The following is a 71,492-nucleotide window of genomic DNA, read 5'->3' as shown; positions in this document are numbered from 1 at the left end:
TTCCAAGGCACGCAGAAGGATGTGATGTGGAAGCAGGAGGGTTAAATGAGCACTTTATTCAGCCACCATCTGATGTGTGCACATCCAAAGTGCTAATTACATCTAACAAAGACAATGCACAAAGCCCTGCATAATACCCGAGATTTCAATAATGCTTCTATCATTCTTACTAGGTTCATTATTTGCAAGTTAAAATAGAAAATGACAATCTTCAAAATCTAGATACTTGTATGCAATGCTTTTAAGTATACTGAGATGGGAAGCACTGGTTCAGACATCAGCTACCAGGTCTACCCACACCCTTGGCCAAGTTGCCTCCATGCTGTTCTGGTCATCAGGTCTACCTGAATGCTTTGTACTTCAGCCTGCAAAGAAAAGAAACCGATCTGAAGCGGAGGACAGTGATGGAAATAGACTGATGTAGATACAGCAAGAGAACTGGAGAGATTGCTCCATCTCCATGACGTTCCAGAGATCAGAGGAAGACTTTGCACTGAACCACAGAATTGTAGGGGTTGGAAGGGAGCTCCAGATGTCATCAAGTCCAACCCCCTGCCAAAGCAGTTCCCTACAGCAGGTCGCACAGGTCGGCATCCAGGCAGGTCTTGAACATCTCCAGAGAAGGAGACTCCACCACCTCCCTGGGCAGCCTCTTCCAGTGCTCCGTCACCTCACTGTAAAGAAGTTCTTGCACTGCTGAACCACAAGGCTTCCTCACCATAATGGTGTCAGCCTAAGTCTAAAGCAGGAGACAGCAGATAGACAGACAAGTGCTCAGCCTGCTCTGCTCCTTTCCAAACTTACAGGGAAATTAAGTCCACGTGTGGGGAGAAAAAAGAAAAAAAAAAGAAGTAACACTGCAGTTCAGCAAGCAAAATTCATGAAGTTGCTGTGATGAACACAAGGACAGCTGAATCGAACCAAGAGCCTTGGTTCTTGGAAAAAAGACAACATCACATCTGCTTTTAAGACAAGTAGAAGGGATGACCCAGTGAACTAGCAACCTGTCAGCATCACCTCTGTGCTGAGGAAGATCATAGAACCACAGAAAGAGCAAGGTTGGAAAAGACCTACAAGATCATCCAGTCCAGCCATCTTCCCATCACCAATAGTTCTCACTAAGCCATGTCCCTCAACACAACGTGTAAATGGTCCTTGAACACCTGCAGGCTCAGTGACTCCACCACTCTCCTGCTGCCCATTGCAGCACCTGACCACTCCAGATCATGGAGCAGATCCTCCTGGAAGCTGTGCTAAGGCACATGGAAGAAAGGGAGCTGATAAGGGACAAGCAGCATGGCCTCACCAAGGGCAGGTCCTGCCTGACCAACCTTGTCACTTTTTCTGGTGGTATAACTGACTTGGATAAGGGAAGAGCTGCCAATTCTTGGTTCTCGACATGAAACAAGAGCTTTGCCCCTGGGGTGATTGAAGCAAAAAGGAGACAGGTGCTGAAGAAGGAATCCAAGCCTCCAGCAGTACCTTTATACATACATGTACACCTAATGGCAGCAACACAAAGACAGGTCCCGGTCTAACTGGTAAGCAAGCACTGGATTATGATTCTATGATTGGTGCTATGTTAATTATAGAGCTCCTGGCTTATTTTTATGCCTTTCTGTATTTTTTGTTTGTTTGTTTGTTTATGGAGCATACATACCCAGGAGGCAAACCTCTGTGTTTCTTCTATTTGTTAGCACTTGGCCTTACAGAGCCTGGGAGCCCAAGGCACCATCGTGCCCCAACACGTGGCTGTGCATAGCAGAATCTGACAAGTCCCTCCAGCAGCAGGGAAAGACAGAATTAAAGTACAGGGCTGTGGTCCTGGTGGCTTTTCAAACTGCTGTGCACTGCCATGATATTTATTAGCAAGATTCCCTACAGAAACAAGGTTTATGCCATCACTGCTGCACGTTCTCCTTGCAGTGAAATCCAGAACATGGGTAAAAAGCATCAGAGAGCTGTGCCCATACAGAGGGAGACTGAAGCAACTCTAAGCTTTTTTTCAGACCTTGGAAAAGAAGTTGCTAAAGCACACAGTAATGTAGTCACCACTTGTCATAACTTTCTCAGCCCGCCTTTGATGCCACACTTACTGTGGGCTTACGATGCGGGATTCGCACTGCTAGAAACATCCCTGCTGTAAAGCTGAACACCTGGGACAGCAAAAGTCAGTGTGGATTTTCCATCTCTCAGCTCTCCACATTCATACAGACCACACAGATCTTCACAAATTCTCTTACCAAGGATCTGCTGAGAAGCCTCTTAGCTAAGTTACCTTTTGCTGTAAGGATCCTTCTGGAATGTATCAAATGCATTCCATTGTATTTAAGCAGCAAGCATGAACACAATACTGATAAACTCACGTAGTTTTATTTTCCTTTTCACACTCGTGGATTCACAGAATCATAAAACCATTCAGTTTGGAAAGGCCACCAGGATCACCTAAGTCATCAACCCATTCCATTTAATGCAGAAGTGACACGATGCAATAAAGAGCAGACCTTGCAGCGCCCTAAGTTTTGCTAAAGCACAGGAACAAAATTGTTATGGATTAAGAGAGAGCTCGTGTCAGGTTTTGAACCACATGTTAGGTAGGATTTCAGTGCTGATTGCAGCATTAAGATGCAGCAGGATCCCAAGGCTCACTGCGATCAATTTGCCAGCATGGGGATTATTTCACTTTCATTGTAGGATGGATTTGGGAATGAGGGAAAAAGAGGCAAGACTGTAGATACAGTCAAAATTTGAACAAAATGTTCCTGGAAAAGAAGGCATAGCAAAGATGACCTTCTGTCATCAACAATTCTCTTATGGTGCCCATGAACACTATAATCACAGCACTGCTTGAATTGGACGGGGCCTTTAAAGGCCACCTGGTCCAACTCCCAGCAGTGAGCAGGGACACCCACAGCTCCATCAGTGCTCACAGCCCCTCCAGCCTCACCCTGGCTGTTTGCAGGGATGAGCATCACCACCTCCCTGGGCAACACATTTCAGTGCCTCATCACCTTTATTGTAAACACTTCTTTCTTATACCCAATTCAAATCTCTCCTCTTTTAGTTTGAAACCATTTCCTCCTGTCCCATCACAACAGACCCTGCTGAAGAATAAATCCCCCTTCCTTCTTACAGCCCCTTTGTACACTGACACACTGCTGTAGGTCTCCCTGGAGGGGCTGCACAGCCCAGCTCTCTCAGCCTGTCCTCATACAGAAGTATTCCATCATAACAGCTTAAATGTTACAGCAGGACTCCCATAGGGCATCCCATGGCCCTCCTGCTGTCCCCAGGCCCTCTGGCTCCCTCACAAGCACCACCGTGAGGCAGTGAGCAACAACCCAGCAGCCCATCCCACTCTTGCTGTTCACTAAGTGGCCTCGTGCCTTATTTACTGTAATTATTTCAACATCTGCTCTAAAGACAGAAATCTGTTTATTTCCTCAGAGTGTTTTCTATGGCACTCGCTGCTATAGAGTTTGAATGCTTGATAAGATATTATTGGATTTCTGTCCCTTTCCCTCTGTTATCATCTCCATTTTCCAAACAGAAGAATGCTGGCCCACAGATTAAATAGTGGTTTTGTTCACCAGTTTGGGAACAAGCAGCAAATCTCCCAACATGCATAATTGCAAGAAAAGCTCTGGTCAAGGGGACCTGTGCAAGGCTGCATCCAACACCAAGGCACTGGGTGATTCTGAAAGGATCACCTCAGGGCTTTGGGATTAAATGCAGATCTCCAAATGAAGTGGGTACAGAATTAAGGAGGATGCTACTCTTCCTTCTTTGGCTTCCACTTCTTCCATCAGGTGCCCTTCTATTTAGGAAATGGAGGTTACAGAAACAATACATCCCCAATATCTACCCACCTCTTACCAGCATTCCAAGACCTGCCATGAAGGTCAGATCCAGATCATACTCTTTGCCCTTTGCAGTGGTATCAATACTTACACATGGAGGATGCAAACACTTTGTTATAGCTTAAGCATTCCCTATCTTTCTTTGCAAGTCCGTTTCCTACCCCTCCAATCATTCCTGCTGCTTTTCCTCTAAGCTCTCACCCTGCTGTGGCTCTGAGAAACCAAAACCTCCTGCTTAAGAGCAGCACACGTTGGCTCCACGCGTCTCACAGCCTGCACCGCACGCAGCCCAGCGCTGATGCCTTGCAGACAGGTGACAGCCCGCCCAGCCCCACTCACATGCGTGCATTTCACCATTCCTGACTATATTTAGAATTTATTTGTGCCCTGATTGGATTACTTTCTGATTTTTCCATTCTGCCATTGTCATTTGGAATTCTAATCCTTCCCTCTAATGGCCTGAGAGCCCATCTCAGCTTTGTGCCATCTGCAAATTATTAAATTTGTATGCTCTCCTTAATTAAAATAGTTGATGTCACCAGAAGCAGGGCAGGCCCTCATAAAGCCCCACTCCATACACTCTCCCACTTTGACAAGAAATCATAATTATCCCACAGATCTGGCTATCTAATCAACTTTGCATCCATTCTGTAATTGTTTCACCTAGGCATAATTCTCCTAACTCAGTGCCTTCTAAAACATTATCACATGCATCTGCAGCTACATTAAAAATATATAATTATACATATCTATGAAATATAAAGATATAATAAGGATACCCCCCTGCCACTTTCCCTCAGCCTGCAAAGCTTGGTATTCAGCTGCTGTCCTGCAGGACATCACAGGAGCAGCCACTGGCAATTGAGAAGGTGTGAGCTTCATTTCTCATATTTAAGTAAGCTCAAGGTAGCTGAAAACACGCTTCTAATAGAATTCAAGACTGTTCTCTCTATTCAAATCAAAGATGGTGTCTGCCAATGCTGTCTATTAACCATGATAGTCACTAGACTGCAGCTGATCCTTTCAACAGAGGCAGATGCAGCAGAAATGAGACGTTTACTGGTGAATAATTTTGTTGTTGTTTCTTCTATTAAATACAGCACAGCCAACAAGCTCCTTGTTACCTTTCATGTGTCTGCTCTCTCAGTCTTTTCCTACAGTGCCTGTGCAATAACAGCTTTGTTAGCCACCTGAATCAGTGTCACCAATGATCAGCTAATAACTAGCAAGAGGAACATTGCTCACTGAAAGATCGTAGAATCATAGAATGGCCTGGGTTGCACAGGAGCACAGTGCTCATCCAGTTCCAACCCCCTGCTGTGTGCAGTTCTCCAACCAGCAGCCCAGGCTGCCCAGAGCCACATCCAGCCTGGCCTTGAATGCCTGCAGGGATGGGGCATCCACAGCCTCCTTGGGCAACCTGTTCCAGTGCTCCATCCCCCATACTGTGCAGAAGCTCTTCAGAATGTTCCATACTAACATGCAGTGTCCAAGTTTTCTCTATCACTACGCACCACCAAGAGCCTGGCCTCATCCATTTGCTTCCCACCTCTCTTTAGATATTTATAAACGTGAGTCAGATCCCCTCAGTCTTCTTTTCCTCAGGCTGAGCAGGCCCAGATTGCACAGCCTTTCCTCACAAAGGAGATGCTCTGGGCCCTTCATCATCTCTGTGCTCTTCGTTGGACTCCTAGGAGATCTGTCTTTTTCCAACTGGGGATCTCAGAATTGGACAGAATTGGACACAGTATTCTGAATGCAGACTCGCTCACCTCCCTCAACTTGGACGCATCTCAGGACACCACTGGCCTTCTCGGCCACCAAGGCACGCTGCTGGCTCACAGCCATCTCGTCACCCTCCAGTATACCTGGATCCTTCTCAGCAGAGCTCCTCTCCAGCAGATCAGCCTCCAACCTGTACTGATGCATGAGGTCATTCCCTCCCATTCACAAGACTCTACACTTGCTCAACTACACTCAGATCTCATCAGGTTCCTCCCTGCCCAACTCTCCAGTCTGTCCAGGTCCTGCTGCACAGCACAGCCTTCTGGTGTGTCAGCCACTCCTCCCAGCATTGTATCATCAGCAAGCTTCCGAGAGCAGACTTTATTCCTTCATCCAGGTCACTGATGAAGACCATACCCATAGATGAGCCTGCTCAGCCTTATCTCCCAGCCCATTCCCATGGCATTCAGTTGTACCAGATGGAGTAGAAGGCTGAAGTACGACCCCTGATTAAAAACAGAAATAGTAGACTTCAAGTAAAAGAACCATAGAATGGCTCGATTTGGAAGGGACCTCAAGGATCATCATCCAACCCCCAAGTCTTCACACACTGTACAGAATTGTCTCTATTGGCAGGGAGAGAAAGGATTTGTTCTCCCTTCCAGCCTTGCAGGCTTAGAGGGAGGAGGGAATAAACTGGCTCAGGATCATTGACAGCAAGAGTTCTGCAGCTGGCGTGGGCAACAATGGTAGTGATGATTCAGGAGTGGAGATAGATCCAGCTCTCTGCATCAAGCATCAGCTCTTCAGGAGAGAAGAGGAAGAAAAAGTAAAACTGTGCTTTAAGTAGTGCAATCAGCAGGCTCAGTCAGCAGTTTTGTTTGTTTTTAGTGCAAATTTAGTAGTTGTGAATATCTCAAGAAGTTGCTGGCATCTGGGAATTTCAGGCTAAGACAGAGTCAGTGCTGCTGCTTTTGCTTCCCAGTACAGCACCATCAGCAATGGGCCAAAGCCCCAATCTCACTACTCAGGATGTTGCCAGTGCAGCCCATTGATGCTCCTGGTCAATAATCTCTTAACCTAAAGGCACAGACTACATTACTCATTGAAGGTTTAAATAACACAGCATCCAACGTTCCTATAAACCCCAAGAAGCTCATTATGGCTCTATATGGGAGAAAGGAATCATGTAAAAGCAGAGCCTTCACCAGCTTTGTTGCCCCTCTCCAGGTCCAGAAGTGTGTCCAGAGAAGAGCAAAGGAGCTGTGAGGGGTCTGGAGCACAGCTCTTAATAGGGAGCAGCTGGGGGAACGGAATGGGTCAGCCTGGAGAAGAGGAGGCTCCAGGGAGACGCTATTGCCCTGTACAACTGCCTGAAAGCAGGTTGTGGCGAGGTGAGGGTTGGCCTCTGCTCCCAGGTAACAACAATAGGATGGGAGGAGATGGCCCCAAGTTGTGCCAGGAGATTGCCATGTTGGGTGTTAGGAAATACTTCTCAGAAAGAGCGGTGATGCATTGAGACAAGCTGCACGGGGAGGTGATGGGGTCACCCTCCTGGAGGTGTTTAAGGAAAGGGTGGCCATAGGGATTACGGACGTGGTTTAGTGCTAGGTGACAGCTCAACTAGATGATTTTAGAGATCTTTTCCAACCTTAATGATTCTGTGATTCATTTCACAGATTTAAAGCTTCATGCCCAGCACAACAACAGAGCTCACACACCTTCCAGGCCCAGATCAGCATCTCCCACACCATCACCTTCTCCACCCCGCGTATACGGAACCAGCCCAGGTCCTCCTGCTGCTCTCACACAGGCACAACCCTGCAGTGGTAACGAGAACCACACTTTCCTCCTGAGTGAGAATTCAAGAGGCTTTTCAATGCACACAGGTGCCGTGGGGTCAAGTCACTCTCTTGGTTAGCAGGTGGAGGAGCGAGCTAAATCATTCAATGGGAGCTGAGCTGTCAGAATTAATCTGAACAGGCAGGGAAACTTAAAAGGTGTTGTTTTTGTGTTTTTTGCAATTTTAAACATATCTTTCACATAAACAAAAAGCACACCGAATCTTCTGGCATTAGAGCACCCACAGTTTAAAAGCAAGAAATCATGGCCATGAGTGCAGAAAAGTTAACAAGGCAATGTTCTTAAATCGGGTTTTCAGCACTACACAACCCTGTTGAAATGCAGAGGGGTGTATTTCTACAAAGCAAAGCCCCACAGTGCCTACACATCAGTCAAAAGAAAGACTTAAAGCACACAAACTAAATAATGATTGCCAAACTCTTCAGGTTTTATAGTTTGCTAACAGATGCACCAGGTAATTCAATTTAGTGGCTACATACAATATAATAACTTAATGCAGTTTTGTATTTAGCACAGTGGGTTAACCATAAAAATACAATTTACACTAATGGATATTTTAATCAGGGCAGATTCCAAACAGGAGCTGACAATTTAGCCACTTGACTTTCTTACCAGTGCTATTTATTAATGATGCTGGATTGCAGCTCAAGCAGTGGGAAGATTGTTCTCTTGATTCAAACAGCCAGTCACAGCACTATGACAGAAATAAATCACTCAGTGCATTCACTGCTTCTACAAGGCTGCCAAGCAAAGCATGGCCTCCTTCTGACTACAAGGTGTGAGTGGAATTTCCAGGGCTATGAGGCCCACTTTGCTGTCCAAGACAGCAAAGCCTTCTCCTTTCTCTTGCCCCCATTAGATGAACACTCCGCAACCTTGTTGGTGGTGATTTAAAGAGAGAGAGGAAAAAAAATCTAATTTCCAACTAGGAGCTCATTCTTAACCTTTTAAAGTTAGATCTGGCTTTAATCTATTGTGTTTTGTAGCTGAAAACAAGTAGAGCTGGTGTTCTTCCACGTTTCATTGCTTCTACAGCTTCACTAAACTTCCAGAGAAAATGTGGAGTGACACAGACAGCACTGCTTGGCAGCCAGTGAGACCTGCTGGCACCTAACGAGATGCTAGAGCCCTCAGTAAAAGGATGCTTTTCCATGTTTGTGGTGTAAGATGGCTCGGAGCTTCTGAAGAACAGGTGGCAATAGTCACAGATAGCCAGAATCATAAGAAAAACTGCTGAAATCCTCACACACGAGCAAGAATTTCTTACACCTCTAGAGAAAGTTTGCAGAAAGGGTCCCCAGACACCCAGAGCCCTTTGGATATCGTCTTCCAAGGCACAGGTAAAACTCTGAATCAACATCCCATGCAAAGACTGCAGCCCTAATCCTCCACTGCTTCAAGTGGGCAAAGATGCAGATTTCACAGCACACAGCATGGCCTCACGTGGGACCCAGAAGGCAAAGCAGTGGGGTCCCCAGTGTGACAGCATAGCCACGTACTCCTGGCACAGAGGAGCTTCGACAGCCATTTGTATGTTGTCAGTAGACCTCTCTCCATGTGCCACCTCCTTACCTTAGCTAACATATTTAATGAGCTAACTTTTTATTGGCTTATTGTTTTAAATTCCTGTATTTTAAAAGAAATCAGCGTCTAGCAACTGCAGCGATGATAATGTTGGGTAATTTAAACCCATTAGCAACAAAATAGAGGTTCCCCGCTGCCTTGTAAGGTTATCACTTGTAGGGCATCTCCTCTCACATCACCCAGCTCACCCTTTCAGAGTCACCAGACACAGGTACAACTTCTCATACTGAACACTTCATAAACGGAGAATTAAAGTTACCTGGAGCTTAGTTAAAAATAAATGCCAAGGTTTACACACTGCTGGTAAAAGCATTAATGTCTTCCTATTGCACTTCTGTGGTTTCTGTACGGTTGCAGTATCTCAGCACAACGGTGCAAAACGTTTCTTAACGGAGCACTGTTCGGATGCAGGATGCGTTGGGGCGGTCATCCATCCGCCCGGCTCTCCCCTATGCATTTTCATGGAATCATTAAGGCTCCTGGAGCCTGGAATCATTAAGGACCTCCTGACCACCACCTCCAACCCCCACCGTGCCACTGCCCGCATCCCTCAGCGCCACGTCCCCACAGCTCTGGAACACCTCCAGGGACGGTGACCCCACATCGGCAGCGTGTGCCAATACATCACCACTCCTTGGCAGAAGAAATCGTTCCCAATATCCAACCCGGCTCTCCCCTGGTGCAACGCGAGGCCGTCACCTCTCATCTTTGTACACCGAGTGAATAACCAAAGCGGACAGGGGGAGAGGGAAACGCACTTCTCCTCATCTAATGCAAAAGGCGGAGAACCTCGGGAGAGGAACTTCGTGCAGGTGGGCTCGCAACCCTTTTGCACTGAGGTCCACGTGGGAACCAGCCCACCAGCCCCAAGGCAGCACCGTGGCCAAGCTCACCTGGCACCCACTGCTGGCGTCTGCGTTTTCCTCTGAAGCTCCTGCCGAGAAAGCACTCAACAGCGGCTAAATCCCACTAAGAGCCAGGCAGTTCTGAAATACATTCCTTCCAATCTCAGGAAACAGAGCTTCCTGCCCCGCAGCTCACTGGGACTGAGCCCGCTCAGCCTCGGAGGAGGGATTTTGCCGCAGGGCTCGGGACCATCCGCCCGAAGGTTGAACCACGTGGAAGAACACAACGAAACCCGAAGGACGGGTCCGAAATGCCCTTCGGTTTCATTCCCGTGAACCAACGACCCTGCACAGCAGGGGAAGAGCCTCGCCAACCCCCCCTGGCTGTCATTAATTAGCACCGTTCGGCGATTGCTGCAATGCCCCCAATCCCGACCACATGCTGGCAAGGGAGCCAAAATCACAAGCGGCGCTTCATGCAGCTGCGAAGTGCAGCAATTGTTGTAGATTGGCCACGAGTTGCGCAGCGATTATGACACCCATTAACGAAATCCCACCTGTGACTTGTTAAACCAGCTCCGGTTTTTCCCTGGGAGTTTCCAAGAACATTTCTAACATTTTAATTTTTTTTCCAGTCTGCATGTGGAGCTGTCATATGATTTTGCCGCAGGTTTCTGTACGTAACTGCACTTAACTAAAATGACTTTATGCTTTAAATTAAAAGAGAGAAAGAGGAATCCTTGAGGACTTCAGTCCTTCAGTGGCAGCCTGCATCGTCACAAGAAAAGGAACGAAAGCAGCAATTATCACTTCCTTGCTTGCTCAATAGCAATTCGCGAAGCAGTCAATAACTGAAGGCGATGCCGGTTCATCACATCCAGAGGCAGCTGTAGGGGAGGCTCAGCCTGGGACACCACAGCCCCGTGCACGTTCCTGATCTTCATGGGGGAAAGAGGAGAAGGAATGGGGCGCCTCTTGTTTGTTGTTACGGACAGCAAGAACCCCTCGAGATTTTGGGGTGTCTTGTTCGGGTTGTTTGTTTGTTTGTTTGTTTTCTTTTTTGTATTCCTGATAAGCAGCATCAGCTGATGGTAGCTTGGGGCTGAAAGCATGACAGAACTTCAAGGAAGGAAATGAAGGAAGGAGAGAAGGAAGGGAAGGAAGGAGAGAAGGAAGGAAAGGAAGGAAAGGAAGGAGAGAAGGAAGGAAAGGAAGGAAAGGAAGGAGAGAAGGAAGGAAAGGAAGGAGAGAAGGAAGGAAAGGAAGGAAAGGAAGGAGAGAAGGAAAGGAAGGAGAGAAGGAAAGGAAGGAAAGGAAGGAGAGAAGGAAAGGAAAGGAAGGAGAGAAAGAAGGAAAGGAAGGAGAGAAGGAAGGAAAGGAAGGAGAGAAGGAAGGAAAGGAAGGAGAGAAGGAAGGAAAGGAAGGAAAGGAAGGAGAGAAGGAAGGAAAGGAAGGAAAGGAAGGAGAGAAGGAAGGAAAGGAAGGAAAGGAAGGAGAGAAGGAAGGAAAGGAAGGAGAGAAAGAAGGAAGGAAGGAAAGGAAGGAAGGGGAGAAGGAAGGAAGGGGAGAAGGAAGGAAGGAAAGGAAGGAAGGGGAGAAGGAAGGAAGGAAAGGAAGGAAGGGGAGAAGGAAGGAAGGAAAGGAAGGAAGGGGAGAAGGAAGGAAGGGGAGAAGGAAGGAAGGAAAGGAAGGAAGGGGAGAAGGAAGGAAGGAAAGGAAGGAAGGGGAGAAGGAAGGAAGGAAAGGAAGGGGAGAAGGAAGGAAGGAAAGGAAGGAGAGAAGGAAGGAAAGGAAGGGGAGAAGGAAGGAAAGGAAGGGGAGAAGGAAGGAAAGGAAGGGGAGAAGGAAGGAAAGGAAGGGGAGAAGGAAGGAAAGGAAGGGGAGAAGGAAGGGGAGAAGGAAGGGGAGAAGGAAGGAAGGAAGGAAAGGAAGGGGAGAAGGAAGGAAGGAAGGAAAGGAAGGAAGGAGAGAAGGAAGGGAGAGAATGAATGAAGGAAGGGTCAGATGCATATTCCAGCGCAAAGTGCTGTAGCTGCAGCACTGATGGGCACAGGGCAGAGCAGTGCACAGTGCTGAGCATCATATGAGGCAGCTCAGCACTTCTGAGCCCGGATGGGAAATCTCCCCTTGCACTTTTGAGGGGTTGGAACAGCAGATGCTGCGTGATGAGAAAGGAGTTTCCATAGCAAGGAATGATGTGGGTCTCACTCTTGTCCTTTGTACCCTTAGCCCTGTGCGGGAAGCTGAACCTAAACCAGAATACTCCTCCCCACCTCCACAAACAGCATCAAATTCAGTCCAAGTAATAAAAGCAGACCTTCTCAGCATATACCCACATCTGCAGACCTTCCTGGGAAACAAAGGAGCAAGGTCTGCCTTTGCTTCCAGCAGGTTTTGCTGAAAGCAGACCCACTGTTGGACCTTCTGGCTCCATTGCCAGTGCCAATGATCCTCTTTGCTCTTCAGAACACAGATGATAAAAAGCACAGAATCTCTCTTACAAACAGCACTGACACCTGAGGTCCAGACAGCCCAACCACACGCTTTGGGTCACTGCAGCCTATCAGGCATCACATAATTATATCCAGAGAGGAGCTTGTTTGGTGCAGCATAAAGCTCCTTCCATAGCCAGGGATGCTGCAAGAAGTTTATTGTCAGAGGAAGCCCATTTGGTGCTTGGCTTCCCAGTCTGATTCTATTGCCATGTATACTCCATTCAGTGCTTCAGCAACAGGGTTTAATCTCTTTTCTCCCTTCTACTTTTTTTTCCTCCTCTTTATTCTGAGAAAGTTTTGGTTTTCCTGGCAGCCTTTTTATCACCCCACCACCTCCTACCCTCTCATTCAAGGAGGTTTATTTAAAACCAAAGCAGCACATGACCATAAGGGTTCCTATTTGACATAATGAAGTTATTCAAGATGTTTACTCAACAAAAAATAGACAGTGAGCTCACCTTGCTGTTGTCAGCTACAGCTAACTACTGAGTTTACTGCACGTAGCCACAAGGCAAAGCTTCTTTATGCTTTATTCCTATTGCTCAGAGACCCACAGCAGCAATAGGTTAACAGGGGCAGGATCAGTGCTGAAATGATGCTACCAGCAGCCAGGGGTGCTGCCCAGAGAGGCGGTGGATGTCCTTGGAGACGCTCAGGGTCAGGCTGGATGGGGCTCCGAGCACTGATGGAGCTGTGGGTATCCCTATTTATTACTGGGAGTGGGAGCAGATGACTTTAAAGGGCCCTTCCAACTCAAACCATTCTGTGATTCCATGGTTTGCATGTGGTATCATTCTGCAGGGCAGCTCCCTGCTGCTGCTCCCATCCCTGAGATGCAGTGCTTCTCCCTCTTGTAAAAGCCCAGCCAAAAAAAGCATCACACTGCTCAGAAGTGAAATAGGGACGCCATCAGCCTACCAGCAGCTCCACTATTTCTTGCAACATGTCATTTTCTTGTCTAATTTGTCAGAGAGTTTCCTCCTAAATCCAGAAACAGAACATTGAATCGTCTGGCACCCAGCTGCCACGGTGCCCACTGCCTCTGCGGGCACCAACCTCTCCTTCCACAAGCTCCATAAAAACTTGAAACGTGGGAAGACATCAACCCCATCATTATACGTGGGGAGGAAGTAGGAGACCAGACACAACATCCTGCAGGACTCCCCAAAGGCTGACAAGAGCCATCCTCGAGGCCTGCTCTGGGATTCCCCCAGCATCTTGTTCTCATGTTAAAATGGGCACAAAACAGTGGATAACTTTGTTTTCTATAACAGCCAATGGCATCAAGACCAGTAGCAGAGCATCGTTTGACACTGGGCTGAAGCTTCATGGCCTGCACTGAAGAAGCTTCACAAGGAAATGGGTGCCAAGAATTTCACTCTACCTTGGTTTTCTCATCCCAATGTAAATATTTAAGGGGCTGTTTTCCACGCACAGATTTCCTTTTAGAATGAGGGCAGGCAGTATCCTGAGGAACTGGAGACAGGGAAAGCTGTGTTATCAAGGAGGACAGCAGCAGTGCATCAGGAGGTGTGTTTTTAAATCACTGTCCTCTGGGACAGGGATTATCCAGCATGAGTTAAAACACACTGCCTGTGTTTTCCCAATAGCATCCCAACAGCTCAGGTTCACACGCAGGGGTACTTACAAACAGATTAACATGTGCTTTGGATTGATACGGTTGCCATGGCAATTAGCAATAAACAGTAAGCCTCAGACCCCAAATTTTGCCCAAGGTTCGAGTGAGATTTTGTAATTTTTTGCATAAATATGCATTTTTCACACACAAACACCGCCCTCTGCTGCGTGCTGAGGCCGATGCTGGAGAGCAGATTTATGCACGTTGCCCCTGGCAACGCAGTTGTTGAAGGTGATAAAAATTCTCATGTCTCTTTGGCTTAGAAAGTGCCAGTGCATCAAAATGCAAATGATTCAGCCTCCTGCAAAGGTCGTTTGAGGTAACGGATATGTTTAACTCCTGTATCTCCGCAGAGAAAATGGTGCAGTTTGAAGCACGCGGTGCTTCAAGGCTTGGGGCATATGCTGTTGTCAGCTTGCTGGAGTCTGGGGGGATATTAAGAAGTCTGCTGCCCACTCCTGTAACATTTCTGATCTATTTTATGTGAAAAGGAGGTCAAGTTCATGCTGGAACAGAATTTCTTACCCCATAACACAGCACCAGCTTGCAGAGCGAATCCCACCATGTGCGTTCACTCTTCTCCCTGGAGGCACGTGCTGTTTCTGTTCAGGGAGAGACTTATTCCAAGTAATGCCCGAGCTGTAACCAAAATGAAACCCTCCTAAAGCATGATTGATGGAAAGCAGCAAGATAGAGCTTGGCATTCCCTTGGACAGACTTGGCATCCCTTGGGTAGACCTGGTGTCCCTTGGGTGCCCAGTCCGAAGAAATGTTCAGCTTCCCATTCAGAGAAAAAATGCAATAAATACACAGAAAAAATCAAGATGTATCTCCCAGGGAATAAGCTGAGCAGCCTTGCGCTTCTAGGTTGAAGGTTGGATCAAGTGATGAAAGGCTATTGGAACCAGTACCATCTACTGGCAGTGCAAGAAGGTCTGATGTCCTCTTACTGCTCCCAGGTTGACAGCTGCTTATTTTCAACCCCATCATGTAGCAGCCTCACGAGAAAACAATTGGTTGGGCCATGAAAGAACTGACATTTTATTGGCTGGTATTGATGCTGGCTTGTATTGATAGTGACTGGTGAGGACTGCATCAGGGAGGAGCAGCTCAAAATTACCACTTTGAATGGTCATGTGTTATTTCAGTAGGCAGGGCTATCCATCTCACACTGGGATCAAATGATTCAAGTCTGATTACTCTGAAATTGCTATTTTGATAAAAGAACCAAATGGCCTTTAAAATTAATACATTATTTCACTAGAGGCAAAATCTAATTTCAGTTTATATTCCAACAGGAAAAGACCAAAAAAAAAAAAAAAAGAAGCTGAATACTTAAGCAACCCTTCTTCCTTTGCATTTATTCCTCAAATGGCAGCCAATGACTTTAAGGGAAATACATTTGGAGCTGAAGTGGTAGAATGCATTGAATAGAGGAAAAACTTTGAACAGCACAGAAGGAATTGAGATGATCTCATCCTCCCCACACTCTGATAGGTTTCCTTTTCATTTGTGCTGGTTTAGAAATGCTCCCTTTTTCTATTTGTGCTTGTTCAGAGAGCCTCACAAGAGTTAACACTTTAATCAACCCATTGAAAAAGTCAAGTTAATGTTTTGCTCCTCTTGGATCACAAGAAGTGTCTGCTGCACCGTTGCACCGCAATCTAAGTATGGCTTTCATTTTTGTCCTTATTTTGAGGGAAAGAAGGAGCAAACTTCACTTAAAAGCTGCGTTTCAACCTGCCCTACTGTTGGCTTGTGTATTGATGCACTGTATGGCAAAAAATACTGCTTACTGAAGAAAACAAATTTGTCTTGCAGAAAACCCTTCCATTGGCCCCTGGAACTCCAGAACAATAGCAATGATTGTAGTGAAGCCTGACTGCAACGCTGGGATTGGAATCATAACTACAGAAGCTTCTGGGCATCATTCAGGCAGTGGGCTGAGCTTGGAACAATGTTGGGTCTGAATGTGGGAAAGAAGGGCTCCCAAAGGTTGCATTGGTGTAGTGCCTACCAAGGGCAAAGACATGATGCAAAGCACTGTGCACTTCCAGGAAGGGGCTGGGGGTGAGAAGCACCTGTGCATTTGCCTACAGCCCACACTTGGCTTCTGTAGCTCCTCTGAGTCACCCTGAAACGACCCTCAGTCCCAGGCAGGGGTGGGAGCTGAGGTCCTGCTTTGTGCCAGCACTGGATTTGCTCTAAGACCGAACCAATGCATACAGCTCAAACTACAACCCATAGAGCACCACACAGAGAACTACAGCAATACCATTTCCGTTCTAATTGTTGTTTTCTCACACTGAGCTCTGAATATTTCAGCTCTAGCTCTGCAGCTTTTCTCCTGCTTGTTCCATTGCTCCGTTTCCTCAAGTGCTGAATCTAAATATGAGAGGTGAAGAAGTCGTAAAGACAGCTCTGATGAACATTTCATGTGCTGAAATACGGTATGGAACATAGAATAAACATAGAACCATGGAGTAGACCTCCAAGATCACCCAGTCCTACCATCCACCTACCACCAGTTATTTCCCCACTAAGCCACGTCCCTTAGTACCTCATCTGAATGCATCTTGAACACCAGGGGCAATGGCCCCACCACCTCCCTGGGCAGCCCATCCCAGTGCCAGTCCATTCTCCTGCAGGAGAAATTTTTCGACCTGACCCTTCCCTCACACAATGTGAAGCCATTCCCTATCGCTGTTACCTGGGAATGGAGGCCAACAACCACTTCACCACAACCTCCTTTCAGGGAGCTGTAGAGAGCAATAAGGTCTCCCATCCCATTTCCCTCAGCCTCTCCCCATAGCACTGCGCTCCAGAGCCCTCACGGCTCCATTGCCCTTTTCTGGACACACTCCGGGGCCTCAATGTCTTTCTTGTAGTGAGGGGCCTCACCAGTGTCAGTACAGAACAGCAATCACTTATATAGAATATAGAACACAGAACACAGAATATAGAACATAGAGTTCATTTGGAAGGGACCCCCGAAGCCCAGCTGGTCCAATGATCCTAAAATGTTACAACTCCTGATAAATTTTGCAGTTTCTCTAGAAAATTATCTCTAAAACAAGGTAACGTTTCATTGAGATGCACTCCTATGATAATGAGCCCAGAACTTTCTTCCTTTCAGCTGTTAAATTCAGATTGCATCTTATGCACTATAAGCTTATCTCTTCACTTAACATTAATCTTTACCAGGAATTTATATAGAACAAACCTCCCTGTATTTCAATGTTTAGTCTGGTACAGGGAATGTGTATTCTCTGCACAAGCCTATCTTGTTCAACACGTAACATTTCACTTAGAATAACCAACCCATTTTGGGGAGTACAGAGACGTAGCATATTTTGGATGGAATTTTATCTCCAAGTCCCTATTTAAATTGGCATAAAAATGCTTTTAATTTTGAACAAGCCTTAAGAAAAAAATCCCTGTTAGTGAGACTTCAAAATTCTTGTGGTCTGAAATCCATTCAAAGATGAACTTATTCTGGATTGTTTAACAACGTTCGTCTGCCCTATAAATCTGTGATGGTGCTGTGAGTGCCCCAGTAACTCCAGAAGGCCAAAGGTGGACAGAAAGGCAAAAAGTTCCTTTTTTCTTTTTTCTTTTTGAGGAATTGATGCAGTGGTACCTCACTCTTTGGAACAAAGAGGAGAAAAAAATAAACTGAGGGGCACTTTGTAACAAATATCCATATGTAAAAGGGTTGCCCCATGCTTCTACTCAATACCACGAATGAAATACGGTTTTGTTGGGCATTGCTACAGGATTTCATCAGTCTGTGCATGGATTTTGCTCCACTGAGGGGCTACGGCAGTCTTTGGTGGAGTAGAATCTCTTCATATTTATGGGTTTTATCATGTGCTGCTTTATACTGAGTTGTTCAAAGAGGACCACTGACCCTTTGAAAATCCCCCTGCAGAGATCCTTGCCCAAAATGCATGGAACAGAAGGTACCACCCCAAGCTATCATTAGGTCTGTGGGAGCAGGAGCAGAAACTGTGCCGGACCCATTTCTCCTCCATTCCTTTCACATTCACTGGCACGACTCGAGCCCAGGGATCTTCCTTTCTTTCCTCAGCGCAAGGCCACATTGCAAGCAGTGGAATTCCCTATGGCTCCCTCCATTAAAGTTTGCAGCTTCACACCCCTCTCCAGTTACAGCTGATGGCTGCACAAAATCCTGATGGCGTCTCATATATGTTCCCATATATTTGCTCATGCATAAAAGTTAACTGGGAAAATAAGTATTTTAGGAAACTCTGTGAAACAGACCACAGAATGTTCAGTTTTAAGAGGCCAATAAATGGCCTTATCAGAGAGTATTTCTGGAATATAAGTTCAGACCACACGTTCTCCACCTGATTCATGCTCTGCAGGAGGCATCCAAACACGGTCCTACTCATCATAGAATCACAGAATCGTTTAGGTTGGAAAAGACCACCAAGATCACCAAAAGAACCCCAAGTCCAACCCCGATGCACCCCCACCATGTCCCCAAGTGCCACATCCACCATTTTCTTGAACACTCCTAGGGATGGTGACTCCACCACCTCCCCGGGCAGCCTGTTCCAGTGCATTGCCACTCTTTCTGAGAAGACATTTTTCCTGATAGCCAACCTGAGCCTCCCAGTCATGAACACAAAAGGGCAAAGTCACGGCTGTGAACTCTGACCTCATCACCACCTTCCTTCTGTTCCGTAGGCTGACTGTTCAGCTCCACTGAATCTGCCCTCTCTGCTGCACTGTAGCCCCATAATCTCAGAGACCAACCACCATGCAGCAAAAGCCATGGAATTTTCTTCCACTCATCCTGGGATTCGGGCCGGAGCTTCCAAGTGCAGCAGGTTTTGAAGCAGTGACACAGACTTTCCAGGCAGCTCTTCCCCACAAGGCATTCTCTCCATGCAGGTGCCTTGCAACTGTGGTGCTCCAAAGCTGTGCTTCTGCATCCCACGTGCACCTTTGGGCAGCTCTGCATTTCTTCCACTTAGCGGACGCTTTGCACATCCATGCATTACAGAAGGCCAATATTGGTGTACTAAAATATAGCAAGGTCAGAAGTCATTGCTATTGGCTAATGAATGGGAGGAGAAATCATTGGAAGCTGCATTTCACCTGCAGTCTGCTAGCCTGCCCTTTTCTGCTGGCATTCATTTGTTGTCGTGTAGTTACGTGCTGGACTGTATTTTCAGGGCCCCTACCATGGAGGAAGACATCATTTCCCAAAGGAAATGCCCCGTTAATGCTGGCATGCCTGAATGGAATATTTCTCAATTGTGTAGAAGGAGCTTTTTTTTTTTCCAAAGCAGCTTTCCCCAGCAGACCCCATGGTTGAGCAAGCCCAACTCAATGTCAGTTATGCATTTTGCATCCCATCCTTGCCCTGCAGAGTGCTCCAGGGTTGTTCTTCTGTACTATAATCACTGTGCCAGCGCCCTGGAGTCCCCATGGTTGAGCAAACCCAACTCAACATCCATTACACATTTTGCATCCCGTCCTTGCCCTGCGGAGTGCTCAGTGGTTGTCCTTCTGTGCTATAATCACTGTACAAACACATAACCATGGAGTGCATTAAAAAAAGTATGTTCTGTGCTCCGTTCACCTTTTTGGAAGAAGAGAGAGAGACAAAAACGTTTTGGCATTATTTTGCATTTATTTCACTGGCATGTGTATGAACAACACGGAGACCAAAAGCTTTTTGCTCCTAAAATGGCACTGTGAAGCTCAAGGTGTCTGAATTATCTTTTTAATGAATACTTTAACCCACGCTTCTATTCCTGTTTAGCCATAAGAAGTCTAAAATAGCACCCAAAAAGTCCCTTTTTCTGATCTTAGGGTCCGTCCTGCATACGAGAGATTTGCTGAACGCACAGGGAGATCAGTGTGGTCCTCAATCAAGATCACCTATCATTAATTAGGAGAGCAGTTCTGAATAATCTCACAGGGCTATGGAAGATGTAAACCTTCAAAATCTGAACTGGGGTGCTGCTACCCCACTGCACTGGGGAGGAAAGGCCCTCGATCTTCTCTGCTAATGGCTTTCAGGTTGATGAGTGGCTCTTGCTTGCTTTTTCAAGCAGGAAGACGTCTATAACAGTGAGACTTATTAATTTTATTTAAAGTGCTAAGGCTGACATCCTGGAGCTGTGGTCTCTTAAAATCTTTCTTAATTGTTATGGAGCAGCTTTAAGAGCACTTTAAGATGTCTCTATTTACAAGTTTAAAAAAAAAACAACCTATAACATCTTAAATCTTCTAGCAGAATTCCCATTCGTTTGGACATTTACCAGAGACAGTTATTACCCCATGGATGAAAATGCATTCGCAGTCAGGAGATTATTCCCTCCAGTATCCTGCAGCAGTTAGATACATAGGCCCAATTTTGAACAATATAAATCAATTTCTTTGTTTCTGTGCATCCATCTGGTGAAGAAAATGAGGTGTTTGCTGTTAAGTGAAGAAGCAGTAGGGCTATTTCCTAGATGTTAATAGGTTACACGATATTTATTTCGTCTCTCTTTCATTTGAAAACTGTTCTGTATTTTTTTTCTGATTATAAAACCTAAGTGGAGCCTTTTCTGGTTTGGATTGACCTATATGTATAAGTATTTTGTTTTTCCCTTGTGAGGAAGCTACCTCTGCTTCTCCAAAGTTTGCTTTTGAGGCAGTAGGGGCCTTGAGGTCATTGCTGCAGAGACAGCGTGGGGCAACCTGCCTCCCTGCTCTCCATATCCAACCCCCATCCCAACCCTCAGCCCTTCACTCCCATGGACCTTGTCCTGCCCAGCCAACATGCTGCCAGCTCACTGAGACCAAATGCAGAAGACAACCACATTTTCCCTCTCCATTCCCCCACTGAGTGAAAATTTAACCGAACCAACAGAAAAAGAATAAAAAAGACAAAGGCACTGGCAATGGGCTCAAGAGCAGTTTCTCAGTCTACACTCCCAGTTTGCCCAAACCCCTACACTTATTTCTTATGGCTCTAGCAAGGCTGTTTTGTCCATGAAGGATTTGTGTGTCGTGCTTACCCTTGTTGCTTCTCTTGGTTACGTGCATGGATCCACCATGAAAGCTTGATTTATCCCAAGCATTGGATGAGCTCTGTGTGCCCTCCCTCACATACACAGCACTCCAACTCACAGAGGAGAGGGCTGCAAAGCCAAAATGCCTAATGAACAACCTCCTCCAGTCTTAAAATGTTTACAGCCCCCAAACACGCTAACAGAGCTGGGGAGGGCCCCAGGTCTCCGGTGATATTTGTTCCAACGTGGATCAAAGGAGGCTCCTTCTGTGCCTCCCGTCAGGCTCTGCACTGCAGGATGGAGGCTGTAAAATTTATTTGTAGAAGCTGTGCATTTGCAAAGAGGGCTCTAAAAACGTTATTGAAAAATGTCTTCATTCCCAAAAGCCTCACTATAATTTTAAAGTGTAAATAAAAATAGCGGTATTTGCTTACGCTGGAGAGCTCTAAAACTCTACTTGGGAAGTAAGAAAATCCTATTCTGCAACTTAAAATTATGATTCATGGTTCCTTTTCCAACCTCCAAGCACTTCTGCGACATAAAATGTGAAGCTAAGCATTTGCTTTTCATTTAAAAGGTCTCATTAAGACCAAAAACGAGCTTCTTCAGCCCCATAATGCCTTTAACACGTCAAACCTAATAGAAGCTCTTCACCATGGGGTGCCTTTGGAGGACTTGGAAGCATCAAAAGGATCCTGCTGTTTTGCAAGACCAACATGCTTCTTTCTCCCAGATATATCATTCCAAGACCGCCGTTTAGTGGCGGACTTCAGCCCATGCTTGGATCCATTTGTCTGCTGCAGAGACACTTAAACAAGTGCTGCCATCCCATCAAAGCCAACACCACTTAAACTTCTTCATAAAATTAAGCAGTTTCTTAGTGTGTGGCACTCAGCTGAGTTACAGGGTCTGTGTCCCCAGCACTGTCCTTAATTAAGAGTTTCTCTTGGTTTTAATAGGTGCTGCACCAAGCTCTGGCGTGCTGTGCTCCACTCTGACTTCATGGCCATGTTGGTTCTTAATAGCACCATGGAGGTCTCTGTAGGAGAGCTGCTCCTCCTATAGGCACAACCCATCACATTGCATAGGAATACTTTTCAATTTTGCCAAAATGTGGCCGTTTCACCTGAAATTTCCAATGGGAATTCTGCTGGGAAGTGGGATTCTTTTTTTTTTAGCTAGTTATGCACAGCAGTTGCTAAGAAGACAGTGGGCAGCAAAGGCTGCATCTAACAAAGTGTCTGCATCTAGGACACATTTGGTGAAGTCGCTATTTTCATTGGGAAAGCAGCTTTGTCTGGAAGGAGAAGTTGTAGATTTTTGACTTAGTCCTGACCCCACTCAACACCACTAAAATAACTGTGATAAAGCAGAGAGTGCTGAGTGGCATATTTGGTTAGGATAGCATAGCAAATATTATCCTTGTCTTCAGCAGCAAAGCTTTTGCACATTTCTGTATTTGGAAATGTTTCACTTTTCCTTTCCTGGCCAATCTCTCTGCAGCACTTCTTGGTTGGAGTTCCTGTTTGTCAATTGTCCCATTTTTGGCTACAAGAGCTCTGAGGTTTCAAGCTGAAGATGAGAAACTTGCACTTTTGTGGTTTGGGGTGTAAGAATATGAAAACCAGGGGATTTTCACCCTGACCCCAAATCCCGCAGCGTTCCAGCACGTCTGCTTATCCCGGCAGTGTTTATGTCGGATCTGAGCCACCAAATACCAGGCCACCTCCTTTTTCTAGCTTTTATTTTTATTTTTCTGGTTGGTTCTGCTGCCCGCTGGATCTTGCAGAGTAACAGTTGAAGACAGAAATGCCCGAGAGCGAAAAAAGGTAATTATACAGTAAGTCAGCCCTTGCATAACTTGTAAACTTTATGATCTTGCACTTTTATATGACGTATTTATAAACCAAGGAAAATGCCTAGCTAGAAAGAAAAAAACAAGAATTCTGCAATGTGTGAATACAGGTACCAGTAAAATAGGAGAATTCCAAGAGACGTCTGTTCTTTTCCTTCTTCCTTTCACCCACAGCAGAGAATTGAATTGCTGGAGTGACATTTCTTCTCTCTTCTATTGAAGAAGGAAAGAATCCTCTGACAACAGACCATAGAAGGGAAGTGATGGGGGCAGATCCCAACGACCTGCTTGCCGTTCAACACCTTGCTCTGGCTCCTTGCCTTACAGAGGCACTCAGCGCTGCATTCCTCCTTTCCTGTATTCCCAGAGCATAATTACTCCATTCCTTTGATGGCAATAATCTGAACTTTGAAATGTGGGAAGATGAATCAGACGGGAGATGGATGGAGTCATTTTCTAGAAGCTGCTCAGGCTGTATTCCCATCCAAAACAAGGGTTATTGACGGTCTTGGTGACCACAACCACCATCTCACACTAATTACTCTCAGTTGCTCCTACATCATGCACAAAAATGTCTGAGAAAAGGGCCACATCCGAAGGGGCAGGATCTGATGAGTTAATAATCACCCTATTTACCCCCCTGTGACATCCTATTGCCCTGGGTGATTGGGGTCACCTCCATGGGTGGGATTTCTCATTGGGAGCTGGGATGTGGATTTTCGGTAGTGGATGTTTTAGTTTCAATATCCACCAATGAAATGAGATTTTTTTTCTGTGTATAAGATCTTTGGATTGATTGTGCTGAGACACTTGGGCTCCAGTCCTTCCTGGTTATTATTACTGAATCATTAAGGTTGGAAAAGACCTCCAAGATCACCCATCCAACCCCAGCCCACCCCACCATGCCCATGACCACGTCCCTCAGTGCCACATCCCCACGGTTCTGGAACACCTCCATGGATGGTGACCCCACCACTCCCTGAGCAGTGTGTGTCAATGCATCACCACAATTTGCGAGAAAAAATTGTTCCTAATATTCAGTCTGAACCTTCCCTGGATTATTTTTTCTTGGAAGACAGCAGGCAATAAGACTGTATACACCAGATGCTTTCTTTACAATGCAGTAGGAATAAAGTCCTTCTCCATGCTTCTCCTCTCTGTTCCAGAGCTTTGCTGGGTGCACATGGTGTTGATTCAGCCTTGAGATGGTGTGTAGATGACACCCAAAGCCTCAGTGGGGTAAGGTCCAAGATGAGCATCCTGCAGTGCTGGAGGGGAAAAGGGCCTGAGGGAGGGGGGAGCCTCACCAGTAATAAAGAGATCTGATAGCAAATGGGAAGGTTACCTGGCAACATTCCTGTCCAATTAAAGCAAATTTATTGTCAAGTTGCTTCCTTATTGCTGCCCTGTTATTAATTGTTAATGTGGTGCTGCACTCTGTATAGGGGTGCTGCAAAAGGCTGAGATCAGGGGGCCTGAAAGGACATTTTCTGTGCAAAGAATCATGAGTGCTCATTGCTGGCTCTGCTCTGCAGGCTCTGGCAGGAAATTCCTGCTCTTGGAACAAGGGGGCAAACGGGTGGCAAAGAAAAATAAAATGTGTGGGGTCACCAGGTTCCTAAATTACAGTGGTGTGTGCATGTGAAATGCTCACAGAAAAAGAGACACCATGAGAATGGAAATCTGCAAAACACCATTTAGGAACCTTGAGCTGTTTTCTCTATAAATAGAATTCTTTGTTTCACACTGAAATGAAAAGTGCTGCATCTTTGGGTTCTCACTGGGCTTCGCTGTGCGCAGCCTGATCTGATCGGTCCCCCACCCTGACTGCATGGAACCAGTGAGGCTGAGCTATCAGGAGATGGGCAGATCTCAGCCAAGAAGAACAAAACAAATAAAAGAAGTTTGAATTGGAGCAGAACTCAGCATAGAATCATAGAACATCTTGAGTTGGAAGGAACCCATAAGGATCACTGAGTCCAACTGCTGGCATATGGAGATGATCGACATCATTCATGCATTCCAACCCAACAGCATTGAGAAAACACAGCTTTTGCATTTTTATTATCTTCTTCTTTCTGTGTGGAAAAGGAAAACCTCCATTTCCAAACCCTCTTCAGCAAAACCCAAATGTTTTTGCATTCAGGATGAAAGCAGCATTCACCAAGCCATGTGCTGAACATGGGAGAGACCCCAGAGCTGCCCCACCAGCACCTGGGCTTCGATGCCTCTTTAGTTAGGTGGTGCTCTGGGCTGTGCTGCCCACTAAAGTTCCATTTATAGACATTTTACAACGTGCTAATAAATTTACAAAGTGTTAATAAACAGGGATAATTGTTTGTTAGTGTTTCTGAAAGAATCCAACCGGGCAAAAACTCCCTATAAAGGATCTCTAATGCTGCTCCTCGATGAGCATATAAAACATGTCCGACACAGACATGTAATGTGGGCAGAACATCTTTGAGCCATTAACTCCTTGTAGCCCAGCTAAAAGCAGGACTTTCCAAGAAGTGTGGTTTTCTAATTCTGTGCTATGTGCATATGGTAAGAATTCGGATTTAAAGAACCTTTTTTTATGGAGATGAATGGTGTCCAGTGCCCAGCAGAGATTCATCGTGCCAGAGTCATCAAATGCCTTCCCAAAAATGCAAGTGACATCTTGGATTACAGTGATCCCTTTGCAATAGGACAGGTTTTTCTTTTAACGCATACTATGATCCCATGTTTGCAATGCGTGGGTCTGCCTGAACCAGGAAATACATTTCTGAGCCCCACTGTAGCAAAAGAGAATGTAATTAATTGCTTAAAGAGGGCAACATGCTTAACTAAGAGTTGGCAAGCTCACATCTCCATTCCTGCACTATGTGCATCAATTTTGCCCTTGCCAAGGGAGGATCCAGGAGAGCAGCTATTCTGCTGCAGACAACGCGCTGTGTTTCTGCCTTGGGGAGCACAGGGAGCAGAGCAGAGCCTTCTTCCCACCCCATCTACACAGCACTACCCCAAATACAGAGGATGGATTGCAGTGGGCAGAACCCGTTTTCGGCCTGAGATAATCTACAATGAAAACAATCTCCTGGGATTGCAAGGAAAACCCAGGAACCTTCGTATCTGCAAGACTTTTTGGGGTGAGATCTTGGCCTCCTTGAATACAAAGGGGAACTCCCTTCGATTTACACAGTTCTTGGCTTGTTGCCTTCAGGCCCGAGCTTTGCTGGATTGCAAAACTTTTATCATCTTTCCATAGTGGGGAAGAAAACCATCCCAGCTGCTGGGATGAGCTTGCAGACAGAGCATTGCTGCAAACAGAAGCTTGTGTGAAGCCATGGGTTTGGAAAGGGGCTGTCGGTGTCTTCTTTGCAGGAACAGAACTCTCTCAGTGTTTTCACAGGTGCTGCAGATACAGCAGGGCTGTCCTGCTCCCTTCCTGCCCAGCACCAAGTGTTTCCTCTGTGCTGGTGATATCATGTCAGCTAATGGGCTTTAATTGTGCCACCCCACTTAGCAACAACAAGCTGAAAGCTCATTATGTGCTGTCCTTGTGGCTGCTATGAGCAGCTCAAAGCCTTTCCAATGGTCAGAGTTCTTCCTGAGAGCACAGCAACAGCAACGCAGAGTGGGAACAAGGAGTTCAGATTGGGTATTTGGAAAGGCTGCTTCTCAGAAGGAGTGGTGATGTATTGGCACAGGCTGCCAATGGGAGCTGGGAGAGTCACCACCACTGGAGGTGCTCATGAAACATGGAGATGTGGCACTGAGGGACATGGGGCGTGGAGCTGGTGATCTTAGAGGTCTTCTCCAACCTTAATGATTCTATGATTCAAACTGTGCCAGTGACAGCCTGCTGTCTGCCTGCATTTGCCTGCACAACCTGCGTCACCCCAAAGCTAATGCTTCAGGCAGCAGTAAAGGGGTACAAAGCCACCCTCTTAAATATCCAATAGGAGAAAGAATGGATTGTTCTGTGCTTACGAGACTAATTGGATTTGGGAGAAATAATTTAATGATTTGGTGGTAATGAGTTACTGGATGGCTGATTCCAGCAGAAAGTCCAACCGTGGCATCGTGCCAATGGTCTGCAAGTGAGATCTCTCTTGGAGTCCAAGAGGGAACCAGTGCTAGGTCTTGAGCATGGAATAGAGCTCCAGGGCTGCTTCTGATCTCATTTCATGCCTCTATAACTCCTTAGCCATGATTTACACTGATATCACTGAGACTCCGATTGGACCTTAATTTTTTTATGTAGCATTTCCTAAAGCTGTGGAGCACTGCTGTGGACCTGTTCCATCAATGAAGATGGATCAGATATCCAGGTACTGATTATATTATTTTGCTGCCTTGATGGCTTCCTTGTGTAAATTGAATTTTGGGTTTTTTTCAAGCAAAAAGCCCTAAGTTTGACACGTGATGCTGGAGATGTGGGGGCTTTGGGGAGTGAAAAGAGGATGTTTAGTTGAGGACTTTACATAACATTGAACTTTCAGCCTTGGGACACAGGACGTGTTTTCCTCCCCTTCTCTCTCTGCTAGTCCACTGCGCACTGGAAATTGTTACTGTGTCATCCTTCAATCTTCTCATTTTTAGACAGCTCATCCCCTTTGTGTTCTCTCCTGCACTTCCTTCCATCAGCCCATGTCTATGCTGAAGTGCAGCAGTATTACAATGCCATGTGTGCAGCTTGCACACAATTATCTCACGTTCTTTGTACAACCACTCGGATGTTCTTCCTGGCAGCAAACTCTATCTCTCTCTGAGCAAAAACAGTTTTCCAACCAATGTTACCCCTGAAATGGGGTATCCTTGGGCCTTATACCACAGATGACTTGAGAATGTACCATATGAGTTAACACAGAAGCCTTCCTAAGACCAAGACAAATGATTTTTGACCATTCTTCCTCATCTCTTTACTCTCTCTTACTCTATAGAAGAGGAAATTAGATCAATTTGGTGTGATCTGAGCAAATTTATGACAGCTATGACTCACTGTACGTCTCAGGACATCCCTCCATATCAGACTAATGGTTACACAGCAACAAAGCTTAACATCTTCACAACGTTTCCTTTCCAGAAAATTGTCAAATATCAGAGAAAAATGGATATTCCTTCATGATCGGAGTGGCTTTGTTCAAACCATTGCACCCCAGACAGCCTGAGCTGTGGTCGTGGTCTCCACAATCAAAGCTGTCTTTCAAGCACATTGTAGAATGGAAGTTGGTAGTTGATAATTTACCAGTCAGACTATCAGTGCTAATTACTATGCTTCTCTGGTGGAACAAAGAGATTGAAAAAGAAACGGACAAAAAGGAGAAGGGCGGCTAATTCACAGATTTCTGTTATTAGCATTTTCCTTATCTGGAAATGTAAATGTTCCAAAAAAGTGCGTTCTCATCAACAGAGTATGAACAAGAACTTTTGAAATCCCCTAATTCCTTATGTGTCCTTAACTGAGATATATAATTATATGGATGCACACAGCTCAGGATTTTGTCACAAGTTAATGAAATTCATCTGACTTTGTAGGAAACTTTCTTTATTTCATTCACAGTGAAGATGTATCATGTTATTATTTTATTTTATTTCTGCCCATAGGACCTATCAATACATACATTTGGGCAAATAAGTATTTACCAGAAACTCCTGGTGACCATTTGAGATCAGTAAGCTGGCAATGTTAGTCTGAATAAGCAGCCCTCATAAAGGAAACTATGTTGAATTTTTGGCATGTTGGCAAAGAATTTCTGCCAAGACTTTGCACAAAATGAACATTAAAGGCCATGAAAGGTGTTTATTCACCTTTTCCTTGGCAGTTCAAAGGAGCTGTAATGGCAAAAGCTTGGTACTGGGAACGGCGGTGGTGATCCTTGGTTTCCGCTTCCAGCCATTCAATGTCAAAATGCTGCCAGAAAACACTTTTTTGTTTTCATCAAATGCATAAGTTGTGGTCTAGATTAATGAAAAATAAAGTCTTTGTTCAAGTCCTTGTTGAGTGCTCACGATGGGCTCTTCACCACAAGTGTTGGTGAAGCTAAATCACCATCCACATCAAACCAACAGTGTGGTTTTTGGAAGCTATGTTTTCTTCTCGCAGGGCAGCCTTTTGGCCATGAAGATGCTGAACCATTGTTCAGAACTGGGTTTACGTCCATCTCAGATTGTTTACAGACAAAACAGTGGTGATGACACCCCTGAAATTTCCATACGGTGTTCATTAATCATCTCCAGCTAATCTGAACAATTGAGTTGGTGAATGTCTTCGTAAATGTCATCGGTAAATGTCTTTTGCAGACTAGTCATAGATAGAATTAAGATTCTGCCATGCTGATTGTCAAGTTCTCTCTCCTATCCAGGAAGCATGAACGAAACCAAATGCAGATAGATAGAACTTTCATGGCTGAGGGCTCAGAGTCACCTTCACCCACACACCAGTGGCACCCCGACCAGCTACCTGACTGAGATGCAAATCTCATATTTCAGATTTTATAGTCTTGTGTGTGGCTCATTCCTGAGCCAGCCCTTTCCATAACCAACACACTGATGGTTTTCAGAGCTAAATGCTAAAACCACGTCAGCAGATCAATTAAGAGGTGCAGCAAGGAACCAATTTTTCAGAGATTTAGAAAAGCAAAGTGGTGAGTGAGGTGGAAGTCAGAGAGGTTGACCCATGCAGTGAAGGTTGTATGTGAGAAAGATCTCAAAATGGCAAAGAGATGGGACTACAGGGACATGAGGAAAAGGAACAGGATGGGACAATGCCCTGCAAGCCCAGCCTAAGGAAAGCAATGGGCATTCCATTCTCATTGGACAATCCATATGCAACCTATGAGTAAATAATTTGAAGCTATGATTCAATGGACCCTGCCAGTTCTAATTCCATCCCTAGTTCAGCAGTGAGACTGTAGATCTGGTTCTCTGTATACTAACCTATAAAGTTTTGGTGTCCCAGGCAAAAAGGAGGTAAAGCAGCAACTTGGCAAAGTAATCCTAAAAAGCCATTTGCTTATTTTACTCGAGAGGCTGGAGCACCTCCCCTATGAGGACAGGCTGAGGGAGTTGGGCTTGTTCAGCCTGGAGAAGAGAAGGCTGCGGGGTGACCTCATTGCAGCCTATCAATACCTGAAGGGAACCTACACCCAGGAGGGGAGTAAACTCTTCAAAAGGGCTGACAACAGCAGGACTAGGGGAAATGGTTTTAAGTTGAAGGAGGGAAGATTTAGGTTGGATGTTAGGGGGAAGTTCTTTACTAGGAGAGTGGTTAGGCCCTGGAACGGGCTGCCCAGGGAGGTTGTGGATGCCCCGTCCTTGGACGTGTTTAAGGCCAGGTTGGACGGGGTCCTGGGCAACCTGATCTGAATGTGTATGTTTGGTGGCCCTGCTAGGCAGGGGGGTTGGAACTACATGATCCTTGAGGTCCCTTCCAACCCAGGTGATTCTGTGATTCTGTGATTCTGTGTGAGAGGCTTACCTGTCAAACTCAATCTGAACTTCTAACAAATGCAGGCCAGAAGCAGACCTCAAGCAGTCAGCAGCACAGCGCTTTGTTTGGGGAAGGTGAGCAGAAAAATGACATCGTTCTCTATTTCAGAAGCCCTTCATCTCATTGGATGAAGTTCATTTGCAGTATGGGACATGGAAAGAGGGTCGCTCACACAGGTACACACAGCCCGCCTCCAGGAGCACAGGGAACACGTTTCTGCAGAGCTAAGCTCCTGAAGTGAGTGTCCAAAGCCTTTCCAAGGGAGTGCCAAAGCACATTTTCTTTTCCCGGCTCAGAAGCTGAGCATGCAGCAATACATCTCCTCTCAATTCCAAACTCAGGAGAAGTAGGGACCCAGATAAATGTGTCGGCTCCACCCCAGCCAGGCGAATGCCCCCCTGGGACTTGATGTCTTTGCACTGCTGTTTCTCTGATTCCATTCTCCATTCCTATTCTTAAAGTGCACGGATTGGTTTGCTGGACATTTCTGCAAATTGATGCATGGGGGGCATTATGCTGAACTTCATTACTTCTTAGATTGACCTGTCCTGTCTGCCTCACTGTCATTATGTCACCTAAGTTTAGTGGCGTTTGGCTGCCTGTTCCTCAGGATTACCCCAGGGCTGCCCCAAGCCCCTGCCACGTGCAGCCCCTGCAGTCACAGCTGACTCTCTCTCTCCAGTGACCTCATCAGCCACGGTGTTTTGTTAATCCTACAGCTTGCACAGAGGGCTGAATAGTCTCACGGAAATCAGATGGTTCCCATTGTACACACAGACAAACACTGTGTGCACGCAGCAGGGTATGGGCTCACCCTGGGCAGCTCCTGGCATGGCCCAAGGCACATCAGCCCCAGCACCCAGCTGAGGACTCCCAGATCCAGCTATTTTGTCCAGAACAAGTCATGTTTCCCTTCCAAGGAAAGATTTCTGGGGCAACCCAGCAGTTGCACTTCTCCAAGGAATGGAGTTCAATTACATACATTTTATTTCTCTCTCTTTTTTTTTTTTTCCCAATGATTGACACAAACTTTGTTTACAGCTGAGGTTTCTCAGAATTAGCAGTCCTAGAATAACAATGGCTCTGATCAACCACCTTCTACCAGGGCTTCTTATCTTTTCCTTTCTGCCCTGTATCTTTTGGCTGGAGTTCCAAAGCGAAGTTGGAACACAAACAGCTTCCAAACCGCAGTGCACAACTCACTATCCAAAAAAGCACTGCTACAACTCCAGGCAGGCGCACAGTAAATCACCCCATGGAGGCAGCAGCGTGCATTCCCCCGACCGAAAGCAACCCTGTAGGAAAGGCCACTGAGTCAAATAAAGCCCTGCTGTTTCCACTGAGGGTGGCGTTGGCCCTGGATGGTCGCAGATGTCAGATTATTCTGATGCACGGCGTCACGCAGGCACAGCAGATTCACATTACAGAGGTCAAGCTAATACCAGCGCGGTTGGGGTTGAAGTATTCTGCTCCTGATTTAATGCTGAAGGCCAAACTGAGGCAGACTTCTGGAATTCAGTGGCCCTTGGGAACAGGCTCTGAGAGGATGTGGAGGTTTAACCCTCTGAGCCCCCCTGTGCTCACTGGTGAAACTCCCAAACCTAACCCTAACCCTAATTCTAACACTAACCCTAAACTCAATCCTAATCCTACTCCTAGTCCTAACCCTAATTCCAACCCCAGTCCTAACCTTAGCCCTAACCCCAGCTATTCCTAACACCAACTCCAACCCTAACTGTAACACCAATTCCAACTCTCACTCCAAACCCTAACCCCAACTCCAATCCTAACCCTAACCTTAACCCCGAACTCCACCTTAATCCCAATCCAAACCCTAAACCTAACCCTAACACTAACCCTAATACAATGCTAACCTTAACACCAAACCCAGTGCTAATCTGAGGTGCAAAAAAAAAACCAAAAAAAAGCCCAAACTTCAACCCTAAGGCCAACCCCAAACCCAGGGCCAACTGAAATCCTAAACCTAACCTTAATCTTAACCCTAACCCTGATGCTTAAACTTAACCCTAACTCCAACCTCAACCCTAAGACCAATTCCAACCCTAACCCTAATCTTAACCGTAACCCTAACCCCAACTCCAACCCCAGCCCTGTCTCCATTCCACCCTAACCAAAACTCCAACCCCAACCCTAGCCCTAATCCCAACCCTAGCCCCAAACATAATCCCAGCCCTAACACTAAGCCTAAACCTAACCTTAACCCCTAACCTAAATTCAGCGCTAACCCCAACCCCAACAAAAACCCCAAGTCTACCCTAACCACAATCCTAACCCTAACCATTCAGATGGGGATTTTGTAGCCCCATAAGCTTGCAGTGACCCATGAAGAAGTGGTTTTGAGTCAACCCTGAAGCCTCCCTGTGCCTCAAGCAAGATCCTCCTGCCCCAGAAAGCATCCAAACCAAAGCCAATGCTCTGCCAACCTTCAAGTGCGGGTCCCCTCATATTTTCCTCATTGTTTTCCTCCTGTGGGGCTTCAGGATGGGAACACTGGGGCCAAAAGGGCCGTTCAGGCTGCTGGGACAGAAAGGTGCTCTCTGTGTAGGAGTGTCATGGAGAAAGCACAACTGGACAAGCTTCTGTTCCCATCATCCTGCCTCACCCTTCTGCACCCCTCTCCCTTGCAGTGAGTCTGATGCTTCTGCACATCTCAGGGAGGAAAAGCTTTCCATCACATTGAAATGTGAAGCTTCCTCATTAGAATTTAATTTGCAGCGATAGAGAGGAAATTATCATGTCAATGCAGAGAAAAGAAACAGTGATTCAGGAGAGGAGCTTTTTGATAAATCGTACCAAGCACTTTTATCTCCATGGGCTTAAATGAAGATTTGGCTCAGGGAGGTTTGTACATGGCTTTATAATGACTGCCATGGAAGGGACAGATGGCCCGAGTGACAGTTGAGACCTTCCTGTATATTTATTTTTTTCTGGAGAGCTGTAGCAGTTGTCATGGCAACTCCCATTACAACAAAACCCACAAATATATTTTCAATTAAACCCTGAAAAAAAGAAAAAATCCCAGAGCCAGAGAGGGAAGGCCACCTCCATAGGGAGCCTACAGTGGGGTCATAGCCCATAAACCATCTCCCATCAGTGGGTTTGGGCTCCTCTGACCTCCTCCCCTTGCTTTCGGCAGCAGCATGTCCAGACCTGATCTTCTGCTGGGTGTAACCACTTCTGTTTGATTTCTACTCACTTTCTTTTCTTTTCCAGATAATCTGCCATCTTTGAACATCCAACTCTTCGCTTGGAAAGACCAACGTTTAATAATTGTTCCACATCTCCCCAAATTGTTTTTCTTCTCCCATTGTCTGCATTGCCACATCTTTTGGGAGAAGGAATTTTTCTTGTTCTCCCCAAGCTGGACTCACAGAGACATCATGAATTACAGTGCTCCCTCACTTTGATGTCTCTGATGCTTTGGGCTAAGTTTCTGGGAAACAGTGCTTAAGGCACGGGGAAGAGGAGAGCTGGGAAAAGGACACAGCAGTCCTTGAAGACAAACACAATTATGGGTGAGAAGCCTCTCCTTAGAATGACTCAGAGCACTTTGATGCTCTCTGCTGGCTCCGGATGCTGAGCTGCCCACATCCTACCAGGACAGGCCTAGGACATGTCCTGCACACTGCACCTCACCCCAGCAAAAGAATGGTCTGGTAGCAGGAGATGCTCCAGCTCTCATCAGGAAACAGGCTTATGGCCACAGCTTGGAGGAGGACTCATAGCCCTGGGGCCAAGGTAGGCAGACAAAGGCCTAGCAGAAGTTCAGCATTGCACAGTAAGCAACTGCCCAAAGCAGGGAAGGCTGAGGACATACAGGTCACCCTGCTGGGAAGGCTGATGGGCTTGAACCTTGGTTCAAATGAGACAAGTGCATGGTGCAAGGCTGATGGTGCACCAGCTGCTGGAATCCTCTTGCTCGTTGCTCAAAGCCCTGCTGCTCCCTTCCAGACTTGCTTTCAAAGCGCTTTCCTCTCTTATACATATTTCTCAATAAGGATATAGAAATAAATTACGTGCAGAAAAAAAAAAAAAAAACAGCTTGCCTTGTTCAGGCCTATTCGTTCCCAATGGTTTTGTCCCAGAATAAACACAGACATGTTTTGAAGCTTGTTGTGAAAGGAGATTAACTCTAAAATCTACTTCCTGGCTTTGAAGACTGCAGACCAGCATGGCTTTTATTATTAACCAGTCATTAGAGTGAGTGACATATAGAAGGAATAATTGCTTGGCTTGTTTCAGAGTTGAAGGATGTTAATTAAGAAGTTAAATGTTTGTTTTCCTTTCTTGGAACAAAGCACTCCTAGGGTTTGCACTGAGGAGGTGTTCTCCACCCCAGAGGCAGGTCCAGGTTTTGGGAGTGGGAGTGGTTATGCAGCCCCAATGCAGCCACATCATGGGGCCTTCACTGTCCTGTCATCTGCATCCATGGGCAAGGTCCCACAGAATGCAGAGTGGAAATGTAGTGGCCCTAAGGGAGGGTCAGGTTGGATATTAGGAACAATTTATTCTCCAAAGGAGTGGTGATGCACTGGCACACACTGCCCAGAGAGTGGTGGGGTCACCCTGGAGGTGTTCCAGAACTGTGAGGATGTGGCACTGAGGGACGTGGTCATGGGCATGGTGGGGATGGATTGACAGCTGGACTTGATCTTAGAGGTCTTTTCCACCCTTAATGATTCTATTTTGGGAGCTTAGATGGGAAAGATTCTGCTATGAGATGGGTGGGGAGAAAGTCATGCTGCAGAGCTTGGCAAGACCAAGGAGAGAGCACTGGTGGTGTGACAACACAATGCACATGGCTGCTGCAATGGCCATCACATCCAGACCCATCACAACAGCTCCTGCTTTGCCCCTCTCTCTTTGCAAGCTTTGCAGCATCCCAGGCAGACAGCACTGCTCTTTTTGCAGCCCTCCAGCTCCAAGGTTTGGCACCAACAGAGGTCAAAGGAGGAACACCTTGAGCAGCAGAGGACTGGCTTTGCAGCAGCGCGGTGCACACAGGGAGCAAACTGAGCAGCAGCCCTGAGGGTTTCTGAGGCTCTCGGGTTCTGCAGAGCCCTGGGGCTGTTTGCTCGCAGGAAGCAATGACAAGAGGCACGTCTGCAGAGCTCAGAGCTCTGAGAAGGCCGCGTTATATAATGCCGCCTGCGCTGTCAGGCACTGCGCCAGTGGGGTGAGGAGAGACTCAGTGACCTTTTGGTGGTGACACATGGGGAGAGCTGTGTGACTAAATCCAGCTCTGCTGTGCTCCTGCCCGCAGACGTTATATATGTGAAAGGCATTTGCATTTTACTTGGAAAATATATCCTGCAAAGGGGAAAGAGACATCACACTGCAGCCCAGCAGCTGTGCTTGGCCCCCTTCTGTGTTGCTGGTGCTGCTGCATGTGAAGGTGCAGGCTCTGGGAAATGGCCATAAGCTGGGAGGTGAGCACAGAAGAGTGATGCCTCCAGTGGCCATGCTGCTCTCCATAGAATGGAATGGAATGGAATGGAATGGAGTGGAATACTGTAGTTAGAGTTGGAAGGTACTTTTAGACTATCTAGCCCAACTCCCCTGCAGTGAACATTAACATCTACAGCTCAATCAGTCTGCTCAGAGTCCAATCCAGCCTGACCTTAAGTTCAAGGAAAGGGGACCCACTGTGGTGCAATCCCCTATGTCATCCAACCCTGTGATACTTGTTAACAAAGGAGGAAATGGAGCAAGGAGGAAAACTTTCTGGGGTTGAACATTGGAAAATGGGCCATGACGTGGTTTGGAACAAAAGCAGTGTCATGGATTTCATCACAACATCTGTATCATTATTTTGGTGGCATGTACACAGAGATGCATGGCACTGGTACCATGTATTGATAGTACTGGTAAACCCCATAGCTCTGATATCTTTCTTTTCTGCAGTACACTGATCCTGGAGATCCTATGCTGCATTACGAGTACAGCATATTGACCTGGTTACTGGGATGCTTGTGGTATATCCAAGACAGCAAACAAAGAAAGAAGGTAGGAAACTAACAAGATGCCCCGCAGCAAAGCTTGGTGGTTGCAGCAGGATAGTGGGAAATCCCTCTGACACTCTGTGTAGAGCCCACCAGATGGGGTGCAGGCCAGAAATGTGCCTCCATGAGTACAAATCCTGCACCCCGAAGGCACTGTGGCTGCTGTCACTGTGTTGTCCCTATGTCACTGGGTTGGTGCACACTGAGCCCACAGCCTCTGAACACCCGGAGCTTCTCATCCCCTAAAAGTTCAGTGGGGTGGGGAAGTGGGAAAGCCAGCTGGGAATGCTGTGAGATAAGGAATGGGAAGGGTTCCCAGTGATTCTGGCAGGTGCTTTTGGGTACTCCAAGCTTTCTCTTACAAAAATAAAGCTTCCAGTTGAAGCCATTCTCAGCACAAAGAGCAGAAATAGACTCCACTTGAGGCAAGCAGAAAGAAGTAGAAAATAAACTCATGCTAAGATGATGATGCCTCTGATGAGATGACTCTAATCCTTTCCTGGAGGGAACCATACACCCTGCTCCCCCTGGCAGTAAGGCACAGGACATGGAATCCAACAAGGTCCATTTTGAGTCTGGTGAGCTGCATTCCCAGGTGGGAGCACACACTTTCCCAGTGACTTAAATTTCTGCACTCCTGTCTTTATTTTCTCTTTAAATCATCTAAAAAATGGAGTCTCATCCCTTGGTGAAGAAACACGGGAGTTCTTCAGCTGAGGTTGCTGAGCAATTGATAGCGGTTTCTGCAGTCATCACTGCAATCATCCATGGCTATGGATGCCATGCAATGGGTTCTCTGAGGCTCCAAGTGCATTCAGGTGCTCAAACATAGGAATTTTCAAACATTGCAGTGAATGGCTGTGGAGGGAATGCAAAGGTCAGGGCATGATCCTGAAGCTAATCTCAGAATGGCAGCTGCACCCAGGGCTGGGCATGGATTAGAAGCAATGGAAACTCTGAGCCTGCTGCCTGATTTATCCGGGCAGGAATTTACTGCAGCTGGGCTGGGGCTATATTGCCTTTCCTGACCGCACTGTGCATGAGCAGGCTGAGTGCTCCAAACTGCCTCTGAAGTGCTGTGCACCCCATCTGCACCAGGATGGCACGGCAAGCTTGGAATTCTGCTTACACAGCCAAAAGCGCCACCAAATTTGCAGAAATGCACTACTCTTCCCTCACTCACAACCCACCAGTTCTCACTTTTCCTCCTTGCTGCCCAAACATTGCAAACAAGTGCCTTTCTGGTGCAATTGTGTGCCTACAGCACCAGGTGCTCGTCCCTGCTGAATCGAGGTCTGTTTGTTCAGACCGTTGCTCCAATTTGCCAAGATCGTTCTGAATCCAAACCCCGTGTTCCAACATGCCTGCAGTTTCTCCCAGGGGGTGTCATCTCCCAGATTCTCCTCTGTCATGCTGATCACGTTAACCTGTTCAAGCAAGCATGGCCCATAGCAGTAATACCATCCTGCACTTGAAAAGGACCATGTCTTGAGAGCAGTATGGCAGCGTTCCTGCTCCCAGGTTGCAAGCAGATGCTCAAACAGTACAGAACCATAAATCTTTCAGTGATTTCTGAAGTCTGTTCTCTTTGAAGATCCTCCTGGTGCTTGCAATCCGTGTACATGTGCATCTGTGAAAGGAGCTGTCTGAGGTTTTTATTTGTAGGACTGCGACTGTCCTTTGCAAAAAAGCACAAAGCAAGCCAAGCTTCCTTGCCAAAGATGCTGGTATAGCTGCTTTTGGGATGCTGGCCAACAAGCAGAAATAGTGCCATTGATTTCAGCAAACCAGTCGTGCACCTTGCCTGGCACACACCTTGTGAATAAGCATGGAAAAATGTTGCGGACGACACAAGAGCCACTTTCTGTTTGCACAAAACATTTGGCAAACAAACGAAGAGGGAAGAAAGTCACACCAACTGCTCTGTGTTCATGATGCGGAAAAAGGGGGGGAAAAAAAGGGGTTGATTTTGTCATAAGCTGCACGTAGCGTTGTTTGCCTGGCTAATGGGGGTAAAAATGTGTGTGGAACAGTGCTGACAGTTTGCTGTCCCCAGAGGTGAGCGTCTGCTCACTGCCATGTCCAATGGGGACAACCCAGGGTATGAGTGCAGGCCTCCCTCGTCCTCCCTGGGTGACACTGAGTCACATCTGCTCTGTAGCTGTCCTGATGCTGCAATGGCACAGCTATGTTTGCCGCTCTGCCTTGTGAATCACAGCCAGATGTGCCAGAACATCTGAGGGTCAGGGGAGGATCACTGTGAGCAGCACTAGGTCCAGCCTTCCCTCTATCTTCCAGGCAGTTCCCAACTTGGGGACAAATAACCAGGAGGGCATAGCCCTACCTCAGGATAGCAGATTTCCACAAGACACTGTGGGGAAATTACCCTTGTCCTATCCCTAACACTAAACCTAACCCAAAAGAATAAACTGAACCCCCAACCCTAACCATAACCCTAATGCTACAATAATTCTAACCCTAACCCTACCCCTATCCCCAACTCTAACCGTAACCCTTTCCATACACCTAATCCTAACTCTAATCCTAACCCTAACCCTAACTCTAACCCCAAACCTAAGATTAACCCTAACCCTAGCACAAATCCCAACTCTAATCCCAACCCTAACTCTAACCTATCCCTTACCCTATTCCTAACCCCAACCCTAACCATATCCCTATCCCTAACCATAACCCTATCTCTAACCCCAACCCTAACCCTAACCTCAACTCTAAATCCAACTCTAACCCTAATCCTAATCATCCTCTAGCACTGATCTCAGAGCAGCTCGTAATGCTCTGGTTACCCACATGTGACCCCACTCCAGAACTGGGATTAGGCTCATTCCTAAATGCACCAAAAGCCCAGAGCCATTGCTGAGTTTGTGGATCCACACTCAGGAACATAGATATCAGCCTGTCCCATCTCCCCTGCATGATTTATGTTCCACAAATCCTTGAACTGCTGCGATTCAAGGTGGAGAATCCTTGAAAATAATCTAAAGCTGGAGGAGTGCACTCTTACTTTGGGGTGTGTACATATAGTTCAGCATCGACAGGTATGGACAGCCACATAACACACAACGGACCTTGCAAGCACGTGTCCAAAGCAGTGTCATAGAATCACAGAATCACAGCACCATTATGGTTGGAAAGGACTTCTCAGACCTCAGTCCAACCCCAGCCCACCCCACCATGCCCACTGACCACATCTCTCAGTGCCACATCCCCACGGTTCTGGAACACCTCCAGGGTTGGTGACCCCAGCACTCTCTGGGCAGTTTGTGCCAATGCATCACCACTCTTTCAGAGAAGGAATTTTTCCTTATATCCAACCTGAAAGTAACCGAACAGTTTCTTCATTAACTTCCCAATATTGGAGGATGATTAAACTCTGTCTGGGAAAGGAATGCGAGCAGCTACTTGGCATGGGGAGGGTGAATGACTGTGCTGGAGGAGCTCCGGGAGAAGGAAAAAACCACATCAAGGCTGTCTGCCTTCCCCATCCCAAATTACAGCACCCAGGGAGGAATACAGCAGGCGTTGGGTAAGTGCAGTGCAGGAGGCCGCCTGTTGTTTGAATGTTTTCCTTTGCCTTGGGTGAGTAAATAATAATGTGCTGGGAGACACTGCCTAGCGTGGAGGCCGCAGGAGGAAAGCTGAGGACCGTGGTCAGGCACACGGACACTGAAGTCCAAGGCTCTGGGAGGTGATGGGATGGAGAGCTGGGGTGACTGTGGGAGCTGCTGGCTGTACTTGCAGCACTCAGAGAACTGCCCAGGGGCTTTGTCTGATGGGAGCAGTGATGGGCAGAGCTGCTGGGGTATTTTCAGTCCTCAGAGAAAAGCTGAAGTGGGCATATTGTTCACCTCCGTAGATATCTCCACCGCCATAACCGTAACATAGTAGAATCATAAAACCAGTTCGACTGGAAAAGATTTCTTAGATCATTTAGTCCAACCATTAACTGCCATGTCCTGCACAAAGGAGTAGACCCTTGGTTGACAGAATCATGGAATCATTTCGGCTGGAAAAGACTTCTAAGCTCATCGAGTCCAACCATTAACCTAGCAGTGCCAAGCTATGGTGGCAGGGCCAGAAGAGGTCTGAGGCAGTTCTCCAGCCTCAGCCCAGCTGACATTTGAATGTGGAAGAGCTGAGAGCACATCAGAGCCTGAGCATCTGTCTGGGGGCTCCTTGCACTTCAAAGGACAGAGAGGCAGACCACCCTCCTTCCTGCAGAGCGAGCTCTCCAAACAGCTGTAGAGAGGAGAGAGGCCAAATCCAAAACCCTGCCAGCCCCTGACAATATGTGATCTATGTGCAGTTTAATGTTTGATGGCTGATGTCAAAGGGAATTCAGCTAAAGGCAGGAAGAGAAACACAAGGAAAACAAGGGTAGCCGTGCAGGGAGCCAGCTTTATGACTAATGCTACCTTCTGAGTAATGCTTATACTGAAACATAAATAACAATAAATCCAGCTCCACTCCATCCGGAGGACAGAGCAGAGCCTACTTTGCTTGGCCAGAACAGGCCTCAGTGTTTAACCACAAGAAAATCCTCCTGAAGTTTTATGACTTACTGTAAGGGCTGTAAAAGCCCCTCGGTTAGGAAATACAGCGTCTGGTGGATTTGCAGCATGAGCACTTGGATGGAGCTGTGTCCCATTTGGTTGCATTTTGGGAGGTGGGACAGGACAGGATGCTGGTTAGTGTCAGGGAGTGCTTCCAGCTCAGCTGTGCCCAGTCCTGCCCTGCTCAATTTCCCCAAAGCTCTTTGGACAAGTGGCAGATTTGAGCCCCTCACTTCTTGTGCCCTTTGAAGCTCCCAATCCCGGGACCAAACAGCAGCTTCTTCTGCCCACGTTGCTTTGCCTTGGGCATGGGTCGGGGTGGGGATGCTGAAAGTCAGAATCTCCACATCCCTCCCTCTGCCAGAAGTGATGAGACCTACTCCAAAAAGTCCTCAATGATTTGTTGCTGAGACATTGTCTCCTGTGTTGGGTTTATTGGCACCTTTGGGATGTGGCGGGGTTTTCTTTGGATTGCACAAGTCTAAATTTGTCTGTCTAAAAATTGAGCTTTTTGCCAAAGAATGACATCTCTGATGGCTCAGTGTAGATGGAGACTCCTGCATGGTGGAAACAGGGAGGTCAGGCAATGGAGTGCCCTGAGGGATGGGATTTGGCCAGAGAACCAAGACTGAAGTCCAGAAAGATGCACGAGACACTGCAGAGCATTTCTGGAATAAAAACAAAAACAAAAAGCTATTGGTTTTCAGCCTGAAATTCTCAGAATTCTGGTTTTCTATGAGAAAAGCATTAAGTTTCTCCTGACCCTTCCCCTGGGGATGAGAGATGGATTTTTTTCTGACGCGGACTATTTTCTGTCCATTTGTAACCTCTCAGCACTGTGTGTTGGGGTAGCTCATGGGGCTTTTGGCATTCCCAGATGGGGGAAGTGTCAGAATGGGTCAACCCAGGGATTCCTGAAGCACCATGATTCGTGATTCTTAGATAGGGGAATGGTTTTAAACTGAGACGGGGGGGTTTAGGTTGGATATGAGGAGGAAGTTTTTCACACAGAGGGTGGTGAGGCACTGGAACAGGTTGCCCAAGGAGGCTGTGGATGCCCCATCCCTGCAGGCATTCAAGGCCAGGCTGGATGTGGCTCTGGGCAGCCTGGGCTGCTGGTTGGTGACCTGCACACAGCAGGGGGTTGGAACTGGATGAGAATTGTGGTCCTTTTCAACCCAGGCCATTCTCTGATTCTATGATTCTATGACAGTGGAAGCCTGAGTGGGAGGCAAAATTGTAAGTGTGTGATCAGTGGAGATATTAAGCAGAGGTTAGCTTTCTCCCCTCTCTCATCCCCTGGGATGTATAAATCTGAATGCTGTCCATAAGAAATGTGAAAATAGTTCTTGTGCTCTGCCAGCAGCTGGGAAGGTCGGAGTTGGAGAAACTCATCCAGCTTGGGCAGAACCTTTAAAAGAGCGACGCCCAAAGAGCATCCAGATCATGATCTGCAGTCCTGGAAAAACGTCCTACAGACAACTGCACTTGTTTAGTCTAAAAGGAGGGAAGACACAATAATGGCCCTCAGCTATGCAAGAGATTGCTGAAAAAAGAAGGGAATGATGCTGGAATTCTGGAATGATGTGTGATGATGGGAGCAAGGCAAGAAGCCTGGGGCTGCTTGGTGCTGGGGAAGGGTGATTTGGAAATATTATCCTGATGGGAGAGTAAGGAAGACACAGGTATGGCTATGGAGGAGTTTTGGGATCTCATCAGCTGTTTGGGGGATCCAGACAGGCTGGTGTGCATCCAGAGCATGGCTTATTCAAACTCCTGGAGTTTCCTCCTGTGCTCTTGCAGCCTGTGGTTCCCACCTGTGAGGTTGGGTGATGAACCCAGTGGTGATGCCAAGATCCCTGAATTCCTACTTAGGGTGGTTGTATAGGAAAAAAGAAGTGCAGGCTGCTGAGAACCGGCCAGAACAGTGTTGGAAAAAACTGTGGAAATTGGAGAAGCAGAATGTGCCCAATGAGAATGCTGGCTGCAATGGGCATTGCCTTGATTCTCCCAGTGCTGGTCACAGCGGAGAGCAGCCTGGGTGTCTGCAGCAGGAAAGCAAAGCCTGTGTGGTTCTTATGCAGACACCAAGTGTTTTGGAAGCTAATGCATCAACTGGGTGATCCTAGAGAAAAAGAAAAAAAAAAGAGAAAGGAGAATGAATAAGAGATAACACCTCCATTTCTAGCACACGCTGTGGTTATAGAAAGGACAATTTTATTGCTTGTCTGCACTGCAGACAGATCCGCATGGTGTTATTGTGCTTGTCATGGCCACCCATGGACCTGTGGTTCTGGATGACAAGCTGTGCTGGCCACCAGCAGCTTTGGGCCACCTCCATCCAGGAGCTGTCACTCCAGCTGGATGCAAGCGGCCTCACCATGAGAGCAACCTCCAGTAGCCCTGACCACAGCTGAACCCCTGGTGCTGCTCCTTCCCTGTGCTGTTATTCTCAAAGCCCTGATGCAAAGCAGCAAGCTTGAGTGCATTTCTTTCAGATCTGCGTCAGTGCTTTTCTCAACAGCTTGGCAAGCAGCGTAAACATCCATCTGCACTTGTCACTGGTAGCAGTGCACATCATCTGGAGAGAAACTGGCTGTTTTCACATGTCCAATCGCACAAGGAGCAAACAGTTGCTTTATTTCTGAGCGGGGCCACACAAACCATTAGACACCTCATTAATCTTGAGTTTAATTCCCTTCAAGAGGCCAGTGGAAGAAGAAGTAAATTCTGCATTTTAATTATAGGCAGAATAACTGGAGTAGCCTCCCAAACTCCTCTGCATTGCTTGCATAAAAAGACACAAGCAGCTGGACACAAGTTTTGATGCTGAGATGTCCTCATCTCCACCCAACATCCTTGGGGTTGTGATGCACAAAAAACAGGCTCCCCTGTCTCCACTGTGTGAATGGCACTTGCCATGTTCTACCCAATGCTGTGGATGTCCTGCAGCTGCTGGGAAAAGAAGTTCCATGAGCAATATAAGGCATGGTGTGGGCAGTGCTCCAATTTCGCCTCCAAAATATACCTCAGCCTGCTGGGGGCCCACTGGAGACCACTTACAGCATGAGGTCACCCTGCAGATCAAACAACAAGGTGGTTCACAACCCATCAATGGATGAATGTCTCATAATGAGACTGATTGCATCAATATCTTTATGACAATGAGTGCCTCCCAGCAAGCAGCAGCAGACCCAGGTGCTCCATCACCTGGTTTCTTCTCCAAACACAACACATTGGCTTCATGAGCAAAGAAACACTGGGCACCTGGGACTGAGATCATCAGATCCAACAGCCAACCCATCACCACCATGCCCTCTGACCACATCTCTCAGTGCCACACCTCCAGGGATGGTGACTCCACCACCTCCATGGGCAGCCTGTGTCACTGCATTGCCACTCTTTCAGAGAATAATTTTTTCCTGAACGCCCCGTGGAGCAAATAAAGGCCATTGCTTCTCATGATGTCCATGTGCTTGATTGACAGCAGCAGCAAACATGAGGCTTCTTCATCTTCATTTAGTCATCTCCTGACATCTTGACTGATGCTTCTGCTTTTCAGTGACTGCTGATAGGCTTGGGGCTCTGCACCGGGCAGGAGTGGGAGCAGCTCATTTACAAGACCTCTATTCCCAACCATCCCTGGCTCAGAGGTTACTGTCAGCACCTGAAGAGTTTCAGCTGATTTTAGAGCTGAACTACATATCATTCAGCCTTCTGGTGTTATTATCTACATCCATGGTGCCTCACATTTCCATCTGCAGCTGCGAATACTCCCACCAGCATGGCCAAGGTCAACATGCCACTTGGTCATATGTGAGTCACTGCTCTGCTGATCCACAGAAACAAAAGGGACCGGGGTTGATGTCCTGTGCCATCCCTCCCTTGGGATAGGCTTAAAGTCTGGGGAAGGTGATGGGTAAAAATTATCTATGGGCTGCCCCAAGCTTCATGTTTCTTAACACAGCTTCTTTTTCCACTCTCCATTTGCTCTGAGTCTGTGTGTGTGTGCAGGGTGATATGTTGGCCTTTAAATATGAGTTATAGGAAAATAAAGCTGAGGAATCTCCCTGCAGCTGTGCTTGATAAAGGGGAGCCCCACTGCTCGCTGCTCCCAGCACCTCCAGGACGAAAGGGAAAAACCCTGACCTGAAGGCAGACAGCGCCCAGGAATGCCGGCATCACCCCGCAGTGAGGATTTACTACCTGCAAACAGCAAGGCAGGGGATTTTCCCCCTTTTCTCACCATGTGGCTTTCAAGCACAGACAATGTTTTCCAAGCCAGCGTTATCTATTGGGAGACAATGTGAACAGGAGCATGACCAAGGAGCAGCAGTGAAATCACTGCATTTTGCTTCCCCTCTCACAGCACATGGGAGATGCGCGAGCCAGAGATATAACGAATCACATATGTTTTGGCACACAAATGGAAAACACTTCTTTTTTCTTCTTCTTCTTCTTTCAGAGGCTTTTTTTTTATTCCTCTGGATCAGCTACATTAAATATGAGGCTATTGCAAGCCTTGGGGGAGAAGGGAAAGGTTCATTGGTTCTCACACACTGCTGGAAAGTGAGAGGTTTGAGCTCTGCGTGTCCAGAGACACCTCATTCCCCAGCACTGCTGCGTTTCCTGGCCATGCCACTGCCTCCTTTGGGCAGCAGGTGATTATGTGATAATCTCAGGCTTCACTGGGAAAAAAAAAATAATTAAAAAAATGCCAATTATTTCCTTTGGAGCAAACGTGGCAAACTCGAGCCCTACAGACTTGAAAAACCCAATGGGCAAACAAATGGAGAAAATGAAGCAGATGGTTGTTTTTGCCATGTTTTCTTGCATAATTGCTGTTTTCTCCCCAGACTGTGCTTACAAAAGTTGGTTGCTGCCATGGTGCATGTCACTTTGAAACTTCCTGATGAGCTGCGGCTTGGCAGGGGCTGGCAGCGTGCTGCAAATGCTGTCACTTCATTAGCTATTTATAACAGCAACAAAGATCTTGACTTTTAATTTGATCCTACTATATTTAGGGAGGAAGGGGGTGCCTCCCTCATTACTGCTGAGTTTTTTTGGCATTTAAAGAAAACCAAATTTTTGCTGCTTTCTGCCTCAAAAAGGCAAGAAGAGGCGACTTTTCATCATTTCCCTCCCGGTGTGAATTCGCAGTGGGGTCAAATATTTCACTAAATGCCCTTTGTAGAGGGCATTAAGAAAGTCAGCAAGAGAGCCAAGCATTGTGTTTTATGGGAATGTTCTGTGCTGTGAGGACAGGGAGGAGGTGATGCTCATTGGTTGCCAACCACACCATAGAGCAGAGCCTGGAGCAGCACCGCCTGGCAGCACTCCCCGTCCTGTTGCATCACCTCCATGGGTGCCTTTGGGATGGTGCAGAGCCATCTCAACAACACACACATCTCTGGTGCTGAGATTGGCCGTGGAAATGCACGCTGAAGTGCTGATGGTGGGGATGGAGAAGACGTCCGGAAGATGTGGCCCTCATCCAAACCAGAGCATTCCTCTTCCTGAAAGCCATCTGCGTCAGTTGAGCTGAACTGCTCGCCCCCTGGGGAAAGCAAACCCAGCGGGACTGGAAAATCTGAGGTTGAGTCTTTTCTCTGTCTGTTTTCGCCCCTCGCTCTGAGCAGTGGTTTTTCCCCAGGGTCTGTGGGTAGATGGAGCTGAAATCTGCATCTCCATATCCAGATGTTCCCCTCAGTGTAGCTATCCTGAAACTTCCTCGCTTCCATTTCCCCACCGTTTGTCTGTTATCTTTTTGAAAAGATGGGGGAAAAGAAAATAAAAGGCTCGTTTTTATATGATCCAATTTCCGAGGGGAGCAATAATTTTCTTAAGGCACTCTGGGAGCCATTTGGCTTCTCAGTTGCCAGGGCTGCCATATGAATTTGCTGAAGACATGACGTTACGTGACACCTGCTCAGAAAGAGGCCAAAAATAAATAAATAAGTAGATAAATAAAGTAAGTAGAAGCACCTTGATAAGACAAGTAAAAGTCTCAAATTGTTTTGCTGGTAAGGGATGTAGGCAGATGTTGATTTTTTCCCTCTGTGGGGAGGAGGTGCCTTTTCCCCAGCAGTAGGATTCAATAAATGGAGCCTTGGGCTGCCCTGGAGAAGCAGAGCTGGGTGCACAAGGAGGGGAGCAGAATGTCGCCAATTCACACGGGCCAATCTGCCGAGGTCCATTGGTCTCTATGCAGCCTCAGTTCGCTCTGGCTGAGGATCTGGCCCAAAGTTTATACCCTTTCTGATTTTCATTTTAATTGCTGTTTCTGGATATAATTGTGCAAGCATTATGCAGTTAAAAGGCGTGATTCACTTGCCCCATCTATAGCATCATTGCCTATTAAGGCTTTCTGAAAGTCCCCTTGTAGGACGCTGCTTGGAGTTATAATTTTAATTTAAATCATTTGTGCTGGATTCTTCTGTAATGGAGCATCCACCTCAGGCTGATTTTCTATTTCAGGGGCAAAGGGAGGGAAGGGTGTGAACTTCACCAAAAACAAATCAGCTTTTTTTCAGAGCAAAGTTAAAGGAGGGGTGGGGAAAAAAAAAAAAAAGAATTGTTTTCCCCAGCCTGCTGATTCTGTCCATCTTTTGCTCAAAATGTTGTGATTTCCCCATGTGTTGCAATAGGGGGCACTTGGGGTTAAGGCTGCTCCATTCATTCCCACCTAGGAAATCCAGGTTGTAAGTGTGAAAAATAAATGCTGCAAGGAATTGGCCCAGCAAAGCTGTTTGGTGTGGTTTTATTTAATTAAATGAATGGGCAGGATGCTGAGCAGCCCCATCCATGGCTCTGTGACCGTACCTCTTAGTCTGCACTTTATTTCATTTGATATGAGCTACAGCACATTGATAAATCACTCTGTTAGCAGTTGGGACATATTTGGTAAAACCCTTGAAATTAATAAAAATAACCATGGGAAAACATTCTCATAAAATATGAAGCAATATTTGAAAATTCCAAACTCAAATATGAACATTTTCCAACAACAAATATGCTTTAAAAGCATTTTTTTTTTCCGTGAGATGTTGCAATTTGTATCTTGGCATAAAAAAAAAAATGTTCCAGCAACTAAGAGACAGCCAACATAATCCTCATATTACAAATAGGAAATGAGCTCCAGAGACAGATGATTTCCCATCGTCTGTTGGTAAGCTGGTGCTAGAAAATCCCTGTTAACCCCTGGGTGAGGCCATGCAGGAGGGATGAGAGCTGCCCCTCATTTTCCACCAGATGCTGAACGTCCTCGGTTGGTGTAGATCAGTTCCTCACTCAATTCATTACGCGCTCTGACTTCACTTGAGGAGATTTGGGAATTCTCGCTGATCTTGGAGGAAATTGCTTTTCCTTTTGTTAGGAATCATTAGGAATGCAGTCCGTCTCCCCTTAATTATGAGCGTGTTTGCCTTGTTAAATATTTATCATTCAAAACCAAGTAGTAAAAAGCAAAGCTCTGCAACTGCAGCCTAGAAAATGAGTCCTTGAGTTTCCAGTACAACAATTTAATTCCATAGAATCATAGAATGGCTTAGGTTGGAGGGGATCTCAAAGATCATCTAGTTCCCACCCCCACACCATGGGCAGGGCTGCCCTCACCAGACCAGGTTGCCCAGGGTCCCGTCCACCCTGCCTTGAATGCCTCCATCGATGGGGCATCCACAACCTCTATGAACAGCCTCACCACCCCGAGTAAAAAATTTCTTCCTGACATCTAACCTAAATCCCCCCTTTTCCAGTTTAAAGCCATTCCCCCTTGTCCTATCACTATCAGACCATTCAGAAAAATCAGTCAGAACTTGCTATAATTTCCTATTCTGCTCCTCAGATCAGTTTTCCAATTCAACGTGCAGCACAAATTCACCAGGGATAATATAAACTTTTATTGCTACTGGCTTTGGGGCTACAAAAACCTGGAATTCCAGTCTCTTGGCCATGAGATCAATACCAAAACGTAAGTGGCAGCATCCCCAAACAAGGCTAGAATTTATTTTCTGTGATCATCTATAAATCAATAACAATATAATGTCCATTCTGCTCATGCCTGCCCATAGTTTCTGGTGAATAACCTTCCAGAATTTGACTAATATGCAAAACTATTTCTGTCCATCTGGTCCAGCAGGCCAGGCAGGCATGTCAGAGGAGTGTAGCTCCTCCAAGAGCTGCCTTTGTTCGTAATAAATCTGTGATTAAAACCAAACAGATGTGGAGGACGGATGCTCTGCACAGACTTTCAGCCCAGTGCTGAGACGTCCAGCTTGACACCGTGGAGGATTCCCAGCATTCTTGGACTGCTTCACATCGAAGCCTACTGAGAAAACATCTCCTTGCTTTCAGGCTGTTTGACCCACTGGGTCGTGAAAATAAACACTTGAAGGAAAGGCATATTTCTGTTAAATTCATATTTACGAAACCTATGGGTTCGTTTCTCTCTTGCTCACAGAGTGGATAGTGCCATTGTTTCATTCATTCATGCCTGGTAGAGGCAAGGAGGTGGTGGTAGGACCACAAGAGTCTTTGGGGCTGTTCTCTTGGAGTAACTATCAGGAAATAACTCCGGGCACAGCATAGACTCAGCTTTACTTCATTGCCAGGGGAAAGCCAGGTGCTTCATGAGGGGCCAGGAAAAGCAATGCCCAGTGCTATCCATGGGATTACATGCTAAAAAAACAGCAGGATTTTAGAATCATAGTAAGGCTTAAGTTGGAAAGGACCTTGAAGACCATTGAGTTCCAACATCCTTGCCGTAGGCTGGTTGCCCCCACCAGATCTGGTTCCCCAGGGCCGCATCCAACCTGGCCTCGGGTACCTCCAGAGATGGAGGAGTGATCACAGGACGAAAACATGGGAGGATCATGCCCTAACATCTCCATTTGCTGCACTGCTCAAGGCTGGATGCTGTGCATGATATCACCTTCGAGGTGAACATTTCATAGCCAGAGAGGACCTGGTTCATCTCACCTGGCTCAGACTGGCTCAGAAGCGCAAGAGAATGGGGCCCTGCTGGTTTTCTGCTCTGTCCATGGATCACATGAGCCAAGACCCAATTGCAGACCATCCCAGAGCTCAGGGCTGGCTCTCCATACACCCATCAGCTGCAGAAGGAGTGAAGCTATCCCTCCTGCAGCACTCAGCACCTGCACACTGCAAACCTAAGCCCCCCCTCTGCCACTGCTCCTTGGCACAATTGGTGCAGTGTTCTCTATATCTTGTACATCTGTAAAGTCGAAACCTCTCATTGCTTTGTTTCTTCTGGCAGCGAGTGAAGAGCCCTTACAAATCTGAAACTCTTTTTTCCATTCCTGAATGCAGGATGTTCTCCTGGGATTGCCCTTAGTGTTTGGCAGGTGTGATGAATAGGAAAAGAGAAAGGAAACTACCTCTCTCTTGACAGTCTTGGGCTTAGCTTTTCCAAGGTTTCTTTTCCAAATCTGTGCTCTGCAAACAACGCTCACATTTATTACATCAATCTCATAACACCCGAGCAAGCTAGGACAAGGCTTCCCAAACTGGGACATCACAGGCCTCCACTTCATCATCTAGAGCAGATTTTCCAGTTCCAGCTAGGACCAGAATCAGATTGCTTGTGAGACACTAGTCATAGGCAGTGTTCCCCTGTTGCTCACTCATCTGACAAAACCACCACTCATTTAGGCTCATCACAGCACTCATGTGCCACATTTGCAGGTTCCAGGTTTGTTCCATGCCCTCTACCCAAGCAGTGAGATTTCCTTGTGGAGCTGGAAATGCCAAAGTTAAAAGCTGCTGTGAGCTTTGCTGTCTACCAGCACTCTGTGCTCATGCAAGCTTTCCTTGCCAGCTCCTACATCTCATTCATCTGCTGTTGGTAGAGGCTGCAGCGTGGCCCCTTGGCCAAGGCTGAGGCTGAGAACTGCTTGGGGGGATGGTTGTCTTGGAATAGCTATAACAAAGGAGATTGGGCAGCATGAAAAAAGAGGAAGAACAAGTTCATCTTTTTGCTTCCATTTGAGGAAAAAAAGATAAAGGACCCTGTCTGGGAGTGTTGTGCCAGTTCCCTTTGGACAGGCATAAATTCAGTATCAGTGGGGAGAAAATCTGCTGATGCCTTCAGAGGCAGATGAGCAATGTGACTGCAAGGAGCACTCCAAATCCTGAATTTCTGAAGGAGCTCTGGTCCTTAACTACCCCTACAGCCCCACTTTAAGCCTCACAATTGCTATATGGCTTGGGCCATCCCCCTGAGCAATGCCACCTAACACAGCTGCCACCCCCAAATGTGTCCCCTTGGGTCTGTAGCTCATGCTGGGGCTCCAGGTGGACACGCCATGCTCCATGTCACCATATATGGCAGCCACAGCATCCTCTGCCACCCAAAATGCACCTCCTTTGCCTGGGTAATGGGAAGCTCAACAGGAGTATGATGGCTCTCCAGCTAACAGATAGAATGCAAGCACATGAGTCAAAGCAGAAGGATTAAATGATGGCGTAACTGCCCTGGGAATGTAAATGTTAGCACATGCACTGAAAGCACAGATAAAAGGGCTGGCAAGACCACATGTGCCTCTTGAAACCTGCCTGCATGCTTTCTTATGGCTCCAAGGGTCCCTTCCTCCTGCCTGGCCGGGTGACAACTTACCTTCAGGAGCTGTTGCTGGGTGAAACAGCAAGATATTATCTCCCTCCTGCATTCCTCGAGTTCACACTCGCTCCCAGGTGTTGCAGCCACAGCTGTTTTGTTTCTGCGCCTCAGCTAACACTTTCTAAAGGCACTTAATTTAATTTTTTTCAACAGTTGTTATCTCTCATCTGCAAACACCTCCAGTTTGACATATTATATCCTCTGGGTGCTGGGGAGCAGCAGAGAAATCAACATTACCGAAGTGAAAGTGCCCTGTTAGATCTGGAAACAGCTCTGCATCCATAACCCTTGCTGCTGTCCTGATGTGACTCGCAGATACCAAGAACTTTTGCTAAGCTGCAAAACTGCTTAGAGCACAAAACTCCAAGTGGTTTTCCTCCTGCTGGTGACTGCTTCCGTTGGTAGCACCACCTCCAGGTCTTGGTGCTGTAGTATGGACAGATGACAGTTGACCAAGGTCTTCCACATCTCCACGGGGGCTATTTTCAGCTCTCACTGTTAGAACATGCATTTCCTGACACTGTTTGGATGAGTTTTGCTATATTGACCTCATCCTCACTTGCCAGACCCCACAGTATTATCCATGCTACTTCTTACTGGACTCTTTGTTCAAGTTTGAAGTCTTGACCCATGTCTGACCCAATGATAGGGATCCCAGACACAATCAGCCTGACTTCAATAAGCCTTTCTTCCAGGCACTCATTCCCTCTCTAGAAATGCCTGACAGGCACTTCGCCTCCCAGTGTGTCCTAAGAAAGCCTGCTCCAAGACTCTGCTGGTCACACCCCCAGCTCTCCTTCATCTGCCCATGGTGATGCCCATGGTGATGCGCTGGGTGCATCTCTGCTCCCTGCTTCGGGCCTCTGAGTCAACAGAGACTGCAAAACACACAACTCATGTGCTAAATCTTGTAACACAGAAACACCCTGGCAGTGAGAGCCATCTGAGCTAGCTTTAATCTCTAAATGTCACCTTAAATCCTTGGTTAGCCTGTAGGGACCAGCAGGCATCTCCAGATGGGGACTCATCTGCCCAGCCTGGAAGGACGCGCCAGGAGATGAATTGCCTTTTAGGAGAGCTCCACTACCTTCAGAGGGAGCTGCTCAACATTTCTTTTTTCATTAGCTCCAATTAATCTCCCTGCAGACGCCACAGGAGATGGGAATCCCTGTTCTTCCTCTTAAGATGTGGGATCGTTTTGTATGGAAAGCAGCACCGTGGCCAAATTCACCTGGAGGAGCACCGTGTTGGTGTGCTGGCTTTGCTGATGGGCTCTTCTTCCTGAACATAAAAAGCCTGTGAAAAATCCCCCTTCTGGCAGCTGTCGCAGGAGGAGCTGTGAGACAAGGGCTCATGCTGCTGGGTTTTGCTACCTTACATGGAACACACTGCACAAGACAGCGATGGGACTGAGCTTCGTACGTTTCCAAATCCGTCTAAAAAAGTTTTGATAGCAAATTCAAGTGAGATGACACTTTAACTGGAAATAACAGCAGCAGAGAAATCAACAGACTTCAGGCCTTGGAGTCTGTTCCTTCCTTTCCATCAGATCCAGCACATCCGTCTCAAACTGTCTGAAGCAGATGCTCTGTGCTTTTCTTTTTTATCCCAGAAGATACCACAAACAGTTTCTGTTTCAGATTACAAAATACTAAATGAAACCTCATCACACTGATGCTTGCTACTAATTATGCTACTTATGGTTTTGTATCAGCAACTCCAGGCTTAAATCCACTTGCAATAATCAGATAGCGAATCAGGTCAGATTTTACAACCTTTTAAATATTTTATCTCTATGCTTCCGATCAAATAATCAATCTCATATTCCTGTAGGACATATTCAGCATGTTCTGCAGATGTTCTGAACATGAGCACAGTGATCTTCTCTGCTGCCCCACACAATGCTGCAATCATATGTGAGTACAGTCCCACGTTCAGGGTGGTCATTCAAGTTTGCGATGCCAGGACCTCAATGCATTGCAGAAAATGGACCCAACAGCCCATTGAGAAAGGATGCATGAAGGTTTTCCAGGTGGGGAGATGGTGCAATGGAAGTTTTTAAGGTTGCAATGCAAAAGATCCTTCAGGCACCTGATGTGGTGCCCAGTGTTGTGTTGTGTTTATAGGGAACTCTGTGCCACACCGGGTGTCTGCAGATGCTAAGAGAAGACATGAGACCCCTCTCAGGAGTCCTTATATCTCAGTAGAATAAAAAGATATTGGGGTCCCTGTGACCCCAAATCCACGCTCTGTGGATGGCCAGATGTCCTTTTCCTCTCCCTGTCCTCACAGCATTGCAGGGACACATCACCTGCAGCATCTGTGACCTCTGGGCTGGCCAAAGGGTGATTGAAGCAGGGAAGAAGAAATGTTTTCCCTCATCTGTGTGGTGTACTTGTGACCCCGCTCCTGCACTAAGGATCTCCCTTGCAAATTCATCTCTGGAACTCAGCTGCAGCTCTGCTCCTTCAAACACTGCCAGGAAATGCATCTCTCGAGCACATTGCAGCTGGTGTGCTGGGACAAGAAGGTTGCCTGGATGAACAGAAAGACAAGGAGTCACTTCTACAGCCTGGCTAACCACAGACGCGGGATTGACGCGGATGGAGGCAGGGCTGGGGGCTCAGATTGCCTTCTGAGAACTTGCCATGGAGGAACCCACGTGCTGTCCCTGGGGCTGGTGGCATCTCACAGTGCTTGTGCCAGGAAGATCTGGATCACAATGGGACAGACAGACAGAAACGATCAGGCGGAACGTGTTAGAGGCTGCCCCTGTCATCACAACCCAGCAGTGTGAACCTCCCAGATTCGTCCACAGAGAGCAGCAGGGCTGGTGTGGTGGGACCAGGGCCAGGTTTCACACTTCAGATGGCTGCAATGGCTCCATGGGCCCCAGTGCCAGGGGATCTGAGAGGCACTCATTGGGATGGAATCATCCCATCCTCAAGACTGTGAGCAAAGCACTGAAGGAGCAGATATCCATCTGGAAGGGAAACCCCTCCAAAAGTTCCCAGACCTGTGGCAAGGGACTTAGCAGAGGGTAAAGCAGGGATCGGATGAGAAGGGAGGGCTCTGGAGGTTCATACCCTACACTGATAGCTGCCCTCAGCCCTGCCATGGGATGCCAACCCTCCTGCATCTGGCCTGGAGGAGTGCCCTTAGCTGCCAGCTTAGTGCTGAAGCCACAGGGGAGCTGCTGAAAGCCCCGTGCATTCTGCCTGCTGGGCTGAGCTCCTTCACCAGGGGAAGAGGGATGGAACCTCACCGTCCTCTCCACCTCTGCACCACACCCCAGCACCGGAGCGGGAAGGGGTGAGGATGTCCACATGTTTGCTATTAAGCAGCAGCAGCGTTTCCAAGGATGGCTCCACAAAGCCCGGGGAAGCAGGGCTGCCAGCAGCGCCGTCAGAAGCACGTTCAGCCTTCAGCCATCCCTGGCAGCCAAGTGTTGCTTGGCGGGGTCCAATGGGTTCCTTGGCGTCCCTCCTTTGTGTTGGTGGTTTGAAGAAGCTGAGCTGCTCTGCAGGAAGCTGATGTGCTGCTGGCACCCAGCCCTCGTCAGGGGGCTGGAAACTCAGGGATGGGCCCCTCAGGACAGATCATGGGGGTGCTTATTTGCAGAAAAGGCTTTTGATTAAAAATATTCACTGGTGCTCACCGAGCGGGGTAAAGTCCCTCTTGTTTTGGAAGCTGAGAGCTCAATGCTGTATTTATTTGCTTTTTATGTGTTTTCAACAGAAAAAAAAAAAATTAAAAATTGTAGGTCAGAATGGTGTTTAGGTGGAAAATTCCTCACGGTCTGGAAAGGTTCCCCCAGTCCCACTGGAGGATGTGGGGAATGGGTAAAGGAAAAGGAACAGAAAAGTTTTTAACCCAGCCATAAATGAGGACCTCAGCACGTGCATAAACCAGAGCAGCTCCCTCACCACCCCCCAGAGACTTCACAGAAAGGCAGAGAGCTCGCCGAGAGGCAGATTGCACGTGGGCAGAGCAGAATGGGGAGAAAAAGAGATATATGGTGAAGGACAGTATGGAGACACGTGCTTTTTGGTTCCTTTTTTGGCAAAATAGCTGTGCACGTTCTTCCTATTCCCCTCCACAGGGCAATCTTGGACCAGTATACCAGAGAAAAGACACATCCGCAGGAGCCAAATAGAGTCCCCTCCAGCTCCAGCATCTCTTGGTCCGTGCTCTGCCACGAGGAAAGCTGCTGTTGTAACAGAGAAGGCAAAAGTTTAGAGAGTCACCCAAATGCACGTGCCTTCCCCAGAGGCAGCCCTCTCCAAGCTGCAGCTGTCCTACAGCACAGTAGAATGGTCCCTTAAGGAGCAGAAAAAGCAGGAGGAATCATGCCATGGGTAAAAGCAACTGCTTTTCCAATAGCTTGTGAAAAGCAGTGGGTTCTGCTCTGTTTCCTCTCTGGTGATGGCGTGGTGCTGGCAAAGCCACCTCTGAGGTCTGGCCGCTCACTGGCAGCCCTGCTCCAAGAATAACCCCAAATGGGAGTCATTAGCATCTTGCAAACATGTCAGTGACAGAAAGCAGAGTAAACCGGAGGGAAATTAGGATGCTGTCTGGAAGGAGTGATGAGGCATTGCGTGGGGCATGGCAGCATCCCAAGGGATGTGGGGGACACCTGCGTCATGCAGGACCCATGGCGGGGCCACATCCCGTTCAAGACAACTCAGGGAGGATGGTGGCAAAATCCTGAGAGCCTGCAGAGCCTGGGGGCTGCGAGGAGTAGCTGGGTAGGTGAAAAGGAGATTTCTGTGTGCCATTATGTGTGTTTTATGGGTTCTCGGACTAAATATTAGGAAGAAATTCTTCACTATGAGGGTGGTGAGACACTGGAACACATTGTGTTTGCACCATCTTTGAGGTGTTCAAGGCCAGGCTGGACGGGGATGGGAACAACCAGTTCACAGCCAGCAGTGAGAGGTGTCCCTGCAGACAGCAGGGGGTTGGAACCGGAGGATTTTACAGCTCTTTTCCAACCCAAACCATTCCATGATTCTATGATTCTGTGATTCCTTCCATGTCCATCAACCCCCTGGAGAGGGAGCACAGAGCCACTGCTTGAGACACACGACCACGCTGGGCTGCAGTGCTGCTGGAGGAAAGCCAGAGTTTGCAGCCTCTGGTGGAAGCTGCTCTCTCTCCTCTCTTTTCCAGTCCTCCTTCCATGCTGGAAGGGGAAGCCCAGCCCTGCAAAGGCTCCATCTAGACCATTTCCTAATGGTCTTCCCCAGAATGACTGAAATTAGATTAAAAGAAAAAATTATACATATTTTTTAAAAAAAATGCAAAACATTCTTTGGAATATGGAAAGCGCAGAGCTGCTTGCTTCTAGAGAGCAGAGAAATGTTCGAGCCCAGGGTGGTTTGTCACTCCAGCATTGCTGCTGAGTGAAGTTCAGGTCCTTGTGTCCTCCCACAGCCCCTTGGCTGAGGGGGATTAGGAGGCCTCCAGTCTTTTCTTTGCTGTGGAGCAGGACCAGCACCTTCACCAGCACAGAGTGCCCATGGCTTTGTCCAACCAGGCCTTGATAATGCCCTGGGATGGAGATGTTCCCATCAGTCCCCCAGTGAAGGACCTCCCAAACCTCCCAACCCTATTCCTGCTGCTCTTTGTTTCACCTTCCACCAGCACCAGGAAGAATCTGGCTCCACCACTCATCATTTTACTCTGCCTGTCAACGAGTTGCTGGAAGGTCCCACATTGGCCTCCTCTTCACCAGGCAAAACAAGCCCCAGAGGTTATCCCAGAGCAGTGGGGAGCTACCAAGCCTCCAGCAGGCTCCAATCATTTGCTGTCACTCTCTTTCCCCAGAGACAATCTCCATTCTCTCCAGAGGGTCCCCATGATCTCTCCTTCTGCAGCAGAACACGACATGGACTGGCATGGATCACTCTGCCCCCAGGGAGTGCAGGCATTGTTTGCTGCTCCAGATGTTCCCCATGCAAACACTGTGTTCCCTCTGTTGGCAAACAGAGATATCTTTGGCTTTGTTTTCCACTCATCCCATGGGACAGTCGTGCAAATGGGGCCTGGACCATGCACAACGCCTTCTGTCTTTCTGTCTGCCCAAGATGTTGGGAGATCCCTGCGCTGCTCCTTCCATCTCCCCAGCAGGTGTCCATGGAAAATCCCTGCTCTCCAAGGGCTGCTGACCACCAGGATTACACCTCAAATCCCAGTTCATGTTCTCAAAGACACTTCAGTTCTGGTTTTTGCTGTGCTGTATACTCAGGGCTGTGTGAGCTCCATGCTTGAGCTTCAGCACAACAGGGGCAAATCATGCATGTATTCTAGGATGTGAGAGATGCTGGGCTGTGATTAAATTACTCCATGTCTAAAAGCCCTGTAGGCTGTGGAAAGCCACAATCTTTGCCCCATCAGAGAGAGCTGATGCTAAAGTCTGCAGATATCTTCGTCAATAAAGGACACCTTGGTGGAGTTTCAGGGTAATTATTGGCTTCTTCATTCCTTCTAACAATTGCTCAATCACACAAGTCATACAGTCAATGACAAACACATCCTGCAGTATGGAAGGAGTTTTATTTAAAGCAAAAATATGATTCACCCTCAAAATTTATATTCAAAGTGCTTTAGAACATGACAATACTTGGTGAACAAAGGAGATCTTTTAGCCAAACTTCCTAGGAAGTAAAAAAATGTGGAGACACTGATTACCTCTCCTCTCCTCTCCTCTCCTCTCCTCTCCTCTCCTCTCCTCTCCTCTCCTCTCCTCTCCTCTCCTCTCCTCTCCTCTCCTCTCCTCTCCTCTCCTCTCCTCTCCTCTCCTCTCCTCTCCTCTCCTCTCCTCTCCTCTCCTCTCCTCTCCTCTCCTCTCCTCTCCTCTCCTCTCCTCCTTTTGCAAATCCAGGCTGTAGGCTTGTAGCAGTGGGCACTGCCACGCACCAGGTTTTACCCCACATGCACACCATAGGACACAACCTGCAGCTTCTCTCCAGAGCAACAGCAGAGACTTTTCAGTGCAGAAGAAGCCATTTATCAGTGCAAGTATGCAGGGATTGAACTACAAGGTTCTGGAAGCACCCAGCTGTAGCCTGTATGCACATCACACCTGCAGCTCCAGCAAAGGGCCCTCTGCAAGCAGGCAGGGGGGGATTCCTGTTTTCTGGATACTGAGATGAGCAATTGTTTTCTTGCATTGCAATTCTCTGGTGTCATGAGTGTGGAATTGAGGACAGTATTTGCTTTGTGACATTAATCATGACCACGCCGATGTCACTAGGGGTGGCACTCATGGGGCTGGAGAGCCCCTGCAGACGTGGGGAGCTGCACATCCCTATCTGCAGAGATAGGCAAGGCTGACACAGAGAGGACAGAGAACTAAAAGAAAAAAAGGCCAAAAAAAGGAAAAGAAAAAAAAAGAAAAAGTCCCAGAGCTGCCCCCAAGAAAACCCCACGGAACAGAGTGACGTTGGAGCCACCCAGCTCCGTCAGCACAGACATTTGGAGCAGCAGCCCTACGTGCTGAGCAGCAGGGGATGATGCTCCAGCATGGGGTTTCTCCGGGACCTGGAGGCAGCCCAGGCTCTGCAAGGCTGAGACGTGATGTGTTGCTTCTCTGCTGGCATTTTGGGTGGAAAAGAGCCAAAGGGAATGAAAAAAAAAAAAAGGTAAAAAAAACCCTGCAAATGGGACCCAGCTGAATGATAGAGCTAAAGGTGCAAGCGTCTGTTGGAGCAAATGTCTCCACTCTTTGTTCAGCCCCAAGGGGATATTTTGAGCTGGGAGAGCTCAGCCCCTCTTCCATGAGCCAAATGATGCTGTGCTCAGCCCCAGGCTGGAGAGGATGCTCGTGGCCCACATCCAAACACTGAAAGCATAGATCATATCAGAAATAAAGCACAACAGCGGTGCTGTGTGGACAAAAAGCATCCCAAAAGAAGCACCACAGAAAGTCAGGTTGCTCAGACAGACAGAGGGGCAGGGGGTCTGGCTGGAGGAAGGCATTTTAGCTGGAAATCAGAAAGGAAATGTCCATAAGCGCAGTGCATGTGTGTGCTGCCTCCTGCCTTGGAGGAGGGATGAAGCAAGTTGGTGTGATGAGCAATGTGGGATGACCCCAGCGTGCTGCACCCTCACTCAAACAGCACGTGGAGAATGGAGGGGTCCCAGCAAGCTCATCACCCCCTCACAACCTCAGTGTTGTCTGAGCAAGGATTTGGGTCATCCAAGGCTGGCCGCATGTCTCCAGACTCTAAGCCTGGATTTTGAGGTCCAGAAAGCCTCAGCTTGGCACCACCAGGGCAGAGCCAACACCAGCCACAGCACCGTTATAAACATCAGCAAAATGCGTGTGTGGGATGGAGAAGCTCAGCCCGCCCCATCCAAAGAGGTGACCATGGGACATGGTGTCCCAGGTAGGGGACGTGGGACGTAGGAGCTTTGGGAAAGCCATAAGCAGGAGGCAGTGAGCTAAAGGGATTTTTTTGTGCAGCAGTGACTTGTGTGCATTACAGGAGCATGTGTTGGAAGGAGGTTAGCTGGGGCGAGGAGGCTCTGCTGCCTTCGGGAGCTGCAGGAGATACAGCCTGTTCCTGCTCACATTGGTATTTATAGATACAGATGTTGCTCTAGCAGCAGGGTTCAAGCTTGATTTTTTTTCCCCTGTCTTCCTTCTCATCCTTTCTGTGCTCTTCAAAGCGATGCTGGAAGTACAGAAAGGCAGTGCTGGAAGTACAGAAGCAACACAGGGATCAGGAGGGGGATGTGCAGCACGTGGGCTGCCATTGGCCCCAAAACTGCTACCTTCTGTGTGGAGAACATCCAATGCAGCAGCAAAAAAGGGGCTGATGCAAACCTTATCCTCCTCACCACCACCCTCATCCCCCAGGCCAGAAAAGAGCTGTGATTTAATGCATTTCTGTGTTCCTTCTCCTGCTGCTCTCACCCCAGTGTTCTCCTGGATGCTCCATGGGGCTTCTTGGGAGAGGAAGGTGACCCGAAATAAATCCCTGCCCCAGGGATGTGGGGTGCAGGAGCTGCTCAGAGCAGGAGGTGTTCGCTTTGGAGGCTGGGCTGTGGTTTTGCTCCACTATTAATTATAGATGCTCTGCAGTCCATCCAGGAGGCATTAATGGCTCTGGCTGCAGATCGCGGGGCTCTGCGTGGCACCGTGAACAGGCTGGAAGTCCAATTTGGATTTCCCCGGGTGCCTCATTTAAATGAATTATGGAAACGCTTTCCCCTCCTCTTCAGAGCAAAAGCCAGGCGGGCTGCTGCCCGATGTGTTAATCCTATGAATAAAATAAAACCAGGAGAGAGCACGCACTGAACAGAACAAATCGCTGCTGCGGGGGCTCTGTTTGGGACCCCCTGGGCATGAGGGCCCTCCTGCCTTCAGGTGATGTCACCGAGATCCCCGACTCTGCTGTGACCCAAAGGAGGGTGACAGCCCTGTGGGATTTTAGCCCTGACCCCTCTCTGCTTTGTTTCACCCCACTGAATTTAGCAAGGCAATGATCACAGCCACCTTTGGTGAAGCAAGCTGTGGAGTTTTCCTCAGTTTCTCACATTACTCTCATTCACAGAATCACAGAATCACACAGAATTGTAGGGGTTGGAAGGGAGCTCCAGAGATCGAGTCCAACCCCCTGCCAAAGCAGGTTCCCTACAGCAGGTCGCACAGGTCGGCATCCAGGCAGGTCTTGAACATCTCCAGAGAAGGAGACTCCACCACCTCCCTGGGCAGCCTGTTCCAGTGCTCCGTCACCTCACTGTACAGCAGTTCCTTCGCACATTGGTGCAGAACTTCCTATGCTGCAGTTTCCGGCCATTTCCCCTTGTCCTGTCTCCACTCACCACTGAAAAGAGTCCGGCCTCGCCATTCTGCCCCCCATACCTCAGATATTTATAGACCTGGATCAGGTCCCCTCTCAGTCTTCTTTTCTCCAGGCTGAACAGACCCAGTTCACTCAGCCTTTCCTCATAGGGGAGATGCTCCAGGCCCTTCACCATCTTCGTGGCCCTCCGCTGGACTCTTTCCAAGAGATCCCTGTCTTTTTTGTACTGTGGAGCCCAGAACTGGACGCAGTACTCCAGATGAGGCCTCAGCAGGGCAGAGCAGAGGGGGAGGATCACCTCCCTCGACCTGCTGGCCACGCTCTTTTTAATGCACCCCAGGATGCCATTGGCCCTCTTGGCCACAAGGGCACACTGCTGGCTCATGGCCAACCTGTCGTCCACCAGGACACCCAGGTCCCTTTCCGCAGAGCTCCCCTCCAGCAGGTCATCCCCCAACCTGTACCAGTGTATGCAATTATTCCTCCCCAGATGCCAGACTCTACACTTGCTTTTGTTAAACCTCATCCGGTTTCTTACTGCCCAGCTCTCCAGCCTGTCCAGGTCTCACTGAATGGCAGCACGACCTTCAGGCTGTCAGCCAATCCTCCCAACTTCGTATCATCACAAACTTGCTGAGGGTGGCCACCATCCCCTCATCAAGGTCACTGATGAAGATGTTGAACAAGACCAGACCCAGCACCGACCCCTGAGGAACACCGCTGCTTACAGGCCTCCAGCCAGACACTGCAGCGCCAACGATGACCCCCTGCGCTCTGCCAGCAGCCAGTTCTCAACCCACCTCACTGTCCACTCATCTATCCCACACTTCCTCAGCTTTGTTATAAGGATGTCGTGGGGGACAGTATCAAATGCCTTGCTGAAATCAAGGTAGATTACATCCACTGCTCTGCCCCCATCCACCCAGCCAGAGACAACATCATAGAAGGCCACCAGGTTGGTCGAGCACGACCTGCCCCTGGTGAATCCATGCTGACTACTTCTGATCACCTCCTTTTCTTCCAGTTGTCTGGAGATGGCATCCAGCACAGCTGTTCCATCACCTTTCCAGGGACAGAGGTGAGGCTGACTGGCCTGTAATCACCTGGATCTTCCTTCTTGCCCTTTGTGAAGCCCGCAGTGACGTTGGATCTCCTCCAGTCTTCAGGCACCTCCCCCATTCTCCAAGACCTCTCAAAGATGACAGAAAGCGGTTCAGCAATCACCTCTGCCAGCTCCTTCAGCACCTGTGGATGCATCCCATCAGGTCCCATGGATTTATGAACATTGGTGTTGCCTGGGCGCTCTCAGACCGCCTCTTCCCTGACTGCAGGGAGGTCTTCCATTCCCCAGACCCTCTCACTGACCTCCAAGGTCTGGGATTCCCAAAGGAGAGCTTTTTCACTGAAGACAGAAGCAAAGAAGGCATTCAGTATCTCTGCCTTCTCAGCATCCCCCGTTACCAGAACACCCCGTCACTTAGCAGGGGAGCCACATTCTCCCTAGTCTTCCTTTTACTGTTAACACACTTTAAAAAGCCTTATTTATTATCCTTTATCACCTGTGCCAGATTCAATTCCAGGCGGGCTTTAGCCTTCCTCGTCGCATCCCTGCAGGCCCTGACAACATTTCTATATTCCTCCCAAGTGCTCAGACCCTTTTTCCACATTTCATGGACCTTCTTCTTTCCTTTGAGTTTGTGCACGAGCTCCTTGCTCATTCAAACAGGTCTCCTGCCACCCTTTCCTGATTTCTTGTCCTCTGTCCATTGTCCCCTGAGGTTGTAATTCTGAGGTGCCCCAACCAAGAAGGGTGAATCGGAGTAATTAGAGCAATTAGAGTTGGGTTTGCCATTGGGATGCATTGGCTGAACTGTTCCATGAAGAAAATGAAGAGCGGAGGCTGTTTGCATTGTGATAAATACTGCAGAGGAGACGTCAGTGAAATAAATCCATAGCAGTGCTTTGGGCCATTCAAATCTCCCCAAGAAAACTCATGAGAATGATAATTGCTGGTGGGTTATTCCTGCAGTTGCCTGTGGTGCACATGGGGACACACAGGGACACATGTAGGGCACGTCACAGCCCAGCTCTGCTCACACAGCCCAGCACACCTGGGGGATGCAGAAAGGTTGCAGAGTGCAGGTGGCAAAGTATGGGGTGCAGGATGAGTGGTGAAGGGGTAAGGATGAAGGGTGTGGGGTGAAGGATGCATGACACGGTGCTTGATGCAAAGTGAGGGATGCAGGATGTATTGTGCATGGTGAGGATGCAGGATAGATCATGTAAGATGGCGCAGGATGCAAGATGAAGGATGCAGGGCGCAGCAGACACGATGCAGGGTGCAGGATGTACTGTGAAAGGTGCAGGGCGAAGGATGTAGGGATGCAGGACACAACATGTGGGGAGCAGGATGATCAGTGAAGGGTGTTGGATGAAGGATGCATGAGACGGTGCAGGATGCAGGACACGAGGTAAAGGGTGCAGGATGCATTGTGCATGCTGAGGTTGCAGGATGGGTGCTGCAGGATGCAGATTGTAAAGTGCAGCATGAAAGATGCAGCCTGCAGGGTGCACCATGCAGACTTAAGGGTGCAGACAGAAGGGTGCAGGGTGAAGGACGAAAGGTGCAGCAAGCCCAACTCGTGATACAGGATACAGGGTGCAGGATGCACGGTGAAGGGTTGCTTTCTGCAGGAGGACGCGGGGCGCGTGCCGCCAGCACCACCTCGTGGCGACCAACGGGACCCCGCACGTCCCCGCCCCTGTCCCCGCCCCTCGTTCCCGTTGCGGTGCACAGCTTGTCCCTGGGGTGCAGCCCTGCACGTTCCAGGGGCTGCAGAAGTGTGGGAGAAATGATGCAATGTGTGGATACAGGGTGCAGGGGAAAAGGATGCAGGATGCAAGATGTACGATGAAGGATGCAGGGTGGAGCATGCAGGGGGGCAGATGCAAGGACGGATGATGCAGGATGAAGGACGGAGGATGCAGGATGAAGGATGCAAGGATAAGAGGATGTGATATGTGGGATGCTAGGATGGAGGATGAAGGATGCAGGGTGAAGACTGCAAGGTGCAGGATGGATGATGCAGGCTGCAGGGTGTGCAATGCAGACTGAAGGATGCCAGGATGCAGGAAGAAGGATGCAAGAGGATGCAGGGTGTAGGATGCAGAATGAAGGATGTAGGGATGAAGGATGTGTGTTGCAGGATGAAGGTTGTAGGGTGAAGGCTGCAGGGTGCACAGAGCAGGCTGAAGAGTACTGGGATGCAGGAGGAAGGATGCAAGATGCAGACCAAAGGTTGCAGGATGCAAGGTGATGCACAGAGCACGCACAATGCAGGCGATGTCCCACTGTGCAGCCACCATGAACGCACGTGAGGAGAGACCCCAAGAGAACACAAGGGTGTCTGGGCTTTTTTCCAAACAAAACTTTATGCAGGAGGCAGGGGGAGCCCTGCAAGAGCCACCCAGCCACCAAAGCTCAGGGGGCACAAGCAACATCAGCCCCCAGCATGGCTGTCCTCAGGGCTCCCTGGGGAAGCGCCTGGTGCCAAGTCCTGCTTCCTTGTCACCAGCCAAAAGGCACCACAGTCCCAGGACACCAAGGCAGGTGAGAGCGGCCTCTGCAACTCCCTCCAAACACTGAAAGAGGAGGGGCTGGAGGCACTGCTGAAGGCACTAGACAAGCACAGGGGGAGAAGAGCTTTACAGCAATCCTCATGTCATTCTCAGTCCTTTCGCTGATTGTCCCTGCTTGGCACTTTATCCCTTTTAAATTAAAATGGAAAACCTGCAAGAAGACACAAAACCCACATGCAAAACTCAAGTCTAGGTGTAAGGCACTGGGCAAGGAGGGGACCCTGCAGCAGTGCTCAGCTGAAATCCCGCTCTGGCAGCACCAGGGGGGCCACCAACGTCCACGTGTAGAGCAGCAGCCCAGCCCAGCTGGAGCTGATCTTCACCCACACGGCCGTCCAGGGGCTGTACAGCACCTGCAGGCTGTCATCAGGCCTGGAACAGCAAACGAAAGGAGGACACTCAGGTCTGTGCTATGTGCTGGGGGATGTGACCTTGGTGCAGCAGTTGTGAGCAAAGGGGGATGCTGTGTGCTGAAGGGTATCCTGCAAGCACAGGGAGGATGCTGCAAGAAGAGAGGGGGTGCTGCAAGCAGAGCAGGGATGTTGCAAGCAGGGGGATGCTACAAGCTGAGGGAGTATGCTGTAAGCTTATAGGGAGTGCTGCAAGCCAAAGGAATGCTGCAAGAGGTACTCAGTAAACTCAGACCCAACCAGAGTGCATCCATTGGGTGCTTGGATCCCTCCAAATAACAAATGCTGATGGGTTGCATATTAGCTTTGCTCACATATGGACCCATCCCAGCACCTGTGCCCAGCCCGAAAGCAATGATAATCCCGGAGAAGGGAGGAGCAGAGGACAGGGTCACAACTGGTCCCCAGGAGCGCTGCCCACCTGTACCAGTTGGTGAGGGTCATCATGATGTAGAGGGCAGCAAGGAGGAGGCAGAGGTGGAAGAAGCTGTAGCTGTAGGTGACGCCCTCCTGCTCGTTGTCGTAGGCTCGGTGCACCCCACTCTCTGCTGCTGCCTCAGTCCCAGCTCCAGCCCCGCTCTCCTCCGTCAGCATCAGCTTATTGACCTGGGTGTGGTCTGAGGAGCGGACGCTGCGAGCAGACAGATGGGGCAGGTGAGGGGATGCCCCGAGGCAGCAGAGCACTTTGGGGGATGCAGCTCATGCGGCTCCTCCTGGCATCCTAAAAGCTGTGTGCAGGACCCTGAGGGGTCCCAGCGTTGTGGGACATGAAGGCATTGTCACGGCCTCACCTGATGAAGAGCGTGCAGAGGATGAAGACCACCAGCCCCACAATGCTCGGTGCGTCCCACCATGTTGTCAGTGTCTGTGTGGTTGTAGCTGAGCCAGTACTGTTTCTCAGCAGCAGTGTGGGGTTACACTCCTGGGCTGGGGGAGGTCAAAGGTGTCAGTGCCATCCCTGACCCCACGCACCCCCCAGGGCAATGAGAACACTTACTGGGGACGTTGGCCAGGGCACACCAAGTGATGAAGATGGTGTAAAGGGTGATGAGAGATGCCTGCAGCAGCCCTGAGTGTGGCTGAGCTTCCTGCAAACAGCACGGGAGTGGCTCGGGGCTCAGCCCTGCACCAGGGGGAGCCAGCAAGACCACCCCTCCCACCACCTCACCTGGATTTTGGGCAGGATGGATACGGCCGAGATGATGACACAGAGGATGAGGTTGATGCTGATGAGGACTTTGCCCTCCGTGCAGCCCTGGGGTTTGGTGTAGTAGACATAGAGCAAAGCAATGGCCGTGATGGAGGCAGCATAGAAGATGAAGGTGACAGTGCAAAGGGCTGAGGAGTAAGGGGAGAAGGGAAGGGGCTGGAGCAGGGCCACGAGCATCACAGCTGGCCCCACATGAGCCCCTGAGGCACGGCACCCACCTGCATACCAGCCCTTGGCATTGCTCTCATCTGCATTGCGCAGCCACAGCTGGCTCCAGGAGTGGGCAAAGTCGATGAGGAGGATGAGCTGGATGAGGATGAAGAGGAAGGAGCCGACCACGCCAAAGTAGAACCAAACTTGGGTGGTGGGAGGGAAGTGGGTCAGTAATGGGACTGCAATGGTGTGGGGTGCATCAGGGCAGCACCAAGTGTGAGGAGGGCACAAACATCATGGGCACCCCTCTGCCCACCCACAGCCCCTCACCTGATGTAAAGGAGCCATCAGGGATGTAGAAGGCCCCCACTGTGAGCCCCACCAGCAGCAGGAACTTGAAGAACCAGAAGCTGCAAGAGGGGAGAGGAGTCTGGGTCTGAAAATGGGAACCCCCAGCAGTTTCCAACACCAGGGATGCTCAGCTCCTTGGACAGGACCACGGGCCAGGGGCACCCCATGGGGAGCAGTGTCAGAGGGATGCCCAGCAGACACCCCAAATTCCCCAGCACATTGCACACACCACAAATACTGTGGAGCACAAGTCAGAGGACCTTAAAAACTAAGAGTGAGCTCAAAACTGCCCTTCTGCTTTATCCCATGCCCAAAACAGGGATAAAAAGGGCAAAAATATGGCAATGGCCTCCATCCAAGCTTCCAGCCAAGCATGGGGACACGCTCACCCATTCTGTATGGCAGCTCTCGGGTCCTTGCTGCTGCGCACACACACCATCAGCACAGCAAAGAGGAAGAAGAAGGCAGCTGTGGCAAAGCCCATGCGGTACACGGCCTTGTGGCCCAGGAAACCACTGCAGTCGATGTCAGCTTGGACCCCCAGCACTGAGTCGCTGCCCTTGCAGAAACCTGGGAGCTGCAAGGATGAGGAGATGGGAAAAAAGGCATCAAAAGCAACGACGTGCCCCAAAAAATTCACTCTCTGATATGTACCCATCCTGAGTTCACACCTTTGATCAAATCCAGCCATCGCCCTGAAGGCAGCAGCATTACCTTGTGCAGCTCCTTCTCCACCCCAGGGATGATCATGATGATGGAGACCAGCGTACCGAGGAAGAGGAAGAAGGTGAAGAGCAGACGGGAGATGGTGGAGTTCTTGGCTGAGGGGCAGCAGCCGCAGAGCAGGCATGGTGCTGAGCCACACAGGCAGGACACCTGCAATGAGAGCCCAGAGATAAGTGGCAAGGGGTGTGGGATGCACTCAGCTGCTGGGTTCATTTTACAGATGGGGAAAACAAACAGTAACCCTACGAGTCCTGGCTGCCCAAATCCCTGGATACCACAAACCACAGTGGCAGGAGCGCTGGGGAGATGCTGCTTGCATCTCTGGTTCAAGTTTGACTTCGTTGCTCCTCGAAATGTTGTTCCCACTAGACTGTCCAATAACTGGGACACTCACACACCTACTTAATGCCCGCAAGGTTTGGAAGAGCTCCAAGCAGCACCCAAACGGCCAGTATTCCTTTCCTTAGAAGAATAACCAAAGGGTTTTGCATTAAGACATGCTGTAACGTTGGTTATGGGGCAGGAGAGGGCCAGCAGCCAGCTCTGGCCACCACATCCTGCTCTGAATGTGTCTGTTCAGATCGGGGATTATTTTCAGCCTTCATCACCCCCAAAGTGCTGTGAGGCCATGTCTAAAACCCCTATTTCCTAAAGGAGTGTGAAGATGGAGAATAAGTAACACTAGAAACACTTCAAGGAACATTTCTGGACCACTAACTCTCTCCTGTGCCATACAAGTGAAAGGTCCTGAGTCAAATATCTGAGAAGAAAACGGGAATAATGTGCCCCCTGAGTTTCCCTTAAACTGCCAAGGCCAATTGTGGGGGCACCACCACCATGCCAGCACCATGGCAAGGTGCCTCGAAGGACCCAAAACTACATTTGCCCATTTGTCCCCCTCTCTGGTCCTCACTGAGCTGCTTTCCCTCTACCTGTAAGCTTACAGCATTGATTTATTTTGCTTTCAAAGCTCCCTTTCTTCCCTTTGAACTGCTCTTTCTGCCTTGCAAATGTGAAGTTTGTTGTGCTGAATGTGGGGGTCACTGCTGTCACTTCCTAATATTGAAGCTTTTTGGGCATTGTGAGCTCTGCAACTTCTGTGAAGGCGCCTTTAACGAGACAACCACAGCTTGTGCTCATCCCCAGCACCCACAGCTGCTTTAAAAAGAAATCAAGAGCAAGGTTAGAGAAGGAAAAAGGGAGAAGCTCCCTAGATGGGCATGGCCAGGAGATGCACTTGCTTATGGGAATACTGCAGGGCATCCCATGAGAGCATCCTTGAAGATGTGCAGGAGACACGACCTCATGCACCCCACTTTCACAGGATCATTACACTTGGAAAAGATCTCTAAGCCCATCAAGTCCAACCATCAACCCATCACCCCCACTAAGACATGTCCCTAAGCTGGTTTTCCCTGGGATGGTGCATCAGTATGCTGCACGTATGAGGTTCTGGGGAGCCCACATCCAAGGGAGCAGGCAGCATCCTTCAGGGTGGAAAAACAGTAAAGGGAAGCAGCCACAGCACGCAGGTGGTGATGGGGAAGCGTCAGGTTTCAGCTGCTGCAGATTAAAGATTAATCCCTCTGGTTTCACTGTTGACTTCCTCATTGAATACAGCTCAGTGCCAGCGTGGCTCGCATGGAACGGCAGCTCAGGGAGCACAAACAATGCAAAACAGTCTGCAAGGTCCTAAGCCAACAGCAAACCACCAACAACCCACCAACAACCCAACAAACCGCAGCAACTACTCAGTAACAACCCAACAACCAGCAGCAAGCATTCAGTAACAACTCAACAACCTAACAAACAACAGCTATGACCCAACAACAACCCAACAGCAGCAACCACTCAGTAACAACGCAACTACCCAACAACCAGCAGCAAGCACTCCATAACAACCCAACAACCAACAGCAATGACCCAACAATCAGCAACAACACTCAATAACAGCCCAACAACCTAACAAACAACAGCTATGATCCAACCCAACAAAAAGCAGCAAGCACTCAGTAACAACCCACCAACAGCAACAACAACCCAACACCTCTTCTTGCAGGCTGCCCTTACCCCACTACCCCTGAGGCTGCACAGACTGAGTCAGCCCAAAGCAATGCCAAGCAACCTGTTGTTGTCTCCCATTCAATGAATGACCCTGCAGGTTAATCAGTACCAAGGCATGCAGTCAGCATGGGTTCAGGAGGTGGGCAATTGTAGGTGCCAGCACTGCCCCATGGCCACATTGACAGCAACATGAAATGCAGGGTCCTAAAGCTGTGTAGACCCTATAAGAACGTGACTCTGCCTCATTCCTGTAACCTGGGCCAAAATGTTTTTTTTTGAAGGGGAAAAAAAATCCAGCACCACACACTGCCCATGGAAATCCCACTCCTGGCTTTTCCACTATGTGCCCATGAGGAGAGGCGCCGTGACACACAGAACATAGCTGCACTCAGGCCATACGTTACGACAGTTCCACCTCTGAAACTACGAAGCCCAGTTGCGAAAGCAGCTCCCATTCAGGCAGGAAGGTTTCCCAGCCCTGCCCTGGCTGTGCGTCATGGGCACAGCACCGGGAGCGCCCAACTGTGTCACCAGCACAGCAGCCACGCAGCAGGAGCAGCCAGACCCCCATCCCCCCGACTATCAGGGCTACAACTCCTCCTGGGATGCCCTGAAGCCCCCCCGGGACAGCCCCGATCCTCCCTGGAGGTGGGTGCAGGGGAAGGCTCAGCTTTTTCCCACCACAGAGGTTTCATCCCATAGGGATGCCCCGATATTGTGGGCTCCTCCCGATACTCTGGACTCCCCCCTCCCCATCAACGAGCCCCTGCAACGTGGGACAAACCCCACGGGGTTCCCTTTGGCTGGTGGGCCGGCGGGCTGCCCTGCAATGGTTGTCCCCTGCTTCCCCCGGGGACAGAGGAGTAACCCCACGGGGATCCCCTGCATCCTGGTGGATACAGACGGGGACACCCCCAGCGGTGTCCTTCATCCCCTCCCCCAGGGGTTCCCGCATCCTCCAGGGTACAAAGGGCGGCATTCCTCTGCTGTTCCCCCGCTTCTCGTCGGCTGCATCGGATCGCATCTCCCGGTTGTCCCCACCGCTCCCCCGGCCCCCTCCCCCAACCTCAGCTCTCGGAATCAGCGCAGCCCCCACCTCTACCGCCGCCCCCCCCCCCCCCCCATCCCCCACGGACACTCACACAGCTGAGAAGCGAGCAGACCCCCAGACAGGCCCCCATAGCGCAGCCTCTGCAGCTCCCCGGGGCGGGCACTGAGGTTGGGGGAGGGGAGGTGGCTCCGGGGGGGCGGGGGCTGAGCGGGGCGGGGCCGGGAGGGGGGGGGGATCTGCGGGGCTGAGGAGTGCGGGGAGCGGCGGGGAGGGGAGGGCGTGAGAATGGGAGGGAAACGTTGGAATAGAAAAGGGAAGAGGAAGAGAAAAAGAAAAGGAGAAGAAAAAGAATGGAATAAAAGGAAAGAGAGGAAGAAAAAAAGAGAAAGAAAAAGGAAAAGAATGAAAGAAAAAGAGAAAGAGTAAAAGAAAAAAGGAAAAGAAAAAGAAAAAGGAAAAGGAAAAG

At 48.4% G+C, this 71,492-nt stretch overlaps 1 protein-coding gene across 1 annotated transcript; it reads right to left on the bottom strand.

The window, feature by feature from the left end:
* Nucleotides 1–64,209: 64,209 nt before the first annotated feature.
* SERINC2 (serine incorporator 2) lies at nt 64,210–71,222 on the bottom strand. Its single transcript, XM_048969020.1, has 10 exons — nt 71,118–71,222; nt 67,900–68,061; nt 67,575–67,762; nt 67,165–67,244; nt 66,900–67,037; nt 66,640–66,809; nt 66,469–66,559; nt 66,263–66,398; nt 65,893–66,102; nt 64,210–65,433 (listed from the first exon to the last, which is right to left on the bottom strand). The coding sequence occupies exons 1-10, from the start codon at nt 71,154–71,156 to the stop codon at nt 65,295–65,297; spliced, it is 1,353 nt and encodes a 450-aa protein (XP_048824977.1). The 5' UTR covers nt 71,157–71,222; the 3' UTR covers nt 64,210–65,294.
* Between the last annotated feature and the right edge of the window lie 270 nt (nt 71,223–71,492).

The sequence above is a fragment of the Lagopus muta genome, chromosome 23 (assembly GCF_023343835.1).
Source record: "Lagopus muta isolate bLagMut1 chromosome 23, bLagMut1 primary, whole genome shotgun sequence".
Classification (NCBI taxonomy): domain Eukaryota; kingdom Metazoa; phylum Chordata; class Aves; order Galliformes; family Phasianidae; genus Lagopus; species Lagopus muta.
This window is presented reverse-complemented; position numbering and strand designations above follow the sequence as displayed.

What these genes read in the sequence shown, in the direction of transcription:
- SERINC2 (XM_048969020.1), bottom strand. Translation starts at nt 71,156, where the DNA reads ATGGGGGCCTGTCTGGGGGTCTGCTCGCTTCTCAGCTGT. An exon ending in TGGAGAAGGAGCTGCACAAG is followed by an intron (nt 67,763 to 67,899) that starts GTAATGCTGCTG and finishes TCATCCTTGCAG; the next exon opens with CTCCCAGGTTTCTGCAAGGG. An exon ending in AGAGCTGCCATACAGAATGG is followed by an intron (nt 67,245 to 67,574) that starts GTGAGCGTGTCC and finishes CCCCTCTTGCAG; the next exon opens with CTTCTGGTTCTTCAAGTTCC.